At 37.6% G+C, this 72,089-nt stretch overlaps 1 pseudogene; it reads left to right on the forward strand.

Moving 5' to 3' along the window:
- The first annotated feature begins 12,984 nt into the window (after positions 1-12,984).
- On the forward strand, positions 12,985-27,902 carry LOC113117859 (proton-coupled folate transporter-like; annotated as a pseudogene).
- The last annotated feature ends 44,187 nt before the right edge of the window (positions 27,903-72,089 follow it).

Raw genomic sequence — 72,089 nt, forward strand, 5'->3', positions numbered from 1 at the left:
CTCAGGGGTGTGTGTGTTGAGCAGGTTTTGAACCCTGATGGGACGTGATGCACATGTAAGAAGAGCCCCTACGGTGAGCTGTTTGCTGCGTGTCTGACCTTGCAGTGCATCTGGGCTCCGCTCATGCATAAATGCAGCCTCTTACAGTCCTTTTGGACATCATTATCAAACGATACACCTACTAGACAGATATTATTTGTTTGGATGTTACTCTGATAGATTACACATCAACACTGTCGGTGTGGCTGGGAATAAACTAGAGCGCATTAAACCGATCTGTTTCATATTCTTTGTTGTTTTCATCATCGTGCTCATCTGCGGTATTATTCTTCATTTGAACAACATAAAGCTTAATCAAATGCATCCAAATGTTACTGAGAATGTACGCCTCATAAAAACACACCCCACAATTCCTTCACACCATTGCACCGTGATTGTCTGCTGCCAGATTTATCTTTATTTGAACTGAAAACAACGTGTGCAAGCACCGCTATGGTCTTTAGGTATTCCAGGACTGTGAAAATGTCTCGCGTGCCAAGAAAGTGATATAAATTGAGAAAGTGTATGAAGTGAAAACAATAGCCGGTAGCAGGAAATCTACCAAAATTCATCTTTAGAAATAATTACAGCTGGTGATGTGTGCTGGTGGAAGCTAATGGCGGTAATAAAAATGTGAAAAGCCTTTGAAGATGAGGCCAAACCATAAGACATCAATTTGGGGGGTATTAAGGCACATATCTACTTAGTTTAACACTAAGTACTTGGAAATGAGGGTAATAAAAACAAGACGAAGTGCAAAGTCTTCTTGTTCAAAAACGCATCTACTGAAGCTCATCATTATCCATTCGTCACTGCAAACAGTTTATCTGTTGTTGTTTTTTTACGGTTTCAGAGGTCATATAAACTCTTTAACTTTAAGTATAATGCTAGAGATGCATGGATGGACAGATAAATAGATAGATAGAGACCTTTCTGAGGTTTATTTTTGGCATAAATGATGTTTGATTACTTTTTTTCCAAAATCTTCATTTGATGACCATTTGATGATAAGAAGCAATTCAAAAAAGGGATATCGTTTGTGGTTTTACTTTCCTATGGGAAAGAAAATCAGAATTGGCAAGTGCATTTTAAACAATAGGATTCATTTAGCGTTGCATTTCTGATCTAATCAACGGTTTTAAGCTCCATCAGAGAATCATCTCACAGGATTCATCATCTATTGGTATTAACCCAAAACACACTAACAAACTAACACACTAACACAGTACACGTAGATGCAGGAATTCCTGATTTATCAGCCTCAGAGTCAATGCGGTTCGGTGAGGGCCCAAGAACTGTTTAATATAGAGGTGAAGCAGAATCCCAAGAGACAGATCAGAGGGAATTATGATGAGAAAGTGAGAAAGAGAAAGACCTAGTATAATGCTTACTGCATCAACACTTCAAAAGCAGTTTCCTCCCCACCACCCTGTCTGAATTAACAGAGTAAAAAGAAATAGAGTTAATTTATGAAAGCATTTACGCAGAAAAGATCATTGCCAGATCAGAGACCCTTACTGATGGACTCATCCAATTTAAATGCAATATAATACAATTACCACATTTAAAGCTAATAAGAAGCATTTTTATTATATATTAAAAGCAATATAGCTGGAGTCAAGATCAGGTTTTGTAACTGAATAGAAGATGGAATAGAAAGCCATGCAAAATGTGCTGTAGCGTGACAAGAAACCTGCTCTTCTGAGAACACCATTTTCTCAGTGAAAAGGAAAACGTTATGAATTCTTAACAAAACGAGTGAACTAAGGACCACGAGATGACGCATGATTCACTGCCCATACAAAAAGAAGAAAACAAGCAAAAGGTTTTAAAACAAAAAATAATTTTCTCTCATAAAGGGCGCATACGTCACTGTTTCTAGTGGTCTGTTTACAAGGAGGGTATTCCTGTTTCTTTCATTTTGTGTGTGTCTCTTATGCACTTAAACTTTTATCTTCAGGAGCAGATGAGTGTGTGTGTGTGTGTGTGTGTGTGTGTGTGCCTGGTTCATCATGCAGTCAACAGTTTTGCGACGTTTCCATCAGAAGAGCAGCACTAGCACTATTACAAACTTTGTGCTAAATACGTCGGCCGTTCAGTGAAGGTCAGACCATTAATCTCACCCTTCAGGAGAGCTACAGTGTGGTTCGTTTCGCACGTGAGCACACGGTTCTAATGTATAGCATGGTTGAGGTCCAAGAAAAAAAAGAAGCCATTTACAGAGCTTTTATGTTTTCTAGTTTATAAGGTAATTTGCAACAATTACAGTTTTCACCAAGTAGAATATGCATTCATTATTCACGGCTGTCTAGTCAGATCCTCACAACTGTATGCATATGCAATAGTGTACAAATCATTTAAAAGTGAGGGTGGGCACATTTAAATGGGGCATCGATTATCCCCCAAAAAGTGGGGACAGCAAAAGAAATTTGTTAAGTACTGTTTTTTTTAAACCTAGTAAGCTGTCTTGAGAGTATCTCAGAGTAAAAGTATAAAAGCTGTGACTTTATTTCTCATATTTGCAACCTCACATATCACAATTCCAACTTTATTTTTCTCAACTGTGATTTCGTAATTGTTGCGATTTATTACAAATTTGACTTTGTGTCACATAATTGTGGCTTAATTTCTTTTAACTGTGACTTCATTTTTGCAGATTTATTCTCACAATTGTGATTTTAATTGTGACATTATTTCTCACAACTTTGACTCATAATTGAAATTTTATACTTTATTTCTTGTAGTACTCACAATTGTAGATTTCAGTATGTGACTTAATATCTCAAAATTTTGACTTAATTTTTATACTTTATTTCTTTTAATTGCAGCTATTTTACGATTGCTAATTTATTTCTCACAGTTTGGGCTTCAAATTGGACAACTGTGATTTCATTCTCATGATTGCTACTTCAAACTTCTTGTATTTGTGGCTATTTTTCATGATTGCTCATTTATATTTTTCTATATGACTTCATAACTCAGAATCTCAACCTCATATTTGACTTCATACATTATTTCCTGTAATTGAAACTATTTCTCATGAATTCTCATTTACTTCATATCTCACAATGTGAAATCATATTTTACAAATGCATCTAACTTTCAAATTTTCTTTATTATATTTTCCTTTCTGGGTGAAGACCAGATTCGTAGAAGTCAACATAATGTTTGCAGTCCATTAGAAAGCACTGATTAAGATATTACAGTTATACATGTGGAATGTGGAATTAAGGTAATACATATCTGAGTGTATATGCACATGCACAGTATAAGCATGTATTATATGCAAATATATAACATATCCTATAACATGACACAGCACACTCACATCTGACAAGTATTGTGTTTTTACCAGGATTTCAGGCAGTACTGAAGAAGACAGATCTATGAGAGTGCCATATGATAGACCAGTCCAGACAAAAATAAGACTCCTCAGCCAGCATGCCTTTGTAAATATTTGAACTCTGCCCAGCAGATATCAGGGCCTCTAGAGAGAAACACTGGTTCAGGTGAGAAAGGGTTCATTCTGCATGCGTGCTGCCCATGATCTCTCCCCCGTGGCACGTGTATTCACGCTCTGCATACGGACTGGAGGTACAATAAGTGCAAAAAAGAATGAAACCATCAGGAGTGCTGATGTGAATGTCTGTTATTTATTTTTTTTACCATGTGATTTTTTTTAATTTTTATATATAAATAATTTTTGCACCTGCTTTTATTAAAATTAGTTCCCTTTCAGTCAGTCGATGACCGACGAAATTGGGATATCGCTTCGACAGACCAATCTACTTCGAGTGAAAACTAAATGAGCCAATGCACATTGGCATGCAATTATTGCATCCAGCTGCTGCTGATCACAGCGTGAGTATAAGTAGCCAGCAGGTGCAATGCATACCAGCTTTTGGCTTCGGAGTATCATTCTGCTCAACTGTGTCTGCTGTGAACTATGAGTTCAGCACACTCTCTGAAGCTTTGTGTGTTGGCGAGATGGTGCTTCAGCAGTGGTTGTTCCTGTGTCGAGTGGGTTGCGTACTTCAGGCTGCACTACCCCCTGTCATGTTGCAAGCGGCCAATTCCCCATGCGCACCTCAGCACTAAAAGAGCATTTTCTAAAGAACAAATTTCTCTAAAAGAGCTTCACGGGTGCGTCTTTGTAAAGACAACGGATTGTTCTTATAAGGATGCCGTTTCACCCATGCGCTTCTGGGTGTGGTCATTACCTGGCAACAGGTGATGGTTACGATCACTGCCTCACGTGTCTGGGCGTTGACCATGCTCAGGTGGCCTTCGTGGATGAGTCATGTTAGGAGCTGCGAACCAGGCTCTGCTACCTTAAGGGGGGTGGAGTCCCGTTGCTGCTGCCGAGATCTGGGGCTCGTTCTGGTGGCCAACAGAATAGAACCACTTCCTGCAGTAGCGTGGGTGGTTTGAAGATAACAGTGGTGGCAAACCTCGCAGGGAACCAACCCTCTGGGGACCATCACTCCTCTTGCACCTCCGATCCAGTGGAGCTCTCCCAACCGTACAGCTGACGAGCTGTCTCGAGCAACACTCCCAGGAGAATGTCGCTCAGGTAGAGCTGTTTTTGCTTGTCCAGAGCCCTTTCACTGCCAGCTGCTCTACTCCCTGACCGAGGGAACACTTGGGCATGGATGCACTGGCACACAGCTGGCTGCAGGACCTATGCAAATATGCATTTCCCCTAGTGAGCCTTCTCGCACAGACAGTGTGCAAAGTCCAGGAGGACAAGGAGCAAGTCTTGCTAGTGGCGCCGTATTGGCCCACTCGGACCTGGTTCCCCGAACTATTGCTCCTCCTGACAGCCCCTCCTTGGCTGATTCCTCTGAGGAAGTACCTACTGACTCAGAAACATGGCACCATTTGGCACCTGCGCCCAGACCTTGGGAAACTCCATGTCTGGTCCCTGGACAGGACGCAGAGGTTCTAGGTGACCTACCCCAGGAGGTAGTGAAAACCATCACTTTGGCAAGAGCACCATCTACGAGACACGCATATGCCTTGAAGTGGAACCTATACGTTGAGTGGTGTTCTTCTCACTGAGAACACCCCCAAGGATGCCGGATTGCGGCTGTGCTTTCCCCGCAAAGGGCTAAAGCGTAGGCTGTCTTCCTCCAATCTCAAAGTCCAGGTTGCTGCTATTACTGTGTACCATGACCCTGTGAATGGGAAGTCTTTAGGTAAGCATGACCTCATCATCAGGTTCCTTAGAGGGGCCAGAAGGTTAAATCCTTCCCAGCCCCCCTCTTGAAGTGGAACCTGTTCGTTGAGTGGTGTTTTTCTCACCGAGAAGACCCCCAAGGATGCCCGATTGTGGTCATGCTTTCCCGCAAGGACTGGAGCATAGGCTGTCTTCCTCCAACCTCAAATCCAGGTTGCTGCTATTGCTGCGTACCATGACCCTGTGAATGGGAAGTCTTTAGGTAAGCATGACCTCGTCATCAGGTTCCTTAGAGGGGCCAGGAGGTTAAATCCTTCCCAGCCCCCCTCTATATTCTCTTGTGACCTGACTCTAGTGCTTTAATCACTACAGCAGGGCCCATTCGAGCCTTTGTATTCAGTTGAGCTAAAGTTTCTTTCATTAAAAACTCTGTTCCTGCTTGCACTGGCCTCCATCAAGAGGGTAGGGGACCTGCATGCATTTTCGGTCGACGATTCATGCCTAGAGTTTGGGCCGGCTGACTCCCAGGTAATCCTGAGGCCCCCAGCCCGGCAATGTGCCCAAGGTTCCCACCACACCCTTCAAAGACCAAGTGGTGAACCTGCAAGCGCTGCCCCTTGAGGAGGCAGACCCAGCCCTGGCTTTGCTCTGTCCTGTCCGAGCATTGAGATAGCATTGAGCTATCCTCCTGTGTTCTCACCTCAAATGGGTAGTGGCACTGAGAGGCCCCGGTTAGTGTCGGCTTGCTTAAACTGCTCCATAGTGTACGTACTGTAGACCCTGTTGAGACCCTAGGCAGCTGGACGCGGCAGAACGTCTGGCGCCAGGTCTTCATGATGAATCCTTGAGAACCATGAAAGGCTGGGTTCCATACTGAGACCTAAGTGGTACTCTTATGTGTATACTCCATGGTATAGCCTTAGAGCCTGTGTTTCCCCTGCAGACTTCTGCCTTCCCAAGAATTTTCGGATACGTTTTCCAAGTGTTATCGAATCTCACACAGTGAGGTAGTGCTTTGACAATGGTGAGTGGAACTACTTGTTCTGAGCCCCGGCCTACACCTAATAGGGGCACAGGCTGCTCGCACAGGGCACTGGAAGGGGCAGCACCCATGGTGCTTTGTTAGGGATCCCAATTTCATCGGTCATTGACGTGATGTCAAGAGTGACCGACTGAAAGGGAACATCTTGGTTACGTATGGTAACCCTCGTTCCCTGAAGCAGGGAACGGAGACGTCTCGTATAACCGAGACATTCTCTTTCTGCACTACAAAACAGAGGAAAAAAAGAAAATAATACATTTGAGATGATATTTATTTTTCCTTATACATTTTAATCTGCCAATGGATCAATAAAAAAATAGGCCTACATTATTCAACATAAATGTTCTTGTTATGTAGTTTTGCTTCTTTGGGTTAATTTGTTTTGCTTTAAATAATATTTAACTGAAAAAAAAAATTCTCAATTGATATACTCTACACTAGTTGTTGACACCAATATTTAAAAAGTATGATGACTAATACATGGTATAATGTATCTTAACAATTATATACATACAATACAATGCAATGACCAGTGAATAGAATCTTATGTATGCTGTGACACAAAGAAGTGTTAGCACTTCTGTTAATTTGTCACTTATTGCATAACTAGATACTGTACCTTAAGGAATGCTGATTGTTGTTCTTTGGATATTACGTAACATATTTATACACTATATCACATAACATGATAGAGTAAATTGTAGCTAGTGCAAAGAATGGGTGTTTTATCAGTTTACAGTTAACATTCTCTACATAGCAGAAAAGGAGGGGCTTAATTTGTTAAAACAATAGCAGCAACACTTCATGTGAGTTTGAAACATCACTTTCTTTAAATAGAAAACCAGAAAATATTTCTGTAGTAAAAAAATACAAAAATAAATAAATAAATAAATAAATAAAATAAAAAAACGGTTAACAGTTAATAGTTGTTCCATTGGAGACAAACTAGCTTTTTAAGGGTAATTCTAAGATTTACGTGACAAAATTGTCCTTTGTGTCTTTCGAAAAGTTTTGCATATAGATGACAAAGTTTTCAAAATGAATCCCATTCATACAGATCGACGAAAAGGAAAACTAAACTAAAAATGCTGTATTATATATGCCAAGCCAGTAGCTGGTGATATTCATTTGTAAAGAAACACCATGCGCCTGCACACGTACATAATCTCATAAGGGGCGGTGAATAGAAACACTGCAAAACATACATGCATGGTTTCAACCCATTTTGAGTTTGCAGTTGCAGGCCCCCAAAGGCAATTGTAATGAAAATAAACAGACAACACGCATTTTTAATTGAAAACAGTGACGTGTAAATGTCTCCTACATTATGTGACATTCCATTAAATCAGTGAATCTAATAAGGCCTGGGCCCACTAGGGGGCATCAGCAAACTTCAGACGGGGTCCCAATAGTTCTTATCAAATGATTTAAATGAAGTAATCAGAAATCATAATAATAATTAATATGCTAAAATGATGGTGGCTGAAAGAGCCACAACAAATTAAGAAAACAGCTTCATCAGTTTGAACACATATGTGCTGCAAATACTCACAATGCAACCAAATAAAGAAATGCACTGCAAATGCTCAAAATACTACCAAATACAGAAACCCACTGCAATTGCTCACAATACTACCAAATACAGAAATACACTGGAAATACAGAAACGCACAGCAAATGCTCACGACACAACCAAATACAGAAACACTGGAAATACATATAAGTGCAGCACTTACTCACAACACAACGAGATACAGAAATACACTGCAAATGTGCACAAACATCATTGGAAATGTTTAAGGGAACCTTATTATGACTTGCGAGTATTTGCAGCACATTTCTGTATTTGGTTGTGTTGCTAGTATTTACAGAGCTTTTCTGTATTTGGTTGTGTTGCAAGTATTTGCAAAGCGCTTCTGTGTTTGGTTGTGTTGTGAGTATTTGCAGAGCTTTTCTGTATTTGGTTTGAACACATATTTGCAAATACTCATGTGTTGTGAGTATTTGCAGAGCTTTTCTGTATTTTGGTTGTGTTGCAAGTATTTGCAAAGCGCCTCTGTGTTTGGTTGTGTTTTGAGTATTTGCAGAGCTTTTCTGTGTTTGGCTGTGTTGTGAGTATTTGCAGAGCTTTTCTGTATTTGGTTGTGTTGTGAGTATTTGCAGAGCTTTTCTGTAGTTGGTTGTGTTGCGAGTATTTGCAAAGCGCTTCTGTGTTTGGTTGTTTTTTTCGATTATTTGCAGAGCATTTCTGTGTTTGGTTGTGTTGCGAGTATTTGCAGAGTGTTCCTGTGTTTGGTTGTGTTGTGAGTATTTACAGAGCGCTTCTGTGTTTGGTTGTGTTGTGAGTATTTGCAGAGCTTTTCTGTATTTGATTGTGTTGTGAGTATTTGCAGAGCTTTTCTGTATTTGGTTGTGTTGTGAGTATTTTCAAAGCGCTTCTGTGTTTGGTTATGTTGTGAGTATTTCCAGAGCGTTTCTGTGTTTGGTTGTGTTGCGAGTATTTGCAGAGCTTTTATGTATTTGGTTGTGTTGCGAGTATTTGCAGAGCGTTTTTGTATTTGGTTGTGTTGTGAGTATTTGCAGAGCTTTTCTGTATTTGGTTGTGTTGTGAGTATTTGCAGAGTTTTCTGTATTTGGTTGTGTTGTGAGTATTTGCAGAGCTTTTCTGTATTTGGTTGTGTTGTGAGTATTTGCAAAGCGCTTCTGTGTTTGGTTGTGTTGCGAGTATTTGCAGAACTTTTCTGTATTTGGTTGTGTTGTGAGTATTTGCAGAGCTTTTCTGTATTTGGTTGTGTTGCGAGTATTTGCAAAGTGCTACTGTGTTTGGTTGTGTTGTGAGTATTTGCAGAGCTTTTCTGTATTTGGTTGTGTTGTGAGTATTTGCAAAGTGCTTCTGTGTTTGGTTGTGTTGTGAGTATTTGCAGAGCTTTTCTGTATTTGGTTGTGTTGTGAGTATTTGCAGAGCTGCAGAGCTTTTCTGTATTTGGTTGTGTTGCGAGTAATTGCAAAGCGCTTCTGTGTTTGGTTGTGTTGTGAGTATTTGCAGAGCTTTTCTGTATTTGGTTGTGTTGCGAGTATTTGCAAAGTGCTTCTGTGTTTGGTTGTGTTGTGAGTATTTGCAGAGCTTTTCTGTATTTGGTTGTGTTGCGAGTATTTGCAAAGTGCTTCTGTGTTTGGCTGTGTTGTGAGTATTTGCAGAGCTTTTCTGTATTTGGTTGTGTTGCGAGTATTTGCAAAGTGCTTCTGTGTTTGGCTGTGTTGTGAGTATTTGCAGAGCTTTTCTGTATTTGGTTGTGTTGTGAGTATTTGCAGAGCTGCAGAGCTTTTCTGTATTTGGTTGTGTTGCGAGTAGTTGCAAAGCGCTTCTTTGTTTGGTTGTGTTGCAAGTATTTGCAGAGTGTTTCTGTATTTGGTTGTGTTGTGAGTATTTGGAAAGCATTACTGTACCCCCCCCCCAACATAAAGATGTACAACATTAAACTGCTTTGATATTTATTTTTATTACAACATTAGTATCAGAGGTACATTTCAGGAAGTATTTCGAATATTATCTGGACATCAAAAAATGTGTGCTATTAAAAGTTATTGGTTCATGCTATACTACACTTTTTTTTTTATACAATTTTCAAAAAAAGAAACCTTTGAAAGGCTATAATTGAAGCACTGAAAATTAATATTGTCAATGTGCACTTAAATATTCACTGCAGTAAAACCATTTGGAGAAAATGGTTGCACCATTCAAAGGACATTTCACTTTGCACATTTAACATTCTGAAAACGCATACTGCAGAAAAAAAGAACAGTATTCTCACAACTCTTTGCTTTTTCTGGGAAAGTGTGACTCTGGTGGGGATGTGTTCATAGGGCATATAAAGGCCAACCACAAAGTAGAACAATTCCTGATAAGAGAATATCGAGAGAGACAATTTCCTCCTGTTCCAGCTGACGTGCATTTGACTAACCTTTTTTTTATTTTTTTGCAAGAATACAGTTCCTTCATGCACTATTCCCTTTGGACAGTATGAACACTTGACATGGGTTTACTGTACCTTAATATGACTTTAATATTTTAAGAGACTGCTTGCTTTGGCCTTCCTTACTCTGACACTGCAAGTTGAATATGTCGGCAAGGAAAGAGAGACTAAGGAGAGTTGTTACAGTGGAGCCAGTGATTTTCCTCTACATGACCAGCACTTTCATCGTAACACCTGCATATCAACAGATGATTATCACAAAGCAGGAAAAGTAAAGAGAGAGAGTGAAAGGCAGAGACATTAATCAAGTGTGTCCAGCGAGTCAGTGTTTTGTTCTTTGAACTGAAAAACAGGTCAGCAGGGTCCAGTTCTAGTACACAAAACGGAAATGCCCGAAGCAGAACTACGGAGTGCTTGGAGAATAGCAGTGGAGCTCGAGATGTACTCAAAACCCAAAACTACAGCAGGCATTAATCAAGCCGAACCGGCCATGACAGTCCCAGAGCAAAACAACAGCCGCTGTGATCACTCATGCACCAGATTAAACAATCGCTGACAGTCATTAGTCTGTATTCTGTTGCTGAACTTAAAACATTGTCTATGCTTGAGAAACTGCAGTATCTTTGTTTTAACCTTGTGCAATGACATGAAATTTTACTTTTTTCAAAAGCTGAAATGTCCTGCCATGTGACATACAACATTGAAATCTTTTTAAATAGCTTTTGCTATTTACATATAATGATTGAATATAATATTAAATATAACAATGAAATTAAAGATGGGAAAACTACACGGAAAATGTATACATTTAAAATATTTGCTTTCCCATTTGCTCCAATAGGGAAAAAAGCTCTCTGTAATTTCTGTAAATATGTACCAAAAAATAAATAAATAAATAAATAAAATAAAAATCCAAAGTAATAAAACACAATGTACAGTGAATAATAATCCATTCCTTTTTAAATGAAAAAATATGTTAATAAAAATTTGCTTTAATAATTTCAATGTTTAAGTTTATAATATATAAATGTTATTTGACATGCACTAAATGCAAGCACTTGAAGGCAAAAAAAAAAAAAAATTAAAAACAGAACAAGCTTGGCTATTGTCTATTTCATTTGAACTGTAGTAAAATAAAATGTGTGTGTGTGTGTATGTGTATGTATACTAGTAATGTCAAATGATTAATCACATACAAATAAAAAAAATATATATTTTCATAATATATGTGTGTGCTGTGAATATTTATAATTTATATATAAATACATACACATACAATATATATTTTGATGTTTGCATGTATTTACATGTCTTTATTTATAGTCATGTAATTTATTTGATAAACAAATATATTTAATATATAAACAAAATATTTTTCTGAAATATATACATGCATGAGTTTGTATTTATATATAAATAATAAATACAGATTAAACAAAAACTTATTTTGGATGTGATTAATCACGATTAATCATTTAACAGCACTTTATATATATATATATATATATATATATATATATATATATATATATATATATATATATATATATATATATATATATATATATATATATATATATATATATATAGAAATAACAGTATTTTACAATTACATTACTTTTTTGTACATAAATCTAAATATATATATTTACATCTTGATAAATTATGAAAGGAAAGAACAAGTGGGTTTAAATGAATGGCCTTTTTTGTTGTTTGATTTTTTTTTAAACATTAATAATAACTGAAACTTTTGTCTAAAAAGAAACAGAAGGCATCAAAGTAAAACAGAAAGACATTTCTATGAATATAAATAATGCAGTGAATATATGCATTTGATTTGGTTAAGGGTGACGCTTTCCAAAACATGCAGCTGTTTTTAGTTCCTGCTGTTGTCATATTGCATTTCCCCCCTTTAACTGAGCGAGTGTCCTTCCTTTCCTCTCTCCTTTACTGTAAATTCTCTTACCCTTCCAATGAACTCTGCAGCTCCACATATAACAGCTCTCAGAAAGATGTGGATGAATATATCATGTGAATGAGCACGCAGTGAAAACTGTTCAAAGATTAAAGAGGGTCCAATCATTTATTGCAAAGTGTTCATTTATGCCACTCTTAATGGCCTCGAATCTTGCCATTTACTCCTTGATATCATCATATTTGTGAGGTTGCAGTTCGTGAGCTTCCTCGAGGCTTGTTCTTACAATAACTGTGGGCGTCCCCCGGCGCGATGACTTACTGCTCGGTTGTGCATCATTCCCATAATGCCTTAGAGCATCATTACTGACATTGAATAAAAAAAATTAGAAAAGTAGAAAAACCTCAAAGCTTACGTAAGATGCAATACCCAAATTTTGTTCGATAACGTTTTCTCTAACTACAAAAGGACTGTTAAATGTTAAGATGTCAATGTTGCTAGTTTTGTGCAAAGTGCTAAGCCTCACCTAAAATATACTGACCTACAGTAACTCTCACCATCCAACACTTTATCAGACCAGCTTGTGCTGTTATCTCATATAAACATGTTTAAACAAACATTTTTGTTCACTTATCTACGAAAATATCATATGATCAGGAGTGCTGTTGAGGAAAAACCCTTTTATTTTATTTTAGCATGACTTTAATGCCAAGGTAATAAAACATACAGTGCTATAAATGTACATTCTTTTTTTTTAAATGAAAATCTGAAAAATGTATGATGTCAATAACTGCTGAAATGTGCAATCACATGCTGAGATCAGGGTCCATTAGGCATGGTTGCAAGTGTGGTATGCAGTTTCAGTTTGGTTCAGTTCATACAATATTTTTCAATAATAGTGTCTGGTTTTATTCCGAAGGGAGTAACAAAAGCAGTGTTTCCAAGCAACATACGATAGTGGTGTTTCATTCTAATTGAATAAGTCGTTTCAGTGAATGACGTAATGATTCACTCCTAATATATGTCTGTTCCTGAACAAATCAGTATTTTTTTGACAAATCGGTTTAGGGTATGAATGGATGATTCACTCTGTGAATGACAATTAGTACTGCCATAGAGATTAAAATGCAAAAAAAAAAAAAAAAAAAATAATAATAATAATAATAATAATAATAATAAATTCACGCAATTTTGGCTATTGGTAATTATTTTACATTTTGGCAAACTGAAAGCTAATGAATTCATTAGACTGCATGTGAATGTTTTTGTCTGACATGCTTAGACCTCAGTAATGGTCGGTGGACTTTCATAATGTTTTTTTTTTTCAGTCATACATTTTTTCAGAAATCACAATTCATTGTAGTCCCCTTAGCACATAGCATCCCAGCATTAAAAAAATTTAATTGTTAACATTAGCAATGTTTTCCCAGTGTAGTCAGAATCACAAACCAATAGCCAGTTTGTTTAATGACTCTTTCAGAATGACTCACATTCTCAAGAGGAGGTTTTGAATCATTCTGATGAATCATTGACTTTATGAACTCACTCTGACCACTTACTGAACTGCAGATATTACTGTATCTTGAAATGAAATTTCCTTCTTGAACAGAAGGATAATATCATTACTAGCACAATCAACGGTAATATATATACTCAATATATATACTCAATGTCAAGTTTACAAGTATAAGAAGTACACACACACACACACACATATGCATATAGTACACATACACACACACATATATATAAATATACGTGTGTTTGTGTATGTGTACTATATGTATGTGTGTGTGTGTGTGTGTATGTATACTTATTAAACTTGTAAACTTGACATTGAGTATGAATGATTGTTTTTTTTTTTCACAATATTTATAATTTAAATAAAGTGATATATAATAAAAAAATACAGGCAGGATTCAGGGCCTACATTGGCTGCCCCGTCCTGGGGGTGCTTTATATTGTGCTTTGGCTGAGAGACCCTGCGATGGGTGAAAATACATGTACAGTATAGCTCCCTATAGAGAGTATACGGTTGAGCAAGGTTCTCAAGCAGACAAGCTCTGTCTGTTTATCCTAAAGTACGTCTTTCAAAACAGTGTTCAAGAGGAGGTCAGGGCAGGACAGACTGAAATTGCACTTTCTCATTCTCTGCACCTTCATAAATAACCTGGTCGCTGCTGGTCAGTGCAAACTCACACATACACTACTAACACAAACACATATACACTGTAGGAGAGTGGGGAAAAAAATAAGTGTAGAAACAACCTTCACTCATAAATGGGTACATTTCACAATTAATTACAAAGAAATGTCAATATATGTATATATATATATATTTATATATATATATATTATTATTATTTTTTTTTTCAATGTCAAATCACCTGTTAAAACTGCTAAGTTCCTGTAATTTATAGCTAATGTAATATGTTTACATTTTTGAGTAGTTTTAAATTAATACACATTTATTTAATTAATTATTTATAATATTAATAAACATTTAAATTTAGCAAACTCAATATTACAAATAAGTTTAATAATAAAATAGTTTAATACAGTATATTATAAATAGAAATATTACCATAATCTATACTTTTTTTTTCTTTTTGGTTTTCTTTCTGGCAAGTAATAATAATAATAATAATAATAATAATAATATATATATATATATATATATATATATATATATATATATATATATATATATATATATATATATATATATAAATATTATTAACTCATTAAAGTTACTGACCTACTGGAAATCCTGTTCCACAAACAGATTTCTTTTATTTGTATTATTTTTTACATTTATATTCACAATTTAATATATATATATTTTAATAATAACAATAATATAATATAAATCAATTAATAAATGAATATAAACAATATTAATACAATGAATGATTAACAAATACTAAAAATCTTATTTCCTGCTTTACATCAATTCATACTTTGACACATTAACCTTTAGTACGAGAAGTTTAAAATCGAATGTGAAATAATGCAGCATAAACTTTGAGATGGCTGAAATAAATTATCAGTGCAGCTAATATGTGCCCCGTGGTCAAGTCAACTTTTTATGATGATAATACTGCTGAGGCACTGCAGGGAGGTTTTACAGCACTCAATCTGAGTACTGTCACTCCTGAGGCCAGAGAGAGAGAGAGAGAGAGAGAGAGAGAGAGGGGGCAGGGATGTCTGTATGTCTCTATAAATTTCCATAAATTTTTACAATTAGATATGAGTGTTTCTAATAACGCCTTTAATTTGACCAAATCTAATTGTTCAACCATCTCGTTTGAATTACACTCTGTATTACTTTGAAAAACATTGATCTGAGTCGTGGCAATAAAGAGCTGGAGAGACAGGGGACATTAATAATAATGTGCTTTTATGTGCGTTTGTCTCTCCAGGGGATCAGTCGATCTTGCTGTTGTATTTGATGTATGAGCCTAGAGAGTTCACAACTGCCCTGTTTGGGGTTTTTAACTCTGTGAGGATGCTCTTGATGGTAAGTGGTCTTGTTTAATGCAGTAAAGCTTTCTCTGATGACTCATGTCTTTCAGCTAACTCAGAGTGGAGATCAGTGGACGTCCTTGAAATACCATTAAATCTTTCGATTTCAGACTCAAACAGCAGCGGCAATGCAGTACGGCCATCGACTGGAGACTTTGCCTTCTCTTCATTTGAGTCTCTTTATAGCACACACAGCAGAGCACAGTGCCCTAGCACACACACCCCTTTGATGACCAAACGTACATATGTTCTTTAGGATTATTCATAGGATTTTTCTCTCTGTAGTTAGAGAACGAAATGGTAAAGATAGGGGGCTGACACAGCTCTGAACAGACAGCACACAAGAAGATACAGCATCAGTCCATTCAGGTTTTTTCCATCACACGATTCTGCTCCATATGAGCTGCAGTAATATGGCACAGAGGGACATATACATTCACATGCTGTAAAACCAAGAATGTAGGTTATTGTGGACACTGTCAGCAATGTTAATCTTTATGACTGGAAATGTAAAGTCTGTCAAATTTCTCAAATTAGATAATGATTGTTACATTATTTCAGTTTAAAATATGCTTCTTAGATAAAGAGTGCTGGGGAAAAAGCAGGTAAGTTTAATTAATTCTATGATTATTATTTATTTATTGTGTATTATTATTATTATTATTATCAATTGTATTATTATTTATTAAATCTCTATATATACACTTTTGGGTCCAGTTTTTTATTTATTTGTTTGTTTGAAAAAACAAAAGCATGTTTCTTCCACTATGTATGACTTTTACATTGCTGTAGGAAGAATCATATTTAAAAAAGTATCATGGTTTCCACAAAATACAAAAATTTTCCTCATTGATACTAATAAGAAATATTTGTTTTGAGAAGCAAATCAGCATATTATAATAATTTCTGAAGGATCACGTGACATTGAAGTCTGGTGTTAAACCTGCTGAAAATAAAGTTTTCCATCACAGGAATAAATTACATTTGAAAATATATTGAAATAAAAAGTTATTTTAAATAGTACTAATATTTGTATTAATAATTAAATAAATGCATTCCTGGTAAACACAGAGATTTCATAAACACACACACACACAATCTACCAATCCCAAACTTTTGAATGGTAGTGTAAATTTCTAATAATATATATTGTTGAACAAAACAGTATGGTGTTTTTTGTTTGTTTGTTTGTTTTTGTTTTTTTGATAAGAAAGACCATTTTTACAACTACGAGAATTACTATTTTACTATTGATTACCCTTTCATAAAAATCTTTGTCTTGTTCCTTCACCATGGCATTAAGAGAGTAGCTTTGCAGTGTGGCTGTCTGTACAGCAGTAATGATGGGAAACAGGTTGAAGTCTGCTTTGTTTTCGGCGTCTGTCATGAGGAACCCTTCCTCCTAGCAGGTCGATGCTGCGTCTTAGAGTGACACTTAAACAAAGCCTGCCAGTTTAGGAGCACCCTTTTTGATTGGAGAGGTGATGGCTCTCCATTTATATCAGGATACACCACGGGGCTCCAATCGCTCAGCTGCCTTTTGTGTGGAAGCCGAAGGCATCGATCCTAATAGAACCTATTATACACTCTGTCTGTAGATGTCAGCTAGTGGGCTGCCACCCAATACGCGAAGCAAAAAGTTTTAATTAACCGCAATTGAAAGAGTCAATCGGGGGAAAAAAAGCGAGAAAAGCACAGACAAAGAAACTTTTTTGAATACAAAGACATCGTGGAGGGGAGCTGATCTTGTGCTTCTAAAGATCTGAAGCATCAAAATCTTGGCAGGTCTGGCTGTGGTGAGCACAACTGCTCCACGCTCGTGGCTTTTTTATAAATGGCTGCGGGGCTGGAATTGACTTGTAATTAGGGTGGCGTGGAGTTGGTGAGGAATTATTAAACACTCCAGGCTCTAATGAGTTGATGAAAGTAAAAACACGGAACGTTGACCTTTTCTGTGGAATGTTTATGCATTCCCATTATGTTTTCTGCTGCGAATCAGAGGCGGTGGCAAAGTCTGTTGACACCGGGCCCTCGCTGGGCAGGGGGGGTAATTAAATCAGAACTGTTTGCATGAGCAGTCAGGGCAAATGAGTCATGGCGCGCACCTCTCACGCGTGTTCGCACGCAAATGGATGCAGGTGAGCTTGCTTTCAAGTGCTGCCTGACTGTTTTTGACACTGTTTCATCAGGAACAAACCCTGAAGGTTAATTAATTCACTGGTTAGGTTTAGACGTGTCTGAGAGAATCTAAATATTTATGGGCTTTGTTTTCATACAAGCTGAACCACAGGACTGTGTAGTGCTTATGAATTCTAGTGCGGTGCTTTTGTATTTCGGAGATTACACAGCTGTTATATAACATTATTCAACATCAGCATCATTTTAAGCATTTTGAATTATACATAGATCTCGGTACTCACCAAATGATCAGATTTATGGACAATAAAATTGGTGAAAAATCCAATGAATTTACATTTTAGGAGGGAGCATAGACACCTCTCTTGGGCAACCACAGCAAATATTAAGAATGCCACTAAAAACTCTCCAAAAACTCTAGCAAATGCATAGATGTTATAGCATTATGGCAGCAAGTTTTGCACTATTCACCACACCACCAATGTTCCCTCTAAGGTGCACATGTGCACTGCCGCACATTTCTTCCGCATGCTTTGTTCATGGTGTATTTTTAAGTTTTTACTCAGGTGGCCAAAATGTCCGCCCAATAGAGAAAAGTTTTGCTCAGCAAGAAAAAAAAATTAGAGGGAACATTGCAATTCCCTATATTTAAAATGCTGTATTATTTATGCCAAGCCAGTAGATGGCGATGTCACTTTTGTAAAGAGAAGATAACAGCATTGTTTTGCACTTTAAAACATTTTAAGCACATACAAATTGTTTCGTTTTTGGTTGGTTACTGTAGTTCCACCCTAATGGATGGATGAAATAAAGTCCCACCTTTAAAGAGTCACATTTGGAAAGTCAAAGTTACAGTCGCATTTACGGTTGTTCTGCTAATTTTCACAGCTAAAATCCTGTCCTTTCTATAGACCAATTCAGTGCTTGTAAACAGTGATGATGTTTTTTTGTGGGTGAAGACTATTTGGTGGCAAAAATTACTGTTTTCAAGTAGCAGTTGCATTAAATAGAATTTTAAACTCAGAACTAGGAGATATAAACTTGCATTTGTGAGATAAAAAGTCAGAATTATGAGATACAACAGGTAAATGTAATGTAATGTTAATAGTAATATGTTTAAATAGAATTTCCTGCTGTAACTGTAGGGTAATACATTATATCCCCTATGAGCTGCATATGTGAATATTTAGACCTTCAAAGCTGTTCTTTAAATCAGAGATATGCTTTAAAAGTAGAGTAATCATAGCAGTTTTCATCCGTAGTCTGTCTGTTTAAACATCTGCATTTAGTTTCAAATGGTGTCTTTGATGACAGTATTCTATATAAAAAAAATTGTATTCCTATCTTGACATACAAAATACATATTTTTCTCTTATTTCATGGATTACACCCATTTCACTTCACTTGTTACCAGTGTTTTACTATACGCGCTGCAAGTGACATAATGGTGATGTTATCCCATGACTGGGAATTTCGCATGAGCATGGAATATTTTCATGCACAGATTTCACATCTGAAATGGGCGTACATCACTACATATTTGACAATGGATCCATTTATCCTTATGTAGCTCCCATAACAGTCTCTGCTCTTTTTCAAGGCAGATTAAATACAAAAGTTTGAATGGACTGAAATTATGATTTTTTTTTCTTGGCAAGGTTTTTCAGTTCTAACCTGCTGTGCTGGTCTCTGGCAGGGCTTTGTCTGCTGGGTCTATTTCCTGTGCTGATGAGGTGTATGAAGGAGATGACATTAGCGAAACCCAGCGTTTTGTCCAGAATCGCCTCTACGTCCTACTCGCCCTCTCAAGCAACACATGGATGGTCTTCCTCGCTAAGCTTCCATAACTCAAATGACTCAAATGATTTATATAAATGATATATTGTCATAATGAAACTCCTTGCAAAAGTTATTGTGCATGAAAAATGATCGAGTAAGCCATTAGGTCAAGTTAATGATACGGTAGGGTCAATGATGTGATTTATTTTGTCCAGACCCATTCATTTATTCAAGAATACATGAAATATGCGATTCATACATACAATGACTTGAATACATATTCTCTGATAATCTATTTTTGACATTAAGTTTAAATAAATGAAGTGAAATGAATGCTATTTATTTGTTTGTTTTTGTTTTTTGTTCATGAAAGTGATATAATTTAATACTGTAATATAACAACACACGTGCACAGATGCATTGCCTTGGATTGGCAACATTTTGATGACATAAAAGAGTCCTGCATCCAAAGAAAATCCAAACAGCACAACTGACCCTATTTGAAATCCGTCAGTGAACATATCAAAGCACATCTCTCTTCTCTAAACCAATGTAGATTTCTTTTGTCAGCATGGGACATAAACAAAGCAAACGTTTCCCACTCGAGGCCGACGGTCTTCACATGAGCTGCCTGTTTAACAAGGCTAAATGTTTTGGAAAAACAGTGTACCTGACCAGACTTTTCATGGTTCACATTCATTCCTCACTGTCTGTCTGAACTCCTTGCCTTATTCCAAGGGGGCTCCACCTCCACAGAGGAGTTCTCAGAGTGGTAAATAATGATAACATTGTGCCGGCCTTCATAGATGGCCACACTCAGGGAGAGACAGCCGGATCGGCATTAATACTGTTAATTAAATAAATGGTTGTGGAAATTGTTATTCTAATCGATGTGGCAGATGAAAGGCTTTTAAAGGGAGAAGAGTGGCGGCTCAGATGAATAATCAGTGCCAGGGAGGGGGAATTTGCATGCTGGTCTTTTCTGTTGGCTGCGATAATGAGGGTCACAGCAGCGGCACGCGGGAGTCATAACCTCTGAAAGTACAGCACATGTGTGGTGTGTGGAGAACCGACACACACACACCACCACATACGTATCAATGCAAATACAGAAAGTTTTTGTTCTCGATTACGCATGATCAGGCGGCTGCGACTAGCAAGTGACTTTACATTCTGAGCAATTAAGAGAAGCCCATGCTTTGTAATCACAATTACCTCGCATAATTTCATACATATAGATTAAGCTCATGAATTATTGAATATTCCATTTAGATTCACTTACATTTCAGAATGTTTAGCATTCCTCTGGTCTCACCAGAGAGATTAGTTACTTGTGTCTTTGTTTCATTTTAAGCAATATTTCTTAATATAGTGTAGGCCTGTGCAGGTCTATAACAGTTGTTTACTGTTAATCTCAGCACTTTTAAGAACTGGTTTGTCCTGTGGTTTTGTAGTTGCTGTAGTTGGTGCTCCATCTGGTATCAGCAAAGCAGTGATTCGTTCTTTGTCTTCTGCCATTATAGGAGCTGGTGAACAAGGTACTGTGTTATGAATTTAGAATTCACTGAGAGAAAGAGAGGGACAAAAATAAAGCACTAATATAAAAATCAAAATTTTTTATAGTCCTTTTGGAAATCAAACAATGGTGTTTTTAGTAAAATCACAGTAACCACATATTTACTATTGTCTTACTGTAATATACTGTACAGTCGCACTTTAACATTTTACTACCATATTCATCTATGATAATTACAATTAAACTTGTAAAAAAAACAAAAAAAAAACATATATATATATATATTTATATATATATATATATATATATATATATATATATATATATATATATATATATATATATATATATATATATATATATATATATATATATATATAATAAATTGGCCTATAAACTGTAATATGTCCATAATTGAATAAGTCAGCCATCTATTAATTATCATGTTAATTACTGTGCACCTTTAGACCCAACAGCACTTTTTACCCTAAATCCCATTGTTTTACATACTTTTACATATTCTTTCGTTATTTAAAAACTTTTGCTTTAATTATCTGAAACAAAACGTCTCGGTTACATATGTAGCCCTGATTCCCTGAAGGAGATAACGGAGACGTTACATCAATGACTGACAAAATCGGGGATCTCGCTAGAGAGACGAATCGCCTTTCAGTGTTAACTAAACGAGCCAATGAATATTGGTGTGCAAGATTTGCATCGTGCACCCTGCCCTGCAACACGGGTATAAAAGGAGAGCGCGTGCAGTCACACAAACAGTTTTTCGCTTAGGAGCCGAGACGTTGTCCCCAAGCAGTACAGAGGTGGTACAGCAACTGTGGCAACATAACGTAACGTCTCTGTTCCCTCCTTCAGGGAAGGAGGGTTTCATACGTAACCGAGATGTTCCCTTTCAGTCAGTCAAGTTCAATGTTACGTCAGTGACTGACGAAATTGGGCATAGATGGCCCAATAGGGGGGCGCTGTGGCACCACATCCTGCGCATAGGAGGTAAGATGTGGAATTACACATATGGAATGGCCATAGGGCAGTGCTACATATGGAAGTCTCTGCGGTAAACTCAGATCACTACACAAAAAAGACGGCAGAGAGACCTCTGCCAGGGAAAGACACAGGCTCACCGTGAGGGAAGCGGTACCGTGGAAGAATACACATGTGGGATCACCCCAAAAGGGGGAATCACTACACATGGGCACCTAGCCCAGCACGAGGGCTGACCTTGAGCATACACACGAGTGCTGGACCTGGCGTCTGGCGCTCCGCCACGCCTGACTGCCGAGGATGCAGGAGGAACTTCAACAGGGTTCGCCAAGAGGAATAACTGAAACGAGAAGCACTTAGGCGCACATATCCTGTCCGTAGAGGGGAATGGCGGAGCAAGCGTGATTGACACAGAGCCGGTCCAGCATTACAGGCCATCTGAGGCGAGTATGCAAGAGGATACAGGCTCTACACAAAGATTATAGAATCTCGCAAACACGTTAGGTGTCGCCCAGCTGGGAGCTGTACAGATGTCTGCTATCGAGGCACCCCGTGCCAAGGCCCAGGAGGAAGCCACAGCTCTTGTAGAGTGTGCTCTCACTCCAAGGGGGCACAGTAAGCGACGGGCCTGATATGCTAAGACTATAGCCTCCACTATCCAGTGGGCAAGTCTTTGTTTGGAGACAGCCTTTCCCTTCTGCTGTGATCTTTAGCAGACAAAGAGCTGGTCTGAGGTCCTGAAGATCTGCGTGCGGTCCACGTATATGCACAGGGCACGAATGGGACAGAACAAAGCCAAGGCTGCATGCCCACTGCACATGGCACCCCAGCCGATGGCAGAGGCATCTGTTGAAACAACAACATTCCTGGACACTTGCACTGGGGGAACCCCTGCACATAGAAAAGCAAGGTCTGAACACGGGATGAAGGTTTGGCGGCAGAACGGAGTAACCAAGACCCGGTGCATGCCGCATTGCCATGCCCATCTCGATCGTGAAGCCAACACTGAAGCGGTCTCATATGAAGCAACCCGAGCGGTGTGACAGTGGCAGCGGATGCCATATGCCCCAGGAGCCTCTGAAACTGTTTCAATGGAACTGCCTTCCTACCTCGAAATGACTCCAGGCAGTTCAGCATTGACTGAGCATGCTCTATCGAGAGACGCGCTGTCATGTCGACCGAGTCCAACTCGACACCGAGAAAAGAGATCCTCTGGACAGGGGAGAGTTTGCTCTTTTCCAAGTTGACCGGAAGCCCGACCGGCTGAGGTGATTGAGTACCACATCCCTGTGTGCGCAAAACTGAACTTGGGACTGGGCCAATATGAGCCAGTCATCAAGGTAGTTGAGAATGCAAATGCCTGCTTCCCTCATGGGAATGAGGGCTGCCTCCCCAATTTTGGTGAAAACACGAGGTGACAGGGACAGCCCGAAGGGGAAGACCTTGTACTGATATGCCCGTCCCTCTAAAGCGAAGCAGAGAAACGCCTGTGTTGGGGGAGAATCGAGACATGAAAGTATGCGCCCTTCAGGTCGATCGATGCAAACCAATGTTGTCGCTCTCCTTTTATACCTGCATTGTGGGGCGGGGTGAAAACATAAAAATATAAAATATTATATCAAGTAAGCACAGAATCAACTTTGCCCTGGTGCGCAACTGCGTCAAAGATCAGACAAATATACACGTGCATCTCGAAAATGTTTTGGAAAATGCTACACCACGTTTTTGTGCCATCTAGTGGTTATGATAAAAAATAATATCTAATGGTGCCTTTTTCACCCGGGCACCTTTAGCCCTGTTGTACCTAATTTGTTTATCATGGTTTCATGGTTAAATATGTATTTATGAATGCATGTATATATTTGCAGAAATATTTTTTTTTGTATTGATACCATGGTAGTACCATGTTTTTGTGCATGTATCATAATAAGTAAAAACATCTATTTTTTGTGAAGTTGCATTGAAACTAGCTATTAAAAACAAAACAAAACAAAACAAATGCTTATACAAATACATTCAATTGTTCTGAATCTCAGAGTGAATACCAGAAATATACAGTAATAATCATTATTATCAGTTGAGAAACTGTACAAATTGTGAGTAAAAAAGGAATGGAATAATTTACAAATCTAATTAACTCATCTCATAAAAATATAGATTATTTATACAAATATAAATTTTGGATTTCATAAGAGCAGCTGGACCAATTTGCAACTTATTAGGTCAATTGGCAACATTATTGGGTGTAAAAAGAGCCTCTAAGAGTGGCAGTGTCTCTCCGAAGTCAAGATGGGCAGAGGATCACCTATTCCCCCAATGCTGTGGTGAAAAATAGTGGAGCAATATCACAAAAGGAGATTTTAAGTTATCATCATCTACAGTGCATAATATCCAGAGCCGGACAGTAATGGAGTACATTTACTTGAGTACAGTACTTAAGTACAATTTTGAGGGATCTGTACTTTACTCGAGTATCATTTTTGGGGAGTACTCATGACTTTACTCAAGTACATTTGAGAGGCAAATATTGTTCTCTTTACTCCGCTACATTTCTATCCATAACCATAAGTACCCGTTACTTCTTCGTCCCCGTCCACATGGAGACGGTGCTTACCCCAATCCGATCTTTTTTTCCTCGTCTCAAGAAATATCCGTGTCCACATGAAACCACAAAACGATGTAGTATACATGCCAGACCAGCATGTGGTGCTGTAATTCTGCCACAGAGATACACTTAAAATGGAGAAGAAGACATGGACTATGCTAAAGACAATCGTTCAGTGTTTGTTCAAGTTTTTGTTGTTGTTATGTGACATAGCGGTGTCTGATTAGGGGCGAGACATGGGCTCATGACGTCATTGTTTCAGAAAATATACGAATTCGCCATCCAGACGAAAATGCAAAATGGCGGATCTGTGTGGACGAAACGACTATCCGATAAAAAATTTGTGCATATTCACAGAAAAGTGTCTCCGTGTGGATGGAAAAAAAAAGGAAAAAAGAAAAAATCTCAGAAACCCTCAGTATGTTGTTTCCCTCTTAAACGTGATTGGATTGTGCAGGCGCCACTGATTAGGACAGCCTATCAGCAATCACTTTTGCACACACAAAGATTTCATGACAGTACGTACACACACACCCACACGCACACGCACACATACACATGCCCACACTCACACACACACACACACACACACACACACACACACACACACACACACACATAGTTGTCACACATGGATTGTGTACATGATAATGCCAACCACATACTGCATCAATAACAACAACATGGCTGTATAGAAGAAGGATCCGGGTACTGAATTGGCCAGCCTGCAGTCAAGATCTTTCTCCCATAGAAAACATTTGGTGCATCATAAAGAGGAAGATGCAACAAAGAAGACCTTTGAGCAACTTGAAGCCTATATTAGACAAGAATGGGACAACATTCCTATTCCTAAACCTGAGCAACTTGTCTCCTTGGTCCCCAGACGTTTGTGGACTGTTATAAAAAGAAGAGGGGATGCCACACAGTGGTAAACATGGCCTTGTCCCAACTTTTTTTTAGATTTGTTGATGCCATGAAATTTAAAATCAACTTATTTTTCCATTAAAATGATACATTTTCTCAGTTTAAACATTTGATATGTCATCTATGTATGCAAAATCTATGTGTTGAAATTTGAAACTTCCACATCATTGCACTCTGTTTTTATTCACAATTTGTACAGTGTCCCATCTTTTTTGGAATTGGGTTTTGTACATCATAACATCCCTTTCTTCTCTGTCTGATCTACAAGCCCACAAATGAGCTGAAATATCCTGAGGAAACTGCAAAGTGTTTTGACCTTCATATGACAAATAGATTTTGATTCATGCCTTTCTTTTTAATCTTTACTTTCTTTGACATTTGTTTCTGCCTGATAACGTAGCTAAAAGCCCAAGATTTAATCTCCATTGTCCTTTCAAAATCCCTAATGAGAGGCGTTGCAGTATGCATAATTAACTGGGGAACTGATCACCGGCTTTCTAAAGAAAATCATAGATTTATCAAACTCAGCTAAGTGGAAAAAAAATGCAGGAGGAACAGAGCAACAACAAACGACTTCTTGAATACACTTTCATATTCATCCCGGCTTGTTTCCAATACTCACACAGCTCGCAGCTCTAAGCCAAACCGAAAATAAATATCCATTAAGTTTGTGGACACAAACATCTTTCTTCCCATTACTTTTATTTATTTTCCTGTTGATGCAAGAGTGATACAACTGTGAAAGGACACGGTGATGACAGGCCATTCCCATCCCTAAATGCACTGTTTTCACTGTTCAAGCCACCTCTCTCCACTTTGACAGGCGTTTCCTCGGCTTGTGTCTCAGATTGCATGTATCACTGACTCTATTGCATTTTCTAGTAATTCCAGGGCACTCACACGTCTTCCAGCTCCGGTGAAGATCAATAAGTATTGCATGTTCCAGGCACTTACGGGCTGCCCTGATGCTCTGCGACTCATTCTGCTCCAGTTAGTCAGAGCAGTCACGAAGTTCTCAGGAAGATATTTTATCAAAGTGGATCAAACCATTATTCATGCCAACGATCTACTGCACAGACCTCAGTTTCCACGGCTATTATTCTTTCATTCAGATAAAATCATAAGTTATGAATTTCAGGCAAATCCACGGCATATTAATGAAACGGCGCTAGCTTTATCCACAATGTTTCAGATATCTTTATTAGATATGCATGTTTTTAATTTAGGGGATAAATGTTGGGCTCCAATATGTATTCGTTTATTGGTCCCACTTTATATTAAGTGGCCTTAACTACTATGTACTTAAATTAAAAATGATTACATTGAACATTGTGTTCATAATGTATTGCAAAACACTTTTGCTGCTATTGAGGTGGGATATGGCTAAGGTTTGGGACAGGTTTGGTGGTATGGGTATGTTTAAGGGCTGGTTTTGGTGTAAGGGATGGTCAACAGTGTAATTATGAATGTAATAACTGAAATTAATTACAGATGTAATTTCATGCAGGTACACAATAAGTGCATTGTACTATACCAAGTGATTAATTTAAATGTAAGTACACAATAGTTAAGACCACTTAATTTAAAGTGGGACCCATTTATTTATTTGTTTGTTAATTTCAAATAAAATTTTATTTAAAATAAATTAATAAAAAAATACCTCCAATATAACCTCTGATATAGCCTAAAAGTAGCTTGTAAGCACTGTCAGTTAATTTGGATAAAACTGGCTGTGAAATATATCAATTTTAAATATGGACAAAATTTAAATGAAGTTTGTTGTAGTTTGTTTTAGGGTAAATAATACTTTCTTTGTCCCATAAATTACATTAGTGAGTACAAAGGATTCCAGCAGAAACTTATTTATTTATTTATTTATTTTTGATGAACAAAATGTAAGATTAAGAAAAAAAATAATAATAGTGATATAAATATTTGTGACAGTTTTTTTGTGTTTGTTTTGTGATTTCCCATTCATGTTACAAAAATTGTCTTTATATGTTGAACCAGCAGGCTAATTTATTCACTAAACTGTATTTCTCACTAGCAAACTAAGCCTGGTTCAGCTGAATATCTCTGGATGTCTGTTTCACGTCTTTATTGACTTGAATGTTGATTTCCTCAGGTGCCGTCAGTGGAAGTGACCTGCATCCTTATTGCTGCTACATTCTTTAACAGGCTGTACCCCCTGACCCTGCCTGCCTTCCCCAGGATGCCCTTCATCATCATGGCAGTCTTCACACTCTTCGTGCTCATTCTCTTGCAGTAAGACAATCTCTCCTTTAAATGGAGTCTACAATATATTGTAATATTGTGAAATAATATTACATATTAGAATTTTTTACATTCTGTGTAGTTTGTTAATCAGTTGCACTGTTTTTGCACCGTATTGTTGAAGACAATTTGTGCAATTGTTTTTACTGTATGCTGCATAGTTTGTGTTTATTGATCATACTCGCATTGAAAATATATTTCTCAGAAGAAGAAAAAAATTGTTTTGTTTGGTTTTGTTATCATATAACACTCTTTCACGCACATGCGCAGTAGTTCTTTTCAGATTACCATAAAAGTGACCGTTACAAGTATTGTAAATACAACTTCCACAGACTTCTAGATGTGTGCTCTTTTGGAAGGCCAAACAAAGTTTTTGATTTCTCAACAAAACACCAAGTGTCTCTATGGCATGGCGGTGGCAACAGTGAGAATAAACTTGTAAAACTTCAAAGAGTAAGGAAAAATTTAAATAGCATCATATGACTCCTTTAACATGCTTGCCAATCCCCCCCCCCCCCCCCACCGCCCCCAATTTTTTTAGGTTTTAAGTTTTATAAATTAAGATATGTGATTATTACCTAAGAGACGTTAACGTTTTGATCATAATATAACAGAAATAACACACAGTCATGCTTTTAAGTTTTTAATCTGTGTGCTTTAAAAAAAAATTATCAGTGCCCAGTAGAGCTGGCGGAAAAAGAAAAAAAAATGGCAAAAATAATATAAACCTAACTGCACAGTCATTCTGCATCCAACTTGCTAACTCTCCCTGAAGTAAACGAGTCGTGGCTGTTGCAATATCTAGCCTGAAATCAATGTACACCACACAACCTTTTCAGAACATTATCTGAGGTGTGACTATGTGTAATGTTTCAGAACAAAACAGGACTCTTTAGGTAATGTTATCCACAGACTGCTGCTCTAAAAGCCCATTAGAAATTCCAGGGAGAACCCATGGCTCAAAAATGCTAATTATCTTCTGGGTATTAGTGCTACAAACCGAACACCTCTATTCAATTGATTTCTATAGAGCTTTTCACAATACTTATTGTTCAAAAAGCAGCTTTACAAAGAATAGTGCCTTAAACCCCAGTGAGCAAGCCAACTTGACACTGGCAATCTAAAACTGCCTAAAATATGTAAATAGATAAGGAATGTTTAGGAGGAACCAAGACACAGTTGGAGAAGCTCTCCTTCTCACATTTTTAAAAATGAGTACATACATTTTAATTTGAGCAGATGTAATCTAGCTACTTGATATTAATACTAATTATATTCATTATTGGCTAATTTGTTTTTCAATCAAATGTCATGATCAGTGTTCTTCTATTATTCTCTTACACAATTCATAGTATTGCCTCAGATATACAGTGTGATTGTTGGCATGACAACTCTTTTGGACAAATGAGGTCACAATTATTGTCCAATTTTAATGTTAATTGCTTGCTTAGTGTCTGGGATAATTGCATTAGATATTCGTTTGGGGTTAATACCAAGTGGAACCATAGTTTAAAACTAATGCTAATTTTAATAGATGGTTATTAAGATGCTCACTTCAACTGTACTGTGCTTCAAAAATATACTTCATACCAAATGAGGGGAAGCATCCCAGGCCTTGTGATAAAGATGGGCCATTATAGTCCTCTATGGTTTAGTAATACTTCCCAGTGGTTTTTATCTAGTTTTGTTTTGAAATTAAGATTTTAAAAGCAAAATGTTTAGCACACAAAAGAATTGAACTTTCAAGGTAACTACTGTGGCCTTTTAATGCAAAGTTATTGTCAATACTGTATGCTACTTACAAACTACATATATTAAAGGTCTAATATGTGTTTTACTTTGAAGTATGTCTGCACCGCTGCATTGGTTTTGATTTTTATATATTTGGAGAAGATGAGCATGACATATTGTGTGATAATAGCATAAGATAAGTACTTACATTTGTCATGTGGAGATATACAGAGGATAGCAAATTAGAAATTGATCCAGCTGTTGCGTATTCTTCAGTATTTATAGTTAGAGAGGGATCATAATACATTTCTACTCTTCTCCACATGTAATATGAGCACTACACATCTAAACTCAATCTAGCCACTAAGGTCTAGTTTCAATTAGTAGATTAATGTTTTCAATTAAAAAAAATACAAATATAAATCTTTGAGTTCTTTGAAGGTAATTTGGTGACATCATTATTGAAGACTTTTAAAGGGTTAGTTCACCCAAAAATTAAAATTAGACTGTTTTTTATTTTTATTTATTTATTTATTTAATTTTTTTTACTTACCCTCAAAGCATCCTAGGTTTATATGACTTTCTTCTTTTAGAAAAATCCAGACAGAGATATTTGAAAAATTGTCCTGGCTATTCCAAGCTCGGTCAGCAGGTGTTACAGTTGAACAGTTTACAAGTCGTCAAATAAAGCGTGCACATTCATAATAAAACATGCCGCACACGGCTCCAGGGGTGGAATAAAGGCCTACTATAGTGAATGCATTCGTTTTTCTCCGTCATTTTTCTTTGCAAATCATCAGTTTGTACATCTAATTCTTGTCCATTATTTTGTTTAGTTCTCCTTGCTCATTCGTCACTAATCACACGATGCCGACATACTACAACATCTGCCAGAACGGATTCCGCGTATGACAGATAACGGAAGTGAGAGTAAAGTGTTTATTACATTTGAAATATGGTATTATTCTTACAAAAACACATGGATTCGCTGCAGAAGGCCTTTATTCACCCCCCCCCGGAGAAGTGTGAGGCACATTATTAAGGATGCACATTCTTCAATTGAGGACTTGTGGACTGTTCAACTGCAACACCCAATGACTGCAGTGATAGAGCTTGGAATAGCCAGGACAATTTTTCATATAACTCTGATTGGATTTGTCTTAAAGAAGAAAGTCATATACACCTAGGAAGCTTTGAGGGTGGGTAAAACAAGGTGATTTTCATTTTTTGGTGAACTAACCCTTTAAGAGAGGTCGGTGTGGTTACGCTGGAGTTTGTGCTTGATGGAGGACCTAAGACTTAATTTAATTTTGGAATTAAATGTCTGTTTGTTAATTAAACATGTTATTCTATAAAATAAAATAAAAATAGAGCACTGTTTTACAATAACATGCATTACAATAATGTGATTGTGGTGATGGCTTTTGATAAATGCTCTTAATAAAAAAGTCTTTCCATTTGCCATTAAATGGACAGATGGGCAACTTCTACCAGAACACATTACTATGTCTGACTCATCTGGACTACATTATGTTACATTAGAGTATGGTGCTAGCAACACCGAGGTCATTGCCCCAATTTCTAGGAAATGCATGGAGTGATGCAATGTATATGTTTAATGCAAATTTAAGTTACTATGGATATAATTATCAGCAAAATGTATAAATGTAAATGTAGTCAATGATATCCACTATTGTATTGTCTGGACTTGAAATATATTAAAGGTTTTCAGTGACACAAGGCTGGGTACATTACCTTTCAAAAGATTGAAGTAAAAAAAAAAAAAAACTTTCATTTAGCAAAGATTCATTAAACTGACAGTATAATTTTATTTCAATGACAGTACATATTTCTAAAAGCTGTTCTTTTGAACTTTTATTTATCGAGCAGTCTTAAAAATGTATCTTGTTTCCCTCAAAAAAAAAAAAAAAAAAATTTAGTTGAAAAAAAAAAAAAAAAAAATTTAGTTGAACAACCATTTATAGAAATATGAAATGTTTCTTGAGCAGTAAATCAGTATTTTAGAATGACTTTTTAAGAATCATACACTAAAGACGAGTGATGGTGCTGAAAATTCAGCTTTTTTATAAGATAAATTCATTACTTTAAAATATATTTCTAATTCTTTTAGAATGTAAAATTGTTATTTTAATTTGGCTATAACATTATTGTTATTATTACTGTAATTTTGGATAAATGCAGCCTTGGCGAGAATCAGAGACTTCTTATCAAAACCATGAAAAACTGTCACAAGGCCTAAACTGTGAATTATGATATTTATTTTCTTATTATAAACATTTGACAAGAAAAATGAAATAAATGCTATGAGACAGTAACATATTCATATAGTCATTCACCCAAAAGCAAGCTTAGGCGTTAAGGCATTCATTTTATCTCTAGTATGCCATGCACAATCACATTAATGGCCCTTTCAAGGGGTTCCCTGAAAAGCTTTGATCTAACTGACGCACTTGTCAGTTTGGCAATAAACAACTCTACCGCCTCCATTATCAGCCTTCAAATTGATTCTGACGTGCATTTGATGTTCTTTTTCAGACTGTATAATTAAGTGATTGTCTTAGGTAATGGAGGCATTAAGTAATGTACACCTGCAATAAAGTCTGTGTGTGGTGGGTAGTGAAGTGTAGAATGGTTATCACACCCAGGCTGTAATTACACCACTAATGGGCTGTTCCCGGAGGCAGTGCCCGCTCAGGGTCGTGCAGTCTCCTCTGTGTCCCGGGCAGCCCACTATTAAACCTGTACAATTCAGAGGAAGACACACGGTTCTTAATCCATACTTAATCCATTATCCTGCTAGGAAATGATACGTGTAAAATCAGAAATTGCAGGCCTTCTCGTGAAAACTCAAATTACACCTTTTGACGTTTGGCTTTTTCATTTGTATCAAATTAATTTTTTGATAATGGCAGCCATATGTGCAGTACAAGCTCATCGGAAAAACATGCATTTCTACCTAGATTTTTGCAAACTTACGAAAAAAAAATACCTATACTGTTGTTTCCAGCTGGAATGAATATTAGTGGAAAACTCTGTTTCCTTTTCACACAAAATTAAAGGGACAGACTATTGATTAACAAAGAATTACTTTTGTGTGGTTCCTAGCGCAAAATGTTATGACCTCAAAACCCTTTTATCGATTCTGATTTCTGAAATTGAAACCAAATGTAATCAAATCAAAATAAGCGAGGCAAAGGTTTTCTTTTTATAAATACAATTTTGATTAATCCTCATTAAAGTTACAAAGGTTTCACTAATTCACTCAAAGGTCAGTGAGGGATTTTCTTTTGTTTTATTATTTGCATTAATGACACAGACGGCAGCAAGTTTATTAGGCTGTCATTTTAAGACTGCATGGATGCAGATCTTTTGACATAATTTTGTGAGCATTTGCCTGTTTTAGCACAAGAAGATGCAAACAAGGACTCAATTTAGGATTTGAGTACTATATGAGAGGTGGCTTTTTCAGTGCATGTTTTGGATTTTTTTTTTCAGCATGAAAACACTGCACACGTGCTGAATTGAGTTCTCTTTCGCATCTTCTTGCACTTCAATGTTTACATTTAAATGTACACAAAGGAATTAATACGTGGAATTGAAATGTGTATTTAACTGAATCATGAAAATGTGGAAACGGCTCTAAAATGGAACCAGTTCTTGATACCCAACCGCATTTACCATATTGCATTGATACATTTCAAAATATGCATCACATAATGTAAAATGTATATGTAAGGCTTATATTTGTTTTAGGCTTTAAAATATTAAATCTTTAAACTGTAGTATATATTGACTTTCTTTCAGACAAAGGAAACTTTCTCAGTAGTTCACCTGGTAGAGGACTTGCTATGTGGAAAGCTCAGATACAAGTCATGTGAAATAACAACACTTCATAAAAAAGCAAAAATAAAAAAAACTTGAAGCTAAAGCTAAAATGGCATGGTTGCTTCAGCAAATGTGTTTCCATTTGACATTTGCTTTTGTTAATAGTATTGGTTAGGTTCAAGGTAGGGGTTAGTGTATGTTCTTTTCAATCGCAATAGAATAGTTACCTTTTAGCGCCACTCATTACATTTCCAAACTTCCATGATGCATACAACAATCAACATAATAAAAAGTTGCCAGATTCACATTCTAAAAAAAAAAGAAGAAAAAAAGAAGAAAAGAATATGCTTTTAGTGCCACTCACAGCGCATTTCACTTTGAAAGTGCAGAGAAATGTGCAAGACGCAACCCAATCATTTTGCAGAATGTCACAACAGCCATTTTTTCCAATGAGCCTGGGTGGATAAATGCCTGAACGGTGCGGGTTTGAATGTCCCTGCACTACACAATTCCACTTTTTTCAACATGGAAAACTTTTCAGAGAAAACAAATGTGAAACGTGACTAACCACTAGTTATTATGCTCATTGTCATCAGAGCTTCATCACTGCTCCATCTCAGCCTTCAGGGATGTTTCTATTTCACGTGTGTGTGTGTGCTTGTGCACATCTCAAGATGTCAGTCAAAGTGAGGAGAAATTGCAGAGTGTCTGATACCTGACCCCATGGAATATTGATGAGTCTGAGGAGGAATAAAAGAGAATAAAAGAAAAAGTAATGACAGAGTCCGGGTGGGTGAGTAAGAGCAGTCTGCCTCTGTGGTGCCACTGACTCAAATCAGAGTTTACGCAGGGACTCTGGAGACTGCAGACTTAAGAACGGTCTTAATCCATCCATCAAAGCCTCTCTCTCATTAAGCTCCACAATTACCGGGACTATGAAGGGCTTGTCTGTTAAAATCTAACTTCAAACAGTCTTTTTTGTATTTAAGCGCTTAGTCCCTCTTTCTTTCCCCTTCATCTCTGGCCTCATATTCAGGATTTCAAAAGTGATTATATCTGCTCAAACACTGTGACTAGAGCTGTACTATTTAGAGAGTGTTTACAGTGGTGGCACGTGACTTAACAAGATGCAAAACGAGGTTGGATTTTATAAATAATAAAACCACACAAAGGCCCCATCGTCCTAAGCCTTCTCTGGGTCCTTGCTTTGGTGATGTAATGCCACATAAAGACAGTTTGGTTGTAGAAGGCCATTTCAAGTCGGCTAGACTGCAGGTGCACCATTCGATGTAGGACTGATGTATTGCTTGAGGAACATAGAAATACAAAATGGACATTCTTTGAAAGAATAATTAAAAAAGGGGTTTTGAAGCATGATGCTACAAGAAAACATTTTTTAAAGGTTTAGTTCAAACAAAAATGAAGCGTCCAATTAAGATTAAAATAAATAAATAAAAAACATATCTGATCCCAGACATTTCAACAGTAGTGCACATAATAATAATACATTATATATATAGGCAATGGCATGAAGCAGTTACATGACTGACATTTAAATCTGTACACAGAGTATTGCTAAACCTCTTGTGATCATTTAAAGTGGATTTATTCTGTTTCTCGATGAAAACAAATCCACAACTCAAGCTAGGCCTTTATTGCAGAGCTTGAAGCTAAAATGTGCGTGGCAGTTGGTCAATACATTCCTCTTGTTTTAATTGTTTCTTTATTTATCGGCTCTACTGAAGAAATGTGTATTGGCGTTAGCCTTGAGGGAAGTACAGTGTCGAGATCCTTGGAGTAAATTGTGTGTCTGGTTACCATGGCGGCACCATGAAAATGAGTGTTGCTTTGCGCTGTGAATCTATAATGACGGAGAGTTCCAGTCTGGAGATTAGAAAGGAGATTTGCGAGCGCCGTGGCTAAAATATACACTGCTTTGACATCTGCACATCAGGTTTTGTAAAGCGCCCCTTTTTCATGTCATGAAATTCATTTCATATTGCAGAGTGTTGTTAAGATTAATGTTTGATGACTCTTGACTTTATTGGATGCGTGTGCGCGGTTTTGAATGCAGGGAGGAGGTCTTTTGCATGGCTGCCTTTAAATATGCAAGACCCCCGGGACTTTGTTTGTTGTTTCAACTCCTGTTCTATTTTCATCATGAATAATTAGGTTTTTTATTTTCTCAGCCAAAACAACAGCACGGCAGTTTTGCAGGTATGGCCCAGTGCTTTAAATGAACCTGTGAACTGAAGCAAAAATGTGAAACCACACAGGCTACAATTTAAAACTTACATTTAATATTCCAAATGTACAAAAATAAAATAAAGTCCCTTTAGTTTCATGTCATTGAACTGAATAATTATTAATTTAATAATTTGCATGTAACATAATAATTAGGCTTCATAGTAATTTTGATATTATTATTATTATTATTATTATTATTAATCATAATAATAATAATACTTATTGTTGTTTTGGTATTATTATTATTATTATTATTATTGTTGTTGTTGTTGTTGTTGTTTTTGGTTTTGCTGTTGTTAAGAAATATTATTTATAATTATTTACAAAGACTTATTAAGTTGCATGCAAATTAGATTCCATTCAATAATCTTTAATTGAATGCATAATTTTAAATTAATCATAAATTGCTATGATTAGTATTTCTATATTTTTTCATAATTAAAAATAATACAAAAACACAAAAAATTAAATGTTACATTTAGTTATATTCCAAGCACACAATGATTACATTAAACTACATTTTAATAATACTAAAAACAGCAACAATACAATTTATAATAATAATAATAATAATAATAATAATAATAATAATAATAATAATAAATAATAATAAATAATAATACAATTCAATTCAAGTATAGTCACATTAAACTATATTAAATAAAATTTAAATAACATTTTATTCTACTAATTCAGTTTACCACAAAAATATTTAATGTTGCATTTAGTTGTATTTCAAGTATACAGTCACAAACTATATTAAATTAAAATGTATCACAACAACAACAACAACAACAATAATAATAATAATGTTACTACTACGACTACTTATAATAATAATAATTATTATTATTGTTGTTGTTGTTTATAAAATTGATCGAATTAAAAACACTTTAGAATAGGGAACACTTTTTCAATATTAACTATGACTTTTCTCTCAATAAATTCCTTATTTGCTGTTTATTAATAGTTAATAAGGTAGTTGTTAAATTTAATTATTAATTATTATTATTAATTAGGGATGTAGAATAAGGTAAGAACAAGCCATTATTATGTGCTTAATTAATACTAATAAATAGCTAATATTCTAATAATATGCATGCCAATAAGCAACTATTTTAAAGACCCTAAAATAAAGTGTTAAAGGATCAAAAAGTAATCTAAAGGCATTAAATTAATTATTAATCTGCACCAAAGGAACAGTTTCCCTCGGACTCTTCCACAATGCGACAGTAATTTCTAATGGGCTGAAATGATTAACATTTCTGATATGATTTTGCAATTAGCACCCTATTCAACCTCCTTGGGGCTCAGACTATAGTGATTAGCAAAACTTTGGGACGACAACAATGCCAGTGGCCAGCTCGCACAGTTCAGCACCTGTACTCTCTCATTAAGCATGAAAATAAAGGCCTATCTCACTGTCTGCCGAAGCCAAATGCGTTCAGACGGAGTCGTGTGACACACCTGCACTCTGTCTGACAACAATAATTAGCCGTCCACACTGCAGCGCAATCCAACCCTCTGCTGAATCTGTTTAATTAGTGTCATTCAAGGGCTGCTTTGTTAAAGTCTCTTTTTGAGATTGCGTGTGGAGGAAATGGCTTTTGCATATTTATTATTGACCTATCCCAGAATTAAAAAAAACTAAGATTCTCTTATAACTATGCTTTTTCTCATATGCTTATGCCTGCAAAGCAAACCCAGAATATTTATCAGGATATGGAGATGGACTTGTGGATTAATGTGTCTGGAAATGGGAGAAAGTGCTTCTCTGATTGCATATTTACGAGTTGCAAGCAAATAACTAATTCAGCCAGCTGTTGTTGTCAAAAGTATTAGTCAAATTTATGGATAGCCATTACATTTGCTAGCCTGACATCCTGGCATTTTCTCCATTAGTAATTCCCTGTGTGAAAATGGATTCATTCTGGATGTTTATTGTATCCCTTTAATTTAACTAATTATTACTTCACATACAGTACTTTCAAATAAGAAGCAAATACGAATATGGTTAATAGTATAAATTGGAAGAAAACAATACTAGGGTGTTGTAAGTGGTTGCTAGGGCATTGTTATGCAGTTGCTAAGGGGTTTTTATCAAGTGTATTCTGAGTGGTTGCTTACTGCTCGACTCAAGTCTCTGTGATTTTCTTGTCATTATTTATGGCTTGGTTCCCTGTTCCAATGTAAGTCTATTGGATTTGGTTTCATATCCAGTTACAAAAGTAAGTAATAACACACCTTTCCTCAATTCAACCCAAAGTATCAGCAAATAGCAACAACTCAGCAAACATACCAAATAATATATTAAATAATGGTAAGACCGGTTGTATTTATTAACATTGCTTAATGCATTTGCTAACTTGAACCCACAGTAAACATTACTGGTTTACGGCATTAGTTGGTTCATTTGACCTGTTATGCTAAAACATTTCTTAACATTAATAGCTTATTTTTTACACCTCTTAAAACATCAATAATCCTAGTTTATGCTCTGTTATATTTTTTACATTTCTTAACATGTAAAGTCTGCTCATTAATATTTTTTGTTAACATTAATTAAAGCATTAGTATCCATGAACTAACACTGAACAGCACTTTATTAGTTGCAATAGAGTTTTTGTGAAGCTAATTGTAAAAACCATTTCAACATCAGCTAATGTGTTTCAAATTATGGTGGGATCCCTACTAACGTGATTTATCTTTATTACGTAATTTATTATGCACTTTTGTGAACCCTCTTGTATAATTGTGGCATTGTGGATCTTATTGTGATGTGGTTCATTGTTCAAGTTAACTAATGAATTAATTGTTTCTAAGAAATTCAGCTATGAATGTTAGGAAACCTTTAGTATATTATGTACAAATTAGCATTATCAATAATGAGGTCATGCTGTGTATGGGTCTTGTTCATTGTTATTTAAAAAATCTAATTTTAAAGAGTTAGTTCAACCAAAAATGAAAACACCGTCATTAATTACTCACCCTCATGTCATTGCAGATGTATAAGACCTTCATCCAAGATATTTTTGATGAAATCCAAGAGCTTTCTGACTCTGCATAGACAGCAATGCAGCTGACATGTTCAAGACTCAGAAAGGATGTAAGGACATTTTTAAAATAGTCCATGTAACATCAGCGGTTCAACCTGAATTTTACAACCTGTCCTCCAACCAATACGCTCATATATGTTGTTTGTCCAAATCGCTGAAATACGACCCATCAGAGCGTAATACCATAATTGCGGTCCTATTGGCAAAAGGCTGTTTTCATATTAATGTTTTGTACTCTTTTATTTGCACTGGGATTTGCGTTTCGTGTAGCTCAGTTGGTAAATTATTGTGTTATTCCTCGATATGCAATCATGCTATCATGGGTTAGATCCCAGAGAACGGATGTGCACGTAAAATGTATATGCTCAATAAATCATAATTTAACATGATTTCTGTGAGGGTTAGGTTTAGGGGTGGGGTTAGGTGTAGGGCTGGGATAAATGATTATTTTTAAGCAATTAATCTAACGATTATTTTTTCGATGCATCGATTAATCTAACGATTAATTTTTCCAGACCGATTCGATTTCGATTATCTCCCCATTAATTGACTACTAACAATTTATACATGTTGATTTACATATCTGAATGAAAAAAACATGAATTCCTTAACATTGCAATATATGTTTATTGCTCTCAAAATTACAAAATAAAAAGAACTAAGAATGCATTACTTTGCACTTGCATAGAGATAGAATTTAATAAAACCTTGAAGCCTTGAAAACACATAGCTTACTGAAACAAGCTTACTGAACACATAGGGCCTAGCTTACTGAAAAAAAGTTCTTCTTTCAGATGAAAATAACAACAACTTGATGTCTAGCATTCAATAAAAAAGGTCACCCAAAATACTTGTTTAGAGCAATTGAAAGAACACAGTAACCAATGTAAACTTGAGGGCTTTAAGCTAGTACAGAGAGTGCTTTTCCCAAATAAAAAAAAAAAATTAACAGTGGGAGCCAGCAGCCTGTCACGGAGAAAAAAAAAATCTCTGAATGCTCCACGTGAGACTTTGGCGTTCTGCCCTTTTTCTATCGTGTCTAATAATTTTGGTTAATATGCACGAGGGAGAGAGAAAGAGAGAGAGAGCGCAAGACAGCACTTGTGTAGTTTGAAGACTGTGAGTGCGCGTGAAACTTTGGTGTTTCGCCCTTTTTCTATCGTGTTTAATGATTTTGATTAATATGCACAAGGGAGAGAGAGAGCAAGAAGCGCTCGTGTTGTTTGAAGACTGTGAGTGCGCGCGCAGCCGGGGCTCTCTCTCGTACGCGCCCTGTAAGGCGCAGCAGTCATTCTATTCTACATCACTCACCGATCAAATAAGGCTTTGACAGCCGCCAAAAAAAAAGATCAATGCAGAAAAACCCCTGGATTGGTTATATAACGTTGGACAGAATGTTGATCTGGCCATCGCGTATATTCAGCGCACATAAGGTAAACATTTTGCAAATTTTCTTTAGAGAAATAAAAACAGGTCGACGAATCGATGCGCATATTTTGCGTCTACGTATTTTTTGCATCGACGTCATCCATGACCTCAACGCGTTGTCCCAGCCCTAGTTAGGTGCGTTCATTCGAACGAATAAGCCACCTAGTAAAATATATACGAATTACTGTGAGATTGGTGTAAAAAGTCCACACATTGTGCTTAAATAATTTCATGACGACAGACGCAACGCAATACTTAAATTATTTTTACGCCAGCTAGAGTCCGCTTAACTTTAAAACTTAAATATAGGTCGTAATAAGGTGCTCGCACAAAAGACCAATATGGTCGTTTTTTGTTGGAGGACAGGCTCAAAACTAATATAACAACTTTTTTCAACAATTTCTTCTCTTCCTTGTCAGTGTTTGACAGGCGTTCAAGACAGTATGTCCTTACTATATATAACAATAATATTATTTACAGTTATTTACAACTGTTACATGTAGTTAAATGGAGGTTTTTGCAATTAATAATTTATTTACATTTAAAATCACTACCCAACTCAAGAGGAATTATGGTGCAATGTCTATGGAAAACATATAACACTGTTGCATTTATGCATGTTCCACCACTTTTATCCAAAAATGCAATAAAACAATTTTTTCTTTTCCCTCTGAGTGACAAGAAAAGAATTCAGCCAGTAGTGACAGCCACAGAGACAGGAAGGTTGTAGTTTGCCCTTGACATTGCATAAACCTCCATGTGAATTATGAATGGCCTATTTATGACACCTGGTGGCCTGCTGCCATTCTTAAGCCAGCAACTGAATTGCACATACAAATTATTTATTTATTTGCTCTTCCTTCTTTAATCGACAAAGATGTATTTCTTTGTTTAAATGTTTTTGTCTTAAATGAAATAACATGCTGATTTCAAACTAAAATCATGCATAAATCACTATAAGGGAGGGAGATTTACATGAAGTAGATTGTGAAGTGTGGAGTGCCTCTGTTCTGTGGCACCTCCTCTTATTGTGACTGATGTGTCTCTCTGTTGGCTTTTAGCTGAATTAGTGAGATGCTCGCCACTCATCCTCGGTATTGTGCTTTCAGACTGAATCTCCTCCTTCTGGGTTATTCTTTCAGCACAAAGTGGATCAATGACTGGATATTGCACGCTTTTCTGTGGCAAACAAAAAGTCTCCATGAAAAAGTATCCTTTTTTAAAAAATACAATTTTGAGTAACCCACCACTGACTGGACATATTCCATCACAAGCAAAATTTGGAAGCCTATATGAACTCACCAGTTGCATTTTTAACTGATTCATAAGTAATATATGTACTGTAAGTACTGTATTAATAAATAACAAAATACAGAATGATATCATGCAGAAAAGACTCTCCCTTACTTCTTTAGAGAGCTGAAATGCACTGCAGTCTGCCTAAGTGTTTGGCGAGAAAGCATTAATAACCTCTTAATAAATTTAGAACGGTGAAAGGTCAACTCCAAAATTGGAAGAAGTAAATGAGAATCACTGCACTGAATTGTTCTCCCTGATAAGCCATTCACCACAATTATACTGACACAGGGTAGAATCCTGGAGCTGTTGGACAATTAAATACATATCATGCATAAAGTTGAGATTTAAATTGAGTTTAAAAACATTTCCTTTATTAAGTGGGCCACAGACGTCTCTTTGTGGCTCTTTGTCTCAGAACTCAGAGTGGCAGAAAGCCATATGGGTTCTGCTGTCAACCGCAAAACTTCATTCAAAGGTAGTCTGTTGGGGTAGGAACTAAATATGGAAGGGAAGATTAAAAAGGAGGTTTGTTTATAGAACTAAAAAAGGTATGTTTCTTTTTCCAAAAATTACATAAGGCTGCCATGAATGAACTTCCATAATGTGGAATAGACAGTGTTATGGTACAGCTATATTGGTGTCCTACATGGACAAGGCAGTCAAGTTAAAATGAAATGGTGTTTACAACCATATTTACTTCTGAAATCTGGTGTATTTCCAACTGAAACAGGATATTTATTGGGAAACAATGTTGAGCGGACATTTATTTTATCCATTGGGAATTGATTGGGTAGTGAAAAAGCAAAAATAAATAAATAACAAAAATGATATATATATATAATTACATTAGATTAAAAAATTCTGAAATATATATAAAGAAAACAGAGAGAGAGAGGGAGAGAGAGAGAGAGAGAGAGAGAGAGAGAGACTTTTTTTTTACTTTCTATTCACCAACTAAACATATTGTATTGTACAAAGTACAAAAAATAATCAGCTTATTGGAATGATTTGCCATCACAGAAATAAATAATATTTTAAATTATATTTGAATAAAATTTATTAAAATAGAAAAAAAGTTATTCTATATTGTAAAATAATTTAACAGTTTTACTGTATTTTTTTGACAAAATAAATGCAGCCTTGGAGAGCAAAAGACATCTTTCAAAGACATAAAAAAACCTTACCAACACCAAACATGTTGGTGGCATATCATTATTTCTAAAAAGTTGCACATAATAGATCCAAGATCATCTATTAGACAGTAAATAGGGTTAATTTCTGTGACTTTAAACCACACTAATACGATTATTGATCACAGACATACTGTGTGATCAATCTTCAGAACAGACCGTGATACTCTCCTACATATATGTATAACACTAATTTGCTCATTAAGCTGGTGATTGTAAATATATTGAGGAGCAAAATACAATTTCATTGAATAATGCTCCTCTCTGCAACTTGTCCCAATCAAATCTGCCACGTTATGATGTAAAACAGTATCTTGAGGATGCTTGATATTGACTGGCTGATTGTGATGGGAATGAGAATAGAAGAGCTCCCTCGGACACATGCAAACACATCCAAACAGACATTAGCACACAAGCACAAATGTGAGCGGCGAGGACCAGAGTCTCCCAAAACTACCATCTCTGATAAGGGTGAAGAGAATCTCATTACAAGCGAAACACACACCGCAAACGCTCCCCATCAGTTGTAATTATCATTGGTATACCAAGTGCAAGCGCTGGCAAGATCAATCCAATCACACTACTGCAGCGTGACTGAAATTGAATCGTATCGTATTTAAATGATAAGACTGATACCAACCGCATCAAACTGGAAATGCAGAGTTGGGGGAAGTTATCCTCACAAAGCCTTTCCAGAGTGGGCTGGAATCATACCTCCGTTTTGTTTCTACAAAATAATGGAGGCAGTGCCATGTACACATCATAAAGTCTGTGTTTGTGTTTCAGGAGACTGCACTGCCCTTGAGCCCCGGGTACAGATGATGCTGACACCCACTGTAATGAGAAATAGAAGATGCCATTAATTGCCTGGCATGCGCTGTGAAATGGTCGAAAAAGCCATTCACTCTCTCAGAGCAATATCTATGCATAAGTATAGAAGGGAATCATTATTTTTCAATAGTCTTCCCTAATTGCGGCTCTGATCAATACAATTCCACATGGCCGGATGGAACTGCGGAGGACTTTCAGCAGCTTTACTGCATCACAGCCTGCATTAGTGCTGACCACAGGGGGTTTCTGTGTCAATAGTATTTGACAAAACATATCATTTGAATTGTATTGAGATTGGATTTGATGAGAAGAGAGATATCATGATGCTATCATCTTGCAATTCAGAAGATTTATGTATTGAGATGCTGTTTAAAGGGGTCTACAAGTCATCTTGGTACACAGGCTTAAACGAATCTATAACATCTTTAACTTTTTCTGTGCTGATTTGTATTATATTTTATTTAGTTTTTTTTTTTTTTTTTGGGGGGGGGGCAAAATTAATTAAATACGTTAATAATAAATGGCCTAATAAACTGCAATAATAAGCAAAAATATTTAATAAATGCATACGCAATGCAATGTTTGTGTATACATTTGGCATGTTTGTTCATTAAAAAACACCATGTTCATGACTTTTGGTTTAGGTGTGTTTGACTTAACGCAGTGCTCCGCAGATCGATTGCAATCTGACATGAAGCAGTGCACGCTGGTTAGAAATTTTGTCTGACTTGAGACAGTGCCGACAGAGCAGAAAGTGTACCGACTTGACAGCTCCGTTTTCATCTCCCCACCCGACTGCAAGCGACTACGGTCTGTGCAGTACTGCATGTAGTCAAACACATCTATTGTATTCATGCTCTTAGTTTAGTTTCCTGGTTTGTCATGTGTTCTTTCCCCCTCATGTGTCATGTGTCCAATGTCTGTATGTCTTGTTCCTATTTGTTCCTTAGTTGCAAGTTACATGTTCTCATTAGGTGTGCTAGAACACAAACCAAGATTTTAGCTCAAACTATTGCAGTCTATCAATTTTACAATGTAAGTGAATGGGAATCACGGCTAAAACATATTAAAAAAAAGCATACACAAAAAAAAAATTCAACCCTGCGGCTCATGACGATACATTGATGTGTAAAGACACAAAACGATCAGTCTGTGCAAGAAACTAAACAGTATTTATATATATATTTATTTATTTTTTACCTCTGGTTCACACAATGTCCAAACTGTTAGAACTCTCCTGAGTGCATCCTCCTGAGAGGTTCTCAAGCAGGAGCATGAGGCGTCTTCTTCTTCTTGCTTTATGGTGGATTGCAGACTTTTAAGTGCATTACCTCCACCTGTCTCTCAAGTAGACCATTGACACTCCTAATTGAGATTGTAGATAGAGTGTCAGTGGTCAGACTACACACTACACATGTTGGGATTTCCTCAACAGACCATGAAACAACCATTTGTTGTTTCGGTTAAAAAAATACTCTTATTCAAAACAGTTGCGTTTGATCCTTCACTGGCTGTGCTGATTTAAATCTAGCGGGTATGTTGCTGTCTCGTGTCACAAGTTCAATGACGCAGGTAGTGACGATCTCTCCAGCCAATCAGCGGAGTTTACACAGCACATTTTTGGTTATGGTACAGTTTGCTGGGAACCTCAGCCGAAGTGGTGCTGAAAAAAGTACCAGGTACTGTTCCCAGTGGAAAACCCCCCAAAAGTGAACCATACCAAACCATACCGTGTCGTACCATGCAGTGGAAAAGTGATATAAATGCATAATTCATTCATTCATTCATTAAGACATCCATGTAAATGCATCTAAATGCCACTTTAGAAGCTGCTGTAGCACATTGGCAATGCAAAGATGAATTTTGTTTATAATGATTTCATGTAATTGTTAACAGGCCTACTGTGTTACTTCACGTAAGAGATTAAAAGTTCTACATTATGTATTTTTATTTATTAATTTGTGAATATGTATTTATTTTTTTGCTTAAACATCTGCCCCACAAAATTTCTGTTGACGGCCCTGCTTCCAATTCTCCAATGGCTTTCAGCCATAATAGCAACAGAGAATTAATGCATCAAGCAAAGGACACAGGTGTGCTGCCATTTTTCCAGTAGTTTCCTCAAGACCTGCTGTGTTGTTGGTAACTGTATTACTGCATTTCACAGATGGTGAGAAATCCAGTGTAAATGTTATTAACAGATATTCTCCTCTCCAGGGGAGGCATTCATACGGTTAATACTGTACAACACACTCTCCCCAATGCCAAACACATAAATAGAGTCTTCAAACTGCCCTTTGGCCCTGAATTTAATCAGATACTTGTATGAAGCATTTTCCATCATACCTCTGAATCTGAAGGGTGGAGGAGCGAAAGAGATGTTGAAATCCAAGAGAGGGAGAAATGGAAGAGGAAACTTACCACCTTGATGCCCACAGACTCAAGACAATCATGTCTGGCATGCAATTCATCACCTGTCATAGGCTTCTTTTATTAACATGCTTCAGACAGATATACAGCAGTGAGGACACAAGGCTTATAATTTTGAAGCACTTCACATGCATCTGTTTGTGGTAGAGACACATAAATGTTCCTTTTAAATACTTCAGTTGATACACTACTAATAAGTATGCTTAAGCATAAAAGGTTATGAAAAAATTGAATTACGTGTACATCTTGGGTGCGTTTACACTGCAAGTTAATGCACAAATCCAATCTTTTGACCATATCCGATTTTTTGTCCCATCTGTTTATATTCACTTTAGAAACGACTGGTATCCGATATCTGTGTTTACATTAATTCCCTCCCAAAAGGATTGTCTGCAGTGATCGCTTTATTAAGCAGTTGGTAGACCCTCCGGTTTTAAATGACTGTGCTATTAAAATTATTTATATCATTCATGTTGAATGGCCATTATTATTTTCCAACATTAAAACGCCATTAAAAATCTTTATGAGCAAATGGGTCTCCCTCACATTGGGAGTTGTAAGGATAATCGGAAGTGTGTGTATACACATTGGTTGGATGTCCAGATATCGGATGTGTATCTGCTTAAAATCCACATTTGGAAGTGGCTCAGATCGGATGCGAAAAAAAAAAGGATCTTGTGTGGGTTTTTGTGTTTACATGTGTGCAACAAATTCCAATCTGTGTCAGATGTAAGCAAAAAAATCTGATATTTTTTTGTGCCAGTGTAAACCTTATTTCAGTGATTAAACTCATCAATTGTGTTGCTTTGTGAAAGCAATTTTTTCTTGATCAGCAGAGCATGCAGCTAAAAGGTTTTGCCGATCCAGGATATTTTATTTGAAAGAGTTGGTCAGTGTTTTGGATGACTGCAAACACAATCAGTCAAGGAACTGCTTTCAAGCCAGGCTGCAGGAAACAGCAGAGCAAATGGTACATTGCATCAAATCAGTCAACTTTAGATAAATATATGTGTATAATTTGCAGAATTCATGATGTTCCTATTCAAAATTCATTGCAAGATAATTGCTAATTTTGGCTGATGAGTGTAAAATATTAATATGCTGTAATATGGTTAATGAAAAGAGCACATTCCCTTACTCCTTTATGTTTTACCCTTGAGATTAGAAACATTATCGTCAAAGGGGAAAAAGGTGTCTTTGGCTTCACACGTTTTTATGGTAAAAAAACAAAAAAAAAAACAACAAAAAGCTAGTAAATAAATTCATAAGCTAACTGGTTGGTTTTTATATTTAAATATTATATAAATTTTTATATGTTGTAGAATTTAAAAAATCATCACAAAGCTTTCATTGTTTCAATTTGACTTTCATGATGGTCCATTTGACTCTGCCACTGAAAACCACCCAAATGTTGCTCATATCTGCTAAGCCGTTAATGTGGTGCTACTGTATAATCTTATTTGTGGCACAAACAATCCACTAAATCCACTAAAAAAGGTTTCAAACAATAAAAAGTAAATATACCGTTCAAAATTAAATCTGAATACCCTCTGGTTGTGAAATATTTCTGGAACATGTTCATATTTAATGTGGTTCTTTACACCTGTGGTTACTCTGCCAGGACTCCTTTGTGAAATTTAGAGAAACCGACTTAATACATCGACTAAAAACCACCTTGACACCAGCTGATTAAATGTAGTAGCAAAACTGGCTAAGAAATGTGCAATATCTGTAAATGATGTTGCTGTACAGCACCTTTTACCTGCATATACTTACAGCTGTTTCATTTCCAGAATCATTGGTGAGAGCAGGATGCCATCTTGCATATTCAGTCAGAGCAGATGCTGTCTAATTGAATCACATTAGACTTCCTAATGTGACCCTAAATTGTGAATGATGTTTAAATCTAATAGGCTACTATCATATAAACACTCATTTATTCAGATCTGGATTTCTAGTTCGAAACAGTTCAGTAAAGGACCCGGCTGACCTCCTCTTCCTCCCCACTCCTCTCATTCATTTTATCAGACAGTCATCGCTTCCAGGTGTATAAATCTGAAGTTGTCCTACATGACCCATTCACCTTTCCAATCCAGTGCCTATAGCTCACTCGCCTCAGTCAGAATATCATACTCAGCAGATATAATGGCATAATCTTATACTTTTATAGGAATAGTTCGCAACTGCATGATTTTGTCACATTTCATGCTAATTTGCCCTGTATTAGTAAATCTGGCCCCATGTCTCACAATTGCAGATACAGTCAAAATAACAAGTCGCAATAACAAGATTTAAATTCGAATTGTGTTGCAATTATAATAAACCAACCTGCACTTATTGTGTTGCAATATATAAAAACAGATTGCCTTTAAATCGGATTGCCAGTTCTGTCATGACAACTCTCAGATGGAGTGGGATGGTAATGTACATGACAATGTTAACGTATTCGGTATTGGCAGAATAGATCTGCTGCGCTGCTGCGTCAGAGCAAATACTTAGACTTGCTACTGCCAATATTAACATGCTGCTGTGAGCATGTAAGAATATTGCTGCTGCAAATATAACATACATGAAACAACCCCATGGCATACATGAATCACCTCATAACAGATCTATACAGGTGGAGCTGGGGAAGGTGGAGGGTTTCTGAAGCAAGCTGCACTGCTAACGGCAAGCTATAGTCATATATTTGAACACTGAACAGCGAGCTCATTGGCTACCATTATGGGAGAACCAATCAGCTGTGCCATGTGATGATGTCATTACGTCAGATTGAGTTAGACCTATCAGACTGTACCATCAGAGTTTCATTGAGGTCACTTTTGAGAGATACCAGTCACACTTACAAGAAAAAAGTCACAATTTAGGTTGCAACTGTGAGATAACTGTGAAAGTTACTCCACATACTAATAACAGAAAGTAGCTCACTACATTCAAACTACTTAAGGAAGCACAATATATATATTTTATTATTAACTGTCTGATGGTAGAATTTATAATTTAATCAAAGCTTAAATAAAACAATGAGTGGTTTACATGAATCTCAAAGGGTTAGCAATAAACTTGAAGGAATGCTTTACACACAACTACAAAAGAAGAATGCATATCAACTAATTTACATAACTGAGTCAGAAGAAAATAGCAACGCACAGCAGCACTTTTCAAAAAGTAGACCAGAAGTGCTGCAGGGACTTGAATCTGTGACTCATTGTTTGACATGAACCATCCATAAACAAACTGATTCACAGTGACTCTCCCTTCCCAAACTCACATACTACAAAAGGGGCATTTTAAGGAGGTATTAGCACTAGGACATTCAGATTTGATATGAACATTGCATTTACACTTTTCCATATAAATGTCTGCTACTATTCCCATGCTGTTTGCAGAAAGAGCTCATGGAGATGGTAATGCTAATCAATGACGTTTCCGCTTTGTCACCCCATATGGCAATCAGTGTTTGAATTTTGCGGTTGCCTGAATGCGAATGAAATCACACTTGTATTTCGCATGCAAAACTGACATTTAGAAAAATCTCCACCACAGTGAACACTTCGCCATTTCAGATAAATCTAAATAGCTATATGCTAATATTTGGGTATTACATTCTAAAAGCCAAAACTGAATGAATAAAGTTTTGTAAAGTGATACACAAAGGCCAGGATTTGTATACAACTATGTGGCTACTGACCTTTTCAGTGAGTACAAACTCCCTCACAGCCTCAGACCAAACATTAGATTTTTAGCGAAACTAGAAATGGAGCCAATGAGGCGAGATTTATTCATTTCTCAACTTAGATCATTGGGCCAGGAAAGTTAATGTGATCCATAGCATCACCTCCATTTGGAGGCTGCATTTTCACATTAGCTCCGTGTGGACAGCTAGCATGCACAGACCAGTGCTCTGCATTCCCTGCATATCAGCCCTGAAGAATTAGTTACACAGAGCATCTTATAAAGGTTTTATGGCTTTCAACAGGATATCGGGATCCATTTTGTTTATACATCATGTGTCTTGGTGCATGAAATTGCTTTTTCCCCCTCATGTTTCCTGTTACAATAAAACATTGAGGTATAGACCCTGCAAGAATATTTTAGCAGGAAGAAATGCCAGGACTCTTGATTATGACTGCAGCTATGAATGACAAAGGGTTCACCTCAGGCCACCAACACCACAAATGACCAAATATGTACTGTCATTTGTTTCGTACACATTACATTTGGGATATCAAATATATCTACGCCACTTAAACTGCTTGAAGCATTTCCCTATTTCAATTTATTCATAGTGCCTTTCTTAATAATACATTTTAGGCCCATAACTCACTCTACACGAGTATGTGAACACAAATGGCTCAGTAATACTATGCAATACATTTTGATTTCTCTATCAAATAAAGTGGTAATAAATTCTATAATTAAACAAATGCAAATCATATTGGGGGCATTTAAGTGACATTGTTTTCATATTAGAATGGAAAATGCATTTTGGCCATTCATTTACATAACAACAGCACTTTGAGGCCCCGAAAACTTAGAATAATTGTTTCAAAGAGCAAAACACGAATTTGTGGAAAACTGTGATGTCTGTACTATTTCTTTGTAAAGTGACATCGCCAACTACTGGCTTGGAATACAACTGGGATTTAGTTGTTTTCAGGGATCTCTGTGTTTCAGGGAATTCTGTATGCATAACTTTTCAAAAATAGAGAAAGCATTGGATTATCATTGGTAATATTAGCTATTAGCATTGTTTTTTTTGTTTGACCCTAAAAAGGCAGAGGTATCCTGGGGGCTGTGGGGAGCGGCAGTGGAAGTTTAGGTCACATTTCATGGTTTCATGTTGAAAGAGTGTTTGTTTATGAATGTAATATTTAGATACGGTGATATTGTTCAAACATTGTTTGTGTAGTTCACCGGTAGCATTTAAAAAATCATGGCCACCTGTTGTGGGAAAAAACTCACCCTTAATATATTTCGCATATTTGTAGGGGACTTGCATGTTTAAACGGTTGTTGTTAAGCGTTAACATATCATGTTTCTGCTGAAATTTTAAGAATTGGGATATTTTTCATAATCCACCAGTAAATTTATGTATCTCAGATCATATGTTGCCCTTTCAGGGGTATAAAGATATATAGACTCTGTGGTCTATACATTTTAGATCCTATAGCCTATTTCAGAAAGTCAGTTCAATATTTAAAACTCTTAAATTATATTTAATTGTCAATCATTTAATCATTAATCCCTCAGTTATAAATACTGAATTTAGTTTAAAGGTCCTATTTTTCGCGCTTTTTTCATGCTTTGATTGTGTTAACAGTGTGCAATTTAACATGTATTAATGTTTTGTGTGTAAAAAACACAGTATCTTTCACATAATTCGCCTATCTGTATACCGCTCTTTTCACTATCATAAAAAACGGGCTGATGTCTTCCTTGTTCTATAAAGTCCCTCCGTCAGAAATACGTAACAAGTTCTGATTGGGCCAGCGGTTCCTGTGTTGTGATTCGACAGCAGCTTAGAGCACGCGGCCCTCCTGTAAATGCAATTGGACTAGTTTTGGAGTAGATTTGAGAAGCAAGTGGGCAGGAGCATGTGCTGGAGATGTACTTCTAATCACAGGAGCGTTTTTACGAGATGCGCATGAAAAACGCATTTGATTTTTTTGCACAGCCCTAACATCTAGTTTACAAAGCTAAACAGCGTTGCCCATTGTGTAATAAGTTACAGAAACTGTTAAAGGCACCAACTTAAATAATAAAATACACTTACCAGTTGTGGTCCATAAACAACGCCTTCTTCAGACAAAGAGGGAACTGCTCCATCTTTCAAAAATAATATTTGTGCGAATCCGACATTAAACATAATTAATTGAACATAATTAATAAGAAGTTAAACATAAATTGTAACCATTAATCTCCAAGTACAGTGTCCCTGGGAAGCCCAAACAAACGTGATTGGACTCTGAATTGAAAATAACAGCGTTTCGACGACATGGCGACAAACACAAACGCAGCTCTTCCTTCTTCTCCGTAGGAGTGTAACAAGACCACGCCCCCTGTTTGTGTATTCCTGTGGGCGGAGGTTAGTCAAAAAAACTGTTTTAGTGACGTCATTACTGCAGGAAGTAGAGGGATGTAGTCCAAACGGGTCGTTTTTGTAGGCGAATTCTGTTAAATAAAACATCTCACTTGGCATTGAACTTTGAGCTTTAGAATTTTACAGATATTATTTATACTCTAACAACAACATTACACACTAACTAAAGTTTAAAACATGGGATCACGAAGAAGGGGACCTTTAAGGTCAACAATCTCAACTTTCAAAAAAAAAAGTTTACCTAATTTACCTAATATATATCCATGAAATAAGGTACTCAACAAAAACACATATGTATGGCTTCCCAAGACATCACTTCAGTGACTACTGAACTTCCAGCCAATCAGCGACATCAGGAAACTCCCTTTCAACGACAACTTTACACAGGAGACGCAAGTAGTACCTCCAGACTCTGATTTGTACTGGTGTATCTAATATAATTTTAACCTCATTGAGGAACTCAATGCGAGGCCTAATTAAGTGATTGATGGCTGTTCATTTCTATATAATTTAATGTATTGCTGTAAACTTGGGATACCCCATTTTCGTTCTCTTAAACTCATCCATCCCTAACTTTCGATCTTCATGCAACTTGTGTGAATGTGTGCGTGCGTGCGTTTATGTGTTAGATTAGTTTATATTTCTTAGATTTATCTAATAAAGCTTTATTCATATTGAAAAGAGAAGTATCTTACAGTATCTTGTGCTTACAAGTTAATGTCTTAAACTGCCAATTTGTTACTGTGCTAACTGATAGTGTTTTCACTATACTTTGGATATTAATATCCAGTGCAGATTTGATTTTAAACGTCTCGTTCAGTGAATCACAGGGCGTCTCAGTGATCAGCCGTGAAACAGTGATTCTGTTCAAATTCCCTTTAAAATCTTAAATGATTCCCTTTGAGCTAAATTGACCTGTTTCCCTTACAGGTTAATAAATACTTATAATGATTTTTCATTTAATAAGGATTTAATAAGGATTTTTCCTTTATTTGGTTTACTTAAATAAAGTGTTGGTTATTATTCATTTAATATGTCATTCTGACATGCTGGCAGAATAACCTAAAACATGCACCAAATACAAAACATTGAGAGAAGCAGGGCAGATCATCGAACAGGTACAGAAGAGAGTCCGTTTGTGAAAGCTGCCGATATGGAAAAATAATTATTGGCACTGTGAAAAAAGCATAATTGCTGCTGAGCACGACCCACTTTGAGCACTGCTGTCATGGTAACAGTTTGAAGAAAATCTAGCAAGTTAGATAAAGTCAACATTTTTATAATCAGTTAATACAGATTTGGCCTAACTGCACAGATATATGTAAATTTGTCACCCCCTTAAGTATTGAGGTTTGATATAACCACAGCCAGGAATAGCACATGTTACGAGCGTTCTTTGCAATGATCGTATTTCAGTCGTTGACTGACTTTATATCGTAACTGCACAAAAGGTCATTTGGAAGTCCAGAATGCGCAGGTGAAAGGCAATCAAAAATGAGAGTAGAGAGATTAATGAAACACTGCTCCTGACTTTGTCACATTTAAACAATAGCAGAAAGGCGACACTGTGATGCATTGTTTGACATTAAGGCTAATTACACTACATGTACACATTTGTAAACACTGTTTTATACTTTTCTTCAATATCCCTGTGTACTCACAGCATCATTTTCTCAAACAGACAGACACAAATTGAAATCCAAAGCTCGTTTTGGCTCTTACGTGACCCAGTGCCTGAAATGTGGCTATTTTTATGTTTATGCATGATACCTGGAGAGACTGCCTTGTGTTGTATCAGCGGGACTTGCAAAACAGTGCGCTCTTCTTTGAATTATTTAAAACAGTGCCTCAATGAAGAAAACATACAGCTCCAATTCACCAATCAGGGAATATCTGCTTTATTTTGTTTGAAATAGATTATAGATGTTTGAAAAGAAGTGGGTTCTTCACTTGAGCATGCAAATTAGTTTATTAATGCTTTTTATTATAATGAATGAAATGAATGCATTGAATGTTTATACATTATTACATATTTATTAATCTAATAACAATATTTTATTATTAATAAACAACATGAAAATAAAATTGGGTTATAATAATAGTATTATAGCATGTAAAAATATAAAAAGCAAAAATTTATTATAAATATAAACAATATTATATTTAATAATATATTATAATTTTTTTTTGTAATTTAATATAAGCATTGACTTTAAATAGATTATAACTAGTTGTAAATTGTTTTTAAATGTTTATTTCTGTCACTATTAAATGAAAATGATTGAACATAATTATTAAACTATTAAAATTATTAAATATTACTGTTATGGATCACTTGGAGACAGAGGAGTAACAGATGAAGTAGATGTTTATTTATAGACACAAGCAGAGGAGCAGGTAGTGAGGAGTGGATCGGTATTGGGATCCGTGCCGGGAAGGTAGTGACCACACACACGCACCGTTGGGGCTTGGAGAAGTCTTCGGGAGTTATCCTTAGAGAGAAGATGGAGGAGGAGTCTTCGGAGTATATCCTTGGAGAGAAGGTAAAGAGGACTTAGTCCTTATAGTTAGCGCAAATGAATGATCTTGTCGCGAACGTGACCGGACAATGACTGGGTGCGTGTGTGTGGTTTTTATGGTGCTGTGGTGGATGCCTGGTGATGAGGATCAGGTGGTGATGGTTAGAACTCAGGTGAGGCTGTGCGCCGTGATTGCGTGGAGGTGGAACCTGGCGTGTTTGTAACAGTACCCCCCTCCCCAGGGCCCGCTCCTGAGGGCCGGGGACCCCGACAACGTGGTGGGCATCCTCTTTCTCTGGGAGCAGGTCGGTTGGGGTGCATGGAGTGGAAGGTATCCAGCAAGGCGGGATCCAAGATGTCGTTGCGTGGGACCCAGGAACGTTCCTCTGGACCGTATCCTTCCCAGTCCACTAAGTATTCCAGTTGTCCACCACGCCGCCGGGAGTCCAGGATGTCCTTGACCGAGTAGGCTGCGCCGTCATCTAGGAGGAGAGGAGGGGGGGCTTCCATCTCGCCAGGTTCTGTCGAGGGAAGAACAGAAGGATGGTGAGGTTTAAGGAGTGAGACATGGAAAGTGGGGTGAATCCGGTACTCAGGGGGAAGTTGAAGTTTTTAGGTGACCGGATTGATCTGCTGGGTGATAGTGTATGGGCCAATGAATCTGAGACTGAGCTTGTGGCAAGGTAGACGCAGGCGGATGTCCCGGGTAGACAGCCAGACCTTCTGACCGGGTTGATACTGGGGGGCGAAGGTCGGCTGCCGTCCTGCGTCTGAAGAGCGCCCGTTGCAGTTGGTGATGGGCCGCGTCCCAGACCCTCTTACTCTCCCGGAACCAATAGTCGACCGCAGAAACATCAGAGGGCTCTCCAGACCAGGGGAATAAAGGTGGTTGGTAGCCGAGTATGCACTGGGAGGGTGTGAATCCGGTGGTGGGTTGACGGAGGGAGTTCTGTGCGTACTCGGCCCACCCCAGGAATTTGTTCCAGGAGTTCTGGTGGCCATGACAGGAGGTACGGAGGAAGCGTCCGATCTCCTGGACCTTTCTTTCCGTCTTCTCGTTGGACTGCGGGTGGTAGCCAGAGGACAGGCTGATGGCCACACCTAGGAGGGAGTGAAACGCTCTCCATACCCGGGAGATGAACTGGGGGCCCCGATCCGACACAATGTCCTCTGGAATGCCGTAGTAACTGAAGACATGGTTAAACATCAGTTCTGCCATTTCCATGGCAGTGGGGAAACCCTTCAGAGGAATAAGACGACAAGCTTTAGAAAATATATCCACAATTATCAGAATACAGGTATTGTTGTCAGAAGGTGGAAGGTCCGTTATTAAATCCACCCCTAGGTGTGACCACGGCGGTTGGGAACGGGCAGAGGATGAAGTTTACCAGATGGTAGATGGCGAGGACATTTTGACATGGCGCAGCTGGTACATCCACTCACATACCTTCTGACATCCGAGGCCATGTTGGGCAACCAGAAGCATTCCTGTAGCAACGAGAGGGTTCCATTGACCCCCGGGTGACCAGTGCCAAGTGATGTATGGGTGGAGTGGATGAGAGGAGTGCGCTGTGTCCTAGGAATATATTGGTGTCCTGGTGGGCAACCCGGCGGATTGTTGTTGGGGGACTCGACTGGAGGGAGAGTCTCTGCTGACCAGGAGACTAAGCTATGACCTTGTCCAAAAGGATGGCTTCCGGGTTTCCGACTTTTCCTCGAGTGCATAACATCTGGACAGAGCATCGGCCTTTACGTTTTTAAAGATGCACGAGGAGTGGGGCGGTCTTGAAGGCCAGCTTCAAGGTCTGGAAGGCTTTGGTGGCGGCAGGAGTCCATGACAGGGACTTGGGCTTCTGACGAAGGAGGTTGGTAAGAGGGCTGGTGATAGTACTAAAATTCTGAATGAATCGTCTATAAAAGTTGGCGAAGCCAAGGAATCGCTGCAGTTCCTTTATAGTGGTAGGAATGGGCCAGTCCCTGATGGCGCTTACCTTCCCCTCGTCCTTCCAGGTGCCATTGCGGTCGATGGTGTATCCAAGGAACTGCACTGAGGGTTGATGGAATGAACACTTCTCTGCTTTTAGATAGAGCTGGTAGTCCCTCAGGCGTTGCTGGACTGTTCTGCCTGGCTCCAGGAGTATATCAAGATGCAATCGATATAAACTAGGACGAACTGATGGAGGAAATTCCGGAGTATGAAATCCTGGAATACGGAGGGGGCGTTTACAAGCCCATACGGCATGACACAATACTCGTAGTGGCCAGTAGGGGTGATGAAGGCGGTCTTCCACTCGTCCCCCTCACGTATCCGGATGAGGTTATACGCGGTGCGGAGGTCCAACTTGGTAAACACAGTGGCACCACGGAGATGTTCCAGGGCCGCTGGGACGAGGGGAAGAGGATAATGAAACTTCTGAGTTAACTTGTTAAGGGCTCTGTAATCGATACATGGCCGTAACCCTCTTCCTTCTTGGCCAAGAAGAAGAAGCTGGAAGCAGCAGGGGAGGTAGATGGGCGGATGTATCCTTGAGCCAGCGCCTCCCTGATGTAATCCTCCATGGCCTTCTCCTCGGGAACGGATAAGGGATAAATCCGTCCCTTTGGCACTGGTTCACCCGGCAGCAGATCTATGGCACAGTCCCACGGCCGGTGTGGAGGCAGCTTGGAGGCCCGCTTCGGGCAGAAGACATCGCTGAAGGGGGCGTAGCACTGGGGTATGGAGATGGACTGGTTCTCGACAGGGCTTTCAATGGAGGTGGAGTAGACTGGTAGTGGTTCGGGGGGACATTCCATTAGAACAGGACAGCTGGAGATACATGATTGAAAGCAGGCTTCGCCCCACTTCAGGATTTCTCCCGTCTTCCAGGAGATTACCGGGTTGTGCTGCTCCAACCATGGGTGCCCTAGGATGACGTCAGCGGTGGAATCCTCCAGAACCAGCAGATGGATGTCCTCGTGGTGAAGAAGTCCTGTTTGAAGGGAGATAGGGCCCACGCAGTGGCATACATATTTCTTGCTTAGCGGCCTGCCAGTTATTGTGTGGATTTGGTAAGCGGCCGGCGTGGCCGTGGTTGGGAGCTTGAGCTGACGGCAGAGGGCGTCGGAGATGAAGTTGCCGGCTGAGCCAGAATCGAGGAGGGCGGAAACTGGAAGAGACACATCAGCCGCAGTAAGTGTTACCACAGTGGTGAGTGGTTTCATTTGATATCGTGAGGGAAGGATGTTACTCACCATGGGACGAGGAGGACGAATGGGGCATCCAGCTATGGTATGCCCCGAAGCTGTACAGTACAGACAAAGATTCTGGGCCAGCCGTCTTTGACGCTCCGCCATAGTGAGGCGGTAAGAGTCCACGAGCATGGGTTCATTGGCTGGTTCTGGGGAGCTGACATTCTCTGGTCGGCAGAGCGGTGTGGAGGAATGCGCCTGGCCCTGGTGCTCTTCTAAGTACGACTGCATACGAGTGGCGAAGCGGATGGATAGCTGAATGAATCGCTCGAGGGCGATGGTATCCTCGTATGCAGCGAGATGCAACCGCACTCTGAGTTCCAGTCCTTGACGATAGGTTGTGAGCAGGGCCTGTTCGTTCCACCCACTGGAAGCGCAAAGTGCTTGCTGGTGGTGGTGATGCGGGTGCTGACATAAGTGTCCGACGGAGTGCATCAACCAATTCCTGGAAGGGGTCCGTGAGGCTCATGCTTGCGTCTCTCAGTGCTGGTCCGGTCATCTGAGTAACAGATCAAGTACATGTTTATTTATAGACACAAGCAGAGGAGCAGGTAGTGAGGAGTGAATGGGTGTTGGGATCCGTGCCGGGAAGGTAGTGACCACACAAATGCACCGTTGGGGCTTGGAGAAGTCTTCGGGAGTTATCCTTAGCGAGAAGATGGAGTCGTCGTCTTCGGAGTATATCCTTGGAGAGAAGGTAAAGAGGAGTTAGTCCTTATAGTTAGCGCAGATGAATGATCTTGTCGCGAACGTGACCGGACAATGACTGGGTGCGTGTGTGTGGTTTTTATGGTGCTGTGGTGGATGCCTGGTGATGAGGATCAGGTGGTGATGGTTAGAACTCAGGTGAGGGTGTGCGCCGTGATTGTGTGGAGGTGGAACCTGGCGTGTTTGTAACAATTACAAAATATAAAGTCTAAATTAAATAATAATATAATATTATAAATATAAACAATATTGTATTAAATAATATAATAATAATAATACAATCTCACAAGGTAGTAATAAATAATAATATATAAACAATAATATATTTTACCCTGATCTTCAAATGGTTTTTAATGCATGGTTTTTCCTTCTGGAGCATCGCTGCGTGTTTGAACCTTCTGTAATAGTTGTATTTGAGTCCTATAGTTGTCCTCAGTGTGAAAAGATCATACAGTTGGAAAGGGTTCAAATGCACAAAAATGCTGGAAAACCAAATAATTTGTTGGACCTGAAGGGTTTTTCTGAAGATTAGCAGGTAGTTTAACTGTTCAGGACAAACAAGGGACTCATGAACAACTCTCACTAAACAAAAAAACACAGCTGTGGATCATTCAGGTAACAACACTCTCATTAATAAATGTACAAAAGCTGTCACTGGGGCAATACCTTTTCATAAGGTACAAAAGGTTCGTTTTTGGTACCTTAAAGGTACATATTAGTACTTAAAGTGTACATATTGGAACCTAATAGGTATAAAAGTGACAGCTTTTTTAACTTTATTTCTTAGAGTGAACACAGTATTAAAGAATCAGGTATGTAAACTTTTGAATAGTATATATTATATATACAAAAATTAAACTAATATTTTTTCTTGTGGACTATATTTATATCTTATGTGAAATGTCTTATTCAGGTCAGTACTAAATAAACAATATCATGCATTTAGTATGATCCCTCTTATTTTGGTAAATTAATGAATATTTTGCAGATTCTGCAAGTTGTATGAAAACTTCTGACTTCATCTGTACATATACATTATAAACAATATTATAAGAACAATATTTTTTTTTTAAACACATTTCGGTGAGATGATGTTTAAAATAAAAATATATGAATATTTTTTAATCTTCAACTGTCCAAAATCCTGCTAAAGGAGATGCCATTTTAATATTGAATCCTACACACAAACAAACATAAACAGACAAATGGCTAAAAATGAGAAATGAAGACTTCCTGAAAGAATGATAATGTCATCATGGTTGAATTTTTTTTTAAAGTAAATAATCAGTAAGGTACATACTTTCTTTTTCTAGATTCTATTAATTATTTAACATGTGTCCAAAGACAGACTGTATCCCAATTCTTGTTTAAACAATGTCTAGACATCTTTGAAATCTTATTTCTTCTGTAGGAGTTTTCTTTGTAATTTACATATAGTAATTTATGTTTGCTGGATTTATTTATTCCTCAAAAGAATTAAGACTCGGGAGATAAATATGACTAAAGATGACTAAAGTCTTGGAGTGCTCCCATATATTAAACTCATGTGTACTTCTCAATGCTCATAAACGGCAATAAACTGTTGAAGATGCACATGCGTATCAAGAATATCTGCTTGAATGCGTGCATTTACATGCATAGGTGTAAAAAATATCAAAGAGAACACGTTCCCAGGGATATGTTAGATATTATGACTACTAATTTCCATGGGACAGGATGAGTAACAGAAAGACAATATACAGGGGTAGGCGGGCAGAACACATCTTCAGAGGAGGCAGGATTAAAGTGATGTAGATGAACATCAAAACATACTGAGGGACTTGTGTTTTGTGTGGGAACATGAAAAAGAACTTCCTGATAGCAATGTCTCTTGGCCCATTATGGCATCTCTCTCATAGAATTTTAACGAGCTCTCCAGCAGCGGTCGTTTTTGTCTTACAGCTCTTAGGGATGACTGTAATGTGCTCCCGACTCTGCTGCTAGAGAAGAGACAGCCTCTCCGCTTGAGTTTAACTAACTCGGCTTTACAGAGTGCTCACGTCTATATGCAGCACCATCACCGAGGCGTTTTTTTTAAGGTTACAATATGTTTTCCTCGCTGTCAAAAACTCTCAGATGCATTTCAGAGTTATATCCGGGTACGTCTCAACTGATCTGATGCAGGTCCCAGATTTTACATTGGGCAACACAGTGCCAAAAATGTTCTGTAAGCCAAAACCTTAAAATTACCTTAGTATTAAAACAATAACTGCTTTAGCCAAACAATATGCTAAAAATAAATTATTAGCAAAAAAATCTCAGAACTGCGAGATATGAAATCAGAGAGAGGGGAAAAAATAGACATTTAAACACTTTTTTCTATAAGAGATAAGAGTTGTGAGATAAAAACACAAAATTGTGAGAACAAAAGTCCGATTTAAAAGGCAGAATTGCAAAATATAAATGGAGAATTGTGAGGTATGAATTCAGAATGTGTGAAAAAAACTTGCATTTCTGAGAAAAAGAAGTCAGAATTGTGAGAAATAAATTCATTATTGCGAAATATAAACTCACAAATCTGAGGAAAAAGTCAACATATTGAGAAATAAACCTGTAATGGCAAGAAAAAGTCAGAACTGTGAGATATAAACTTGTACTGTAATTGTGAGAAAAAGTCAGAATTGTGAGATATAAACCCTTAATTGTGAGAGAAAGTCAAAATAGTTAGATATAAACCTATAATAATAAGAAAAAGTCAGAACTTTTAGATATGAATTTGTAATTGTGATAAAACACAGAATTTTGAGATATAAACTGTTAAATGTGAGAAAAAGTCAAAATAATGAGATATAAACCTGCACTTACAAGAAAAAGAATTTTACGATATCAATTTGTAATTACGAGTAAAAGTCAGAATTGTGATATACAAACTTGAAATCATGAGAAAAGGTCAGAATTGTGAGATATAACCTTGTAATCATGAGAAAAGTCAGAACTCTGTTATAAAAAAAATAGCAATTACCCAGAAATGGGATTTATTGTTGATACATTTAGGAAAATATATGCATTTAGACAGTCAAAGTTAACTATTCACTGTTATTTATTTATTTATACTGTATACATAAGAGACACAAATCCCTTCATTCTGTAGAATACATTTGAAAAGTTTTCAGAACCTTTTGGGTTATGACCGATTACTTTTTTTATGATCAAGTTTTTTTTTTGTTTTTTTTTGAGAAGCATATTCGAGCAGAAAAATAAAAGATAGATATAACTAAAAGCATTCTTTCTGTTCGTGGTGGCAGTTTCTGAACCATGCGGACCAGTGCTTGTGAATTTAAAGGTCCTTTTTTGTTACAAAACAGGTATCAATCACATCACAGGAACGCGCAGTAGAAAATGTTGAATTACACAAGGTTCTTTATCTCTATGTAAATATTATGCTAATAGAGCTGAGCTAGTAATCTTAGATGCTGGGGTGCCTTTCATAGTCGACAATAGAATGAAAAGGCAAAATGCGTCAGCTGCCTTGTGCTATATGGAGAGCGATAGAACTGTGGCGACACATGATTGATGAGGTAATCCATCTGTAGGGTTATCAGTCGAGAGCAGTTATGTTGCGTCTTTTCATACAAGCAATCCCACCTCATAGCTCTTTCTTCATCTTCCTCTCGTTCGTTTTCTGTCTCTTTCAGTTTCCTTGGGCAAATAAACACAGCTGTCCAGATGCCATTATATTTGTAAAGCCTTGGAATGCCGTTATCTAAAAAAGGCCCGAATTATTAATTGTGCCACCCGGTGGGCTGTTCGTGGGTCAGTGCTCATTTAGGTCTCATCCCAGACTGCGAGTGCATATGGGGCCAACCTTTTGTAGAAATATTGGAATTTTACAATGGACACACAATTTACACTTTATATTGAAGTATTTTTTTGGTAGGATGTCTTCTAAAGTACATTTCTGAAAATGTTTTAAGTAATTGGAAATCATACAAATAATGTGTCTAAAACTATATAAAAAAAATATATAACTCGTGTTCAGGTACTTCCCTACATATAGTAGGCAAAAGATTGTGGAAAGTGCATTTATGTATAAATTTACAGTATCCATAAAACAGTATAGGCAAAATTTCTGAGGTGCGCATCCAATGGACACTTTATCCCATGAGGCCACAGGAGAGGACTTTAAATGTCATTCAGGTGCCAATGACAACATGGCAAATATTGCACATCTGGATTAAATTCATACTTCACACATTAATACTATACAGACCACTATACAGATACCTTTTTTAAGCAGCCACAAAGTAATTACTTATTCACCTAATTCATTTAAAACACAGCCAAAGTTATAAAAAATATGTATTTTTTTATTTAAAAGGTGGAAAATTTAGTTGCAACAGGGTGGATGCTTAACAGAGGCATGTAAATAAATAAATAAACAAACAAAAAGGATACATTGGAAATATGTCAATAAATAAAATGATTGAATATGGCATATAACAAAGATATAGAATCAATATATAAGATATAACAGAGATGGATGGATGGATGGATAGATGGTACAATGACTTGTGTAGATGCTTGGAATAAAAGTGTGATCTAATTCTCCTCAGTCTCTCATTCCTACTTTTTCATCTCACTTACTGTCTCATAAACAAATGCAAAAAAAAAAAAAAAAAAAAAAAAAAAAAACGTAGTTTTGGAAACTCACCACTAGTGCCTCACATGCTGCTAAGCCAAAGAAACCGCAAGACAGTGGCTCACATCTAGAAATAAAATGAAAACAATCTACTAGCATTTCAGGCAAAAACAGAAGCACAAAATTCCAAGCTGTGTGGCTGTCGTCAGGCGAGCACGAGGGTGGATGCTGGATACCCTGTGGAGTGGAGTAATGTGTTTTCTTCATTCATGGGCACCTCGGGAAAATCATGAGGAGATTACGCTGGTGCAGCGGCTTCCCAAGGATATAAAGTGACCTGGTTATGGTGATGTCACCAAGTAACGGCATGCATGATGGTGGTTTGATGTTTAAGCTCCTGTTAGCTTGGAGCGGGAGGGTGGAGGGTGCTATCGCAGCTTCTTAGCAGCTGCCTGAGGCAGCACCACTGGCTAGAACTCACTCAGAATGGATAGTAAACTACTCTGATGTTGTTTGCAATGCAATGCGCGGTGAAACTCAATAAATGATGCGCCCTCCTCAGGCTCGTTTGCTTGATAAGCAGAAGCAAAGAAACAATGACTATGTTCTGTGCGGGTGGTTAGTGCTGTTTGTTTGTTTATTTATGTATTTATTTTTTAAATCAGTTTGTGCTTTGATTTCTTTAGCAGAATTTTTAGAGCATGAGCCCCCCGGTGCAATCAGTGCTGCAGGGGGGTTACCTGGAAATGTCCTGAATGCTTAAAGTTGCTTGGCTAACAAAACTCAGCTTGCTCTCAACTGTTTGATGTTTGGACTTGCATATCTGTGTTAGTTTTGGCAACTTTGAAACGGCATTAGTGTGTCAATAAGATTTGGCTCTGTTTATAACATTTAAATAGTTGTGTTGTAATCACTGGCTAGAAGTGCTGTTGTTTTTTCAACACGTTAAGATGAGTTAGAATGTTACATTTTGATAGGTAACACAAAGCAAAGTTTTGTTGAGCAATGTCATAATATAGACAGAGACTTTGAATGCTCAGTTTAAAATTGAGTTTAAAATTAAAACATAATGGTATATTGTGTTATTTATTTGTCATGGCGGCGTGTCCACACGCAGCAGCTTCTCAGTGTTTTTGTGTTTTTTGTCTTGTGAGTCACAGTGTTTTTGTACGTTGTCATCGCGTCTACCTGTCTGTAAGCATGCATACAGTTGCGAGTTTCTGCTTGATGTCGGCAGAACCGCATTTTTACAGTTAAACTCCGCACACACGGAACAGCTACGGAATCTCGGTCTGGTACAGAGGCCTACACCATCACTGACCCCCACGACTGCATCTCGCCCACAGCGAAGGTGCCACAAGCGGTGTGAGAGGAAGCAAAAGAAGGGGTAAGCATGGAGGTATCCAGGCTAGGCTAACGGCTAACCCACACAAGCCATCGATCCCCACCATCGTACTGGCTAACATATGCTCGTTGGAAAATAAACCGGACTAAATTTGATTATTAACTTCAACTCAGAGGACTGTAAGAGACTGTTGTGTTTTTGTGTTCACGGAAACATGGCTCAGCAACAGCGTTCCAGATGGCGCTATTCAGCTCGACCAGCTGACGTGCTATCGAGCAGACAGAGCTCTTGTCGCAGGAGGAAAAACCCGCTGCGGCTGGCTTTGGGTTGACATCAATGTCGCGTAGTGCCGTGATGCTGTTGTGATCTGCAAACACTGCTCACCCCTGGTGGAGTTTATGAATATTAAGTGCCGGCCGTTCTATCTGCCGAGGGAATATACTGCCATACTGCTCATTTCGGTTTACATTCCCCCTGAACAACATCAACAGCAACAGGAACGACGCACTAAATGAACTGTACCAGCACATCAGTGAGCAGCAGACAGCACACCCTGACGCTTTTCTCATAATAGCTTGGGATTTCAACCATGCTGACTTAAAGAGTGTGTTTCCAAAAATACACCAACACATTAACTTTCCAACATGATCTAATAACATTTTGGACTTTGTTTACACCATACAGAGAGGAGCTTACAAAGCCCTCCCCCACCTCGGAGCCTCAGACCACATCACTGTCATGCTATTGCCTGCATACAGACCACTCATAAAAGTCGCCAAACCAGTTAAAAAACTGATTCAAGTGTTGTCAGAAGAATCATCAGAGGTTCTTTAAGACTGCTTTGACATAACCGACTGGGACATGTTTAAGCAGGCTGCCACATGTAATAACTCCACTGACCTCCAGCAGTACTCAGAGACTGTCACTGCCTACATCAACAAGTATATTGATGATGTAATAGTCACAAAAATCATAACTGTCCGGGCCAATCAGAAGCCGTGGATGACAAGGGAGGTCTACAGACTCCTGAAGACACGGAACGCTGCCTTCAGAGCTGGAGATGAGGTGGGCCTGAGAACATCCAGGGCCAACCTGTCCCACGGCATCACAGAGGCTAAGAGACAGCGCTCTAGGAAGATAGCCCATCAATTCAGTGACAGCAGAGACACTAGGAGCCTGTGGCAGGGGATACCCATGATTACAGACTACAAGCCCCCACCACGGACCTGTGACAGCAACATCTCTCTGTTGAACGAGCTGAACACCTTCTTTGCCCGCTTTGAGCAACAAAACAGCACCACTGCACAGAAGACTCCACCTCCTCCCGGCGACCAGGTGATGACGCTGACCCTTCAGCAGGATCAATGCATGCAAAGCTCCGTGGTCCTGACAACATCCCTGGGCGTGTACTGAGAGACTGTGCAGCAGAACTCACTGATGTCTTCACAGACATTTTCAACATCTCACTTAGTCAGGCTGTTGTTCCAACATGTTTCAAAACTACCACCATCATCCAGTTCTGAAAAAGCCGTGTCCATCCTGCTTCAATGACTGTTGCACTTACTCCCATCCTCATGAAGTGCTTTGAACGGCTAGTCATGCACCACATCAAGTCTACCCTCCCCGGACCCCTTCCAGTTTGCATATCGGTCCAACCGCTCGAACGACGATGCCATCGCCACTGCCGTCCACTGCCAGCACTCACACATCTGGACAAAAAGGACTCATATGTCAGAATGCTGTTTATAGACTTCAGGTTAGCATTCAACACAATCATCCCTCAACAGCTCATTTACAAACTGATCCAGCTGGGGCTCAACACTTCGCTGTGCAACTGGCTGTTGGACTTTCTGACTGGAAGACCTTAGGCAGTACGGTTCGGCAACAACACATCCAGCACCATCCCACTGAACACTGGGGCCCCCCAAGGATGTATGCTGAGCCCCTTCGTCTTCACTCTACTGACCCACGACTGCACACCATCACACAACTCCAACCTCTTCATTAAGTTTGCGGATGATACGACTGTGGTGAGTCTCATTACCAACAAAGATGAGACAAACTACAGAAGTGAGTTGAGCTGCCTGGCCGTATGGTGCAGTGACAACAATCTCTTTCTGAACGTGGAGAAGACAGAGGAGATTGTTGTTGACTTCAGGAGAGCACACACTCAGCACGTTCCTCTGACCATCAATGGTGCGACTGAGGAGAGAGTGAGCAGCACCAAGTTCCTGGGTGTGCACATCACAGAGGACCTCTTCTGGACTGAAAACAAAGAAGCACTGGCCAAGAAATCACAGCAGCTTCTTTACTTCCTCCACAAACTGAGAAGAGCCAGAGCCCCACCACCATCATGTACACCTTCTACAGAGGCACCATCGAGAGACCAACTGGCTCCTGAACTTGCTTTCTGCCCCAGGCACCACTGAACTGAACCCCCCCAGATCCCACGTCCTCATGTCCTTCCACCCCCCCACTAATATACAATGACATGCACCAGTCACTTTGAGCAGCATTGGTCTTCTCAATGCCTCATTCACCATGGAACTGACTTAATTCTACTACCCCAGTCAGTCAGTTAAATAAAATAATTGCTCTTGAGCCCCTTTGTCAATTTACCAGACTGAATAAGCTTCTTTTTTGCACTAAAAATCTTTTAACTGCACTGTTTGTTTACTTCACTGATGTGCCTTGCAATGCTTTATTTAACTTTAGTTTTAATTTTATTACATCTTTTTTACATTCCCTTATTGTATAGTTGTTTCATATATTTTATCTAGATTTTTAGGCTTTACTGTTAGTCTTATCTGTATGCACCGGGGGTCTGAGAGTAATTCAATTTTGATTCTCTGTATGTATGTACTGTATATGTGGAAGAATTGACAATAAAGCAGACTTGACTATATGTGTAATGAGGAGTCAGAGGCATTCGGATCCATGTGCAGAAACTTTATTAAGAGAATGGTCATACAGGCAGAAATCAGGAACGGCAACAGGTATGTTGGGGATATCAAGAATCATTAAAGGTAACAAGTAGAGATCAGGGCAGGCAGCAGAGAATCAGAGTCAGTTTAAACAATCCAAGATCATACACGGGAAGAACAAACACTAGGAAACCACTCGGAAATTTCAGACAGGCTAAAACAAGACTTAGCAACGTGGTGGAGTGAGTGTGCTGCTTATATGGTTGTGTGTGTATTAGATGCAGGTGTGTAATCAGATGCAGGTGTGTAATCAGATGCAGGTGTGAAATCAGATGTAGGTGTGTGTGTGTAATCAGTACCACGAATGGGATGGGAAATTGAGCTCAGAATGAGTCCTGAGTAGAGTGCCTTCTACTGAAACTCATGGGAATTCCAGCTCGTGACAATATATATATATATATATATATATATATATATATATATATATATATATATATATATATATATATATATATATATATATATATTATTATCATTATATTTTAATATAATACTTTTTATAACTCAGAAAAATTAAACAGATCTTGACTAGCCAAAGCTGGCTTTGACACAGATTCTTGATTCATGAAAGAGCAGAGACCTTGCAGACACCTGTGAATAAACAGATGGAGTACACACTGCAGTGGCCCATCAGCTATGTTTGGAGTGGATGGAGCAAAAAGAACTCCAATTTGTTTAAGCACAGAAACATATGTGCATCAGGGACTAAAACCCAACCATAACTCATTCAAAAACACCACTTAACACATTTACTACCAAATATCCACAGGCTATTTAGAAGATGAGGACTGGATTGGAATTGTTTTATGTTTGTGTGTATTAAACATTCTGCCCTTCAAAAACTTCAAAACAACAACAACAACATATTATTATGTATTCATTTATTATGCCACACACACCAACAACATACTATATACTACCATAAATGGAGTGTATTATGAAAACATGAAGGTACACTATTATTCTGACAAAGTGGGAATTATGGGGGTTTGGAGAAAACTTTGTAAAAACGACAACTCAAAATTGTTCACCTTACTAAGATTTTTGCATTCACTGACAATAAAATTGCTAGTTGGAACTTGAACTATCAGTTGTAAGCCACTTGAACTCACTTTCAGACGTTTCTGAGGAAAAGTTCATCTTATTTTATGAATTGAGTTGATTTTATTTTGAAGTTGTAGTTGACACCCAGTTAGAGTGAGGTCAACTTATCTGCACATGCTCATTTGAAATTTGTCATGGCAACCGGCTGTAACGCGGTTTCCAAGGATTTTTCCAGAAGCTCCCTTCAAAAGTTTGAAAGTTTGCGTCTGCCATCTCATCACTATGCCAGCGGTAACTTTCCCTGACGTTCCCAAATGTCGCCGCAACTAGTCAAACACAGCTGTCTGAACAGAGAATTTCATTTTGTTGAAATGTTACGGCTCTGTGAGTTCCCAGCATGCATTGCAGCATGAATAAATTATGCAGTTACTGTTTAGCATTATTGTTTTGCTGTTTGCTGACTTAAATTCAACTTTTTTATTATTGTTTTATCATTATTGTTAGTTATGTGTTGTACTGTGATGTAAAAAGCTCATCTTTTTAAGCATGTGTTGGTTGTCACCGTTCTTGAGGTTTGTGTGTCTGGTATTGAGGTATTGAGTATGTTAATTCTAATTTCTGGATATAATAGTCTTGTAAATTGTCTTACAAACAAAGATGACGTTGTCTGCTTATTGGATTGTCATAGCTTTTCACTTTTGTCATATGAAAAATTTTTAATTGTGGTGACTTTTTAAACAATATATATATTTTTTTTGTTTCCCGAAAATAAAAATAGTTACCTTAACAACAGTAATTGTTGTTTCAACTACTGTGACAAGAATTGATCTATTAGCAAAATATCTGGTAATCTGAACTCAAAATAGTAAGCTTTCCAGTAACTTGAATAAAAAAAAAAAAACAGTTGTCAGAACTTGAAAAATGTAGCTGACGCAACTTAATTGTAGTTCTTCAAAAGGTAAAAAATTAAGTTCTGCGCAGTCGGTTGCCTTGAAAATTTGAGTTGAACTAACTTTTTCTTTTTTACAGTGCATTATTTAATTGAGTATTTTAAATAAAAGATTTTTGGCTAATACATTTAGTAACTTTTTATCTATTTGTTTGTGTGTGTCGGTGCTGTTGAAGTAGCTTTCCAGAATTATGAGGTGATAGAGAACAAACTATTTTTTTCCCTTTATTCATATGGCAGCACAAGTTAAGTCATGATAAATTACACAGATAAAGAACCAATTACACATCTAATCAGTGGTGTCAAAAGTACTGGCATTCATTACTCAAGTAGAAGTATAGATACTAGGGTTTAAAAAGACTTTTGTAGAAGTTGAAGTATCAACTCAAGCTTTTTACTCAAGTAAAAGTGTAAAAGTACTGGTTTAAAAAACTACTTAAAGTATAAAAGTAAAAGTAATGTAAGGGGAAAAAAATGCCATTAAGAACAAAACTTAGGCCGCACCACAGGGGCCTATTGTGCACTACCCCACCGCCTCAAAAAACATTTTTCTAAAGGCCATAGGCCATAATGACTATAATGTTATATTAAAATGTTCATGCTGAAAAATTTGGGATGCACTAGGCTTCCTGTTTCAGCCGCATATATGAAAATACAAAAATGGTGTGCACATCCCAAACATCCAATTAGGACGCAGGTGCAAGACAACTAAATGATATAGACAAATAAAGAAGTGAAGTCTGAACACTGAAAACTACTGCTCCAGAGGAATTTAATCAAGCAATGTTTCGACCTTCAGGTCTTCCTCAGCCGCATATATGCCCATTTAAAATGAATGCACTTTAGTACAATACAAATACATTAAAGGACTAGAGATGACTAATTGCCAATAAGTATTGTTATGGTGCAAAAAGTCAAACTTCAGAGGCTTGTCATCAATAACTTGTGATTAATCAAAAACTAAAACTGAAAAAGAAATCATAATCCTGATACTTTCTTGATTGACAGCTTCTTGTATTTGGTACATACGTCTGCTATGTCCAGTGTTCGGGGGGGAACGAGTTACAAAGTTGGTATAGCCTACTTATCACAACATTGTCAATCACATCGTCAATCGAAAACGCTAATTTATTAAAACGTCTCGCTACCGAACTACCTACAGTAGCTTAATTTGTGGAGGACGAAGAAAAAGCACTCATTTGGTAAATGAGCCAGTGAGAAATAATAAGTTTTAAGTAGGGTCAAGTGCCTTTTCAATACTTTTAAAACGGTATCGGCTCCTAAACGGTGCCTGAACCAATACTTAAAAAAAAAGAACCACAAAAAAACTATGGATAACTTTAAAGAACATTACAAATATTTAAAATAAATCCATAGCTTGTTGTGCAAGTTGTGCTTCCCTTAATCTAAGGCTAATAAATGTATTTCACAATCTGGGTCATTATTTAATACAAAACCACACATAATGTTTCTACTGTATCTCTGCCACTCACTCTGATATTTAGTTAAGATGAGTGCTGTCTGTCACTGTCTTAAATCAGTTCTGTGAATTACTGTATGCTCATTCTTTATAAAGTAGCAACAATGTCGTTTTTAAAATACAGTACTGTGCAAAAGTCTTATGGAAAAATTAGTGTTTTCTCCCCAAAAAGGGTTTTAAGACAGTTATTTATATCTTTTGCTGTAGTGTGTCAGTAGGAAATATCAATTTGCCATTAATTTTAATAATAATCTAGTGCGATTTTGAATGCACAAGCAGTCTGACAACGGCAAAATGAATGTTTGGAAATGTAAACTGATATTTTATACTGACAAAGTACAACAAAATATATAAATAACTGTCCGAACACCATTCTTTTAAGTGAAAATACTAACGCGTCTTAGACATTTGCATATACAGTATTGTATGTATAAAGTACGTATGATTAAATTAAGTATATTTAAGTAAGTGTAATTAAAGGATGTGTTCGTTCATATGTGTTAAGGGTTAGATTTTCGCAGGAGAAAACGGCTGTGGTGTGATGAGCGAAAACTTTACAGATGAGAAACCGACTGCTACCTCGTGACCTTTTGTAAACTGTATTTATGACAAAGAACTGCACAGATATGGATATTCTAACAATCTATCGATAAACACATACCTCGTGTCCTCTGTTTGTTTAAGTGCGCATGCGCTGCTCCGTTCGCGGTCTTCGCCTCTGTGGATTGAAGAGCGCGCTGAAAGACGGGAGGAGACCGGTCTGACGCTGGTTTCATGTGAAATTTAAGCGGACTGACTCTGAGGCGATCGGATACCGGTTCCATACCCAACCCTACTTTTAAGAAATATATTTTTTGATAAACGAACCCAAAAACTGTCTATGTCCTGGCTGGACTGTGATGTGATTTGTGTCACGTGCAGGTGCGATGGATCGCGTACAGACCAATAGGGTGTCGGAATGGTATATGTTTATACTTCTCATCCAACCACAATCAAATTCACTACATCCGGATGGCGCGATTTATCTGGATAGGTTTTTTTTTTTTTTTTTTTTTTTTGAATGATGACAAGCCGGAATGAAAACAAGCCGAAAATGAAATAGCAGTAACGAAGCTATTTTTAAAATGTAAGGAGTAGAAAGTACAG

Source organism: Carassius auratus, chromosome 17, assembly GCF_003368295.1.
Source record: "Carassius auratus strain Wakin chromosome 17, ASM336829v1, whole genome shotgun sequence".
In the NCBI taxonomy this organism is placed as follows: Eukaryota; Metazoa; Chordata; class Actinopteri; order Cypriniformes; family Cyprinidae; genus Carassius; species Carassius auratus.